The sequence below is a fragment of the Brachypodium distachyon genome, chromosome 4 (genome assembly GCF_000005505.3).
Source record: "Brachypodium distachyon strain Bd21 chromosome 4, Brachypodium_distachyon_v3.0, whole genome shotgun sequence".
Classification (NCBI taxonomy): Eukaryota; Viridiplantae; Streptophyta; class Magnoliopsida; order Poales; family Poaceae; genus Brachypodium; species Brachypodium distachyon.
Window position 1 is genome coordinate 41154463 of NC_016134.3, and position 69446 is coordinate 41223908.

Genomic DNA, 69446 nt, shown 5'->3' on the forward strand with positions numbered 1-69446 from the left:
CATTGCAAATGAATCCCTTAGGAAAATTCCCACGGGTCTCAATCATACAAATCAAACTATCCATGTGAAAAATTCCTAAGGATTCAAAAGCTCCAAAAAGTTCATGAAAATCTTTTGAATCAAAGAGGCCCTAATTTTCTTTCCATTAATTAAGTTCTTTCTTTTATCTCCCGATCTTTTGAAATTTTATTTCTTTCGAAAACTGATATACGTGTATATCAACAAAATTCAACAAATTCAACTATTCAAGAAATTTCAACCCAGACAATGGTCCTACCGCAGTACTCCTCCACGCCCTTAACCGCTACACGTGACCACATTGAGCCCAGATACACTGCTGGCTGCCCGTGTCGGACATGAAGAACTCTAAAAAACCTTTGGACTCACCTCTCCTTGCCACCCCTCCCGTGACCCCCCACATTTTGTCATTTAACCCTCCCGATCTATTCCCCTCGCCCATTAATCCAAGCTAATCTCTTTTCTCCGAAAACCAACCCAAGTTAATCCCGTGGGCTGAAAATATGGTATCTATTTAATTCGTTTATTCATTTATCGGAAAACATTCATGCGGGTGCAGCCATAAATATCAAGAAATTATTTCCTCTAGAAATACCACCGGCGAAATCATTTCCTCGAGAAATACCATGAGAAATACCACCGGCGTCCGTGGTGAGCGGTTTGGGCGCCATAAATACGAATTAACACTCTCCATTTTTAATCCCTCCGTGGCACCGGATGAGTGCGTCCATGACGACGGTCGCCATCTATAAATACGCGCCAAATCAGCGGCGCATGCATCCGCCGTTCACGTGCATGCTCTAGTGTCGCAGTAGGTCGATCCAGCAGCACACGGTCGGAGTGCTAGCTGAGGCCTGTCAGCCAGTGTGTGAGCTCGATCGCGAGATGGCTCCGTCGTCTTCTTCTTCTCGTCCTGTACATCTCCACAGCTTTAGCGTGCGCGTCCTACTGCTAGTGTTGGCGTGCCTCGTGTCGGCCGCTACGCCGTCGTCCGCGTTTCGGTGGTCGTGGATGCCGATAGGCCGGGGGAATAATAGTAAGAACTACGGGCACGACTACCGCGACGCGCTGTCCAAGTCGATCCTCTTCTTCGAGGGGCAGCGGTCCGGGCGGCTGCCGGCCGACCAGCGCGCGGCGTGGCGGGGCGACTCGGGCGAGTCGGACGGCGGCGGGGCCGGCGTGGACCTGGAGGGCGGGTACTACGACGCCGGCGACAACGTCAAGTTCGGGTTCCCCATGGCGTTCACGGCCACCATGCTGTCCTGGAGCGTCATCGAGTTCGGCGACCTCATGCCGCCCGCCGAGCGCCGGCACGCCGTCGCCGCCGTGCGCTGGGCCACCGACTACCTCCTCAAGACCATCGCCCACCCCGGCGTCCTCTTCATCCAGGCAAGTTACACGCACGCACATTGCATCTCCATTCCATGTTGCCATTGCCATGTCGAAGCAGAGTACATATGAGATTCTCTGTCTCTGAGCTCAGTGCGAATGAATGTGTGATGCAGGTGGGAGACCCGTGGAAGGACCACGAGTGCTGGGAGAGGCCGGAGGGCATGGACACGCTGCGCACGGTGTACAACGTGACCGCGCCACGGACGGGGTCGGACGTGGCCGGGGAGACTGCGGCGGCGCTGGCCGCGGCGTCCATCGTGTTCCGCGGCGACGGCGCTGACGAGGAGTACGCCGAGCGGCTGCTCGCGGGCGCCAAGACGGCGTTCGAGTTCGCCGACGCTCACAAGGGCGCCTACAGCGACGACCCCGGGCTCAGGGCAGGTGGCTGCCCCTTCTACTGCGACTACAACGGTTACCAGGTCAAGCCTCTTTTCCCTTCTCTTGTTCTTCCTCCAGCAGCTGACACGCCATGAGACCTGATGACCTCTGCTTGCTTGATCGATCACACGAAACGATGGAGTTTAATTAGTACATCCTGTTGCAATGAAGCCCTGTTTTTCTGTCATGAATGTCAGGTCGCGTGCACCTGGCCACAAAAGGTAGCTTACGTATTTACAGTACATAGTGTTGCAGCATTTCTACTTCGGTATACCTTGCTGCAGAGTCGATATTTTGAAGTTTAATTAGCATAAGAATAGCAGCACTGCCTGTCAAAAAAAAAAGACTGGTATGCCATAAACAGCAACTTGAAGTTTCAACTTTCCATCTCTGAACTTCCAGCATTCCGTCGTCTTTCTCTAGAGGTTGCTCGCTTTCACACATGTCATCATCAATGTTTTGACGTAATGTCATCATCAATAATGCTCGTGTATTTCTGATGTAGATCTGTGGTCTAAGAATGAATCCATAAAAGAAGCTCATGTAGTAAAATTGAATAGTAGCCAATGCTGTCTCCACGAATTCCAAAAACACGATATTCAGAACAATAGAGTGTTCAGAACTGTTTAAGCTGAAATCTCAAAGCATAAACCGGACTCTTGGCAGGATGAGCTTCTGTGGGGGGCGGCGTGGCTAAGGAGGGCCTCTGGGGACGACACATTCCTGAAGTACATCAAGGACAACGGCAAGACCCTCGGGGCAGAGGAAGGCTTCAACGAGTTCGGGTGGGACAACAAGCATGCCGGTCTCAACATCCTCGTGGCCAAGGTTCTAAAAATGCTCCAACAGCCTGGAACTGTTTCTGGATACAACCTCTGCTGCTAAATTAACAGAGTGTAAGTGAATGGTTTGCAGGAGTTCATGGACGGCAACGCGCTGTCTATGGAGTCTTTCAAACAGTCTGCAGACAACTTCATTTGCACGCTCATCCCGCAATCCTCGTCGCAGCACATCCAGTACACACCTGGGGGGCTGATCTACAAGACTGGAGGCAGCAATATGCAGCATGTCACCTCCTTTTCCTTCCTGCTCCTAACCTATGCCAAGTATCTCTCTAATTCCTCTCACACTATCAACTGCGGGGGCATTTCAGTTGGTCCAGAAACTCTTCAGCTTCAAGCCAAAAAACAGGTATAAATGTTTTCCACCACACTCCTATGTAATAACGTTCGAATATCCAATGCAGGGCCGTTGACTAGTTGAACTCTCAACTTTCTGACTTGACATATCCATTTCAGGTTGATTATATATTGGGAGATAATCCGATCAAAATGTCCTACATGGTCGGGTACGGCGACCGATATCCTCAGCGGATCCACCATAGAGGATCATCGTTGCCTTCGATCAAGACGCATTCCCAGCGAATGGCGTGCAAAGATGGCACGCCTTACTACGAGTCATCTAACTCGAACCCTAACCCGTTGATCGGTGCGGTCGTTGGGGGGCCAGGTGAGGATGATTCTTATGAGGACAACCGTGCTGATTTCAGGAAATCTGAACCGACTACCTACATCAATGCTCCCTTAGTAGGCGTTCTTGCCTACTTTGTTGCCAACCCAAACCCAGGCCATATCAGACACTGAGCACTGGTATCTGGCTATGTAGATATACAGGAGTGTCAAAAGTTACAAATAGGTAGAAGTGAAACAAAGCAAAGTAGGTTTCCCCCGCAAAAGAAGAAACAAAGTAGGTTTGTGTTTAGATGGCACAACATATTCATGGGATTGGAATCATTGGATTGCAGACCGTGGGGTGTATCAATTAATAAATGAAAGCTTACCTTCCAATGTTGTTCTTTGGGTCTTGGCTGAATTTTGTCTGGATGTGTGCGAGGTACAATTTAACTGCACAGGCATATACAGTGAACAAATCTTGTACTCTCTCCGTCCAACAAAACATGTCAACATGTCTCAAGTTTGTCAAAATTTGAATGTATCTAAACATGACTTAGTGTATATATGTATTCAAATTTAATCAAAGTTGAGACAGCCTTTGTACGGAGAAATACTTGCGGAATTATCTGGTATGGGGAGGCTATGGGATTACTCGTATACCTGAAAGAGTGTGTTTTAGCTCCAAGAATGAAGTGTAACTCAGCTGGTCGTTAAGTTGTCAGATGTTTTCTCGGAAAAAAAAAAGAATAAGTCATCAGATGTTGAAAAGGAAACTGCAACATTACGCTTTCTTGACGAATGTAACTAGATATCGATGAATTCAATGCGATGTCATGCTGCGTACGATTTGATTGAAAAGGATTGGCAGCACAACTTGTGCCAGGTGTGAGAGCCTGACTGTCAGGTTCAGTCCAACACATTATCTAGTTAGCCACTGAACCATCCCGAGGATCGGTAGGCAATTTAAGTGAAAATATCACACTGTAATCATAAAAAATGGAAGAGTTCACGTAGTTGGGCCATAAGCTCTCAAAATTACTCTTATAAGAGAGTAGGAGAAAACACAACAGAAATGATATAAATATAAATGGACACCTTGAGCAACTCCAAGGTCAAAAGTTGAGAAAACCAGAAATAGAAAGGACGCCATACGGAAGTAGAAAAGGCATGCAACCGAAGTGGTCGTGACTAATCGGGTCCTCACCTTGAGCATAACCACTACAGTTCACCTGGGGTCCATGTACAAGCCTACTACAAGGCCAGGAGATTGGATGCCTAATCGTGCGACTCGAGATAAGGAAGTTAAATTAGGAATTATATAAAGGACTAGGAGGGGAACCATGGAGGACAAGCCGCCCCTGACGCACTCGCCAGATCCAATCTGAGCACCCTAGCCTCTACGGAAACCTCTATAATCCCATCAATACAATCTCCGACCAGCAAGACGTAGGGGTATTATCTCATCGAGGGCCCTGAACCTGGTTAAATCCTTGCCTCCTCTTGTTTGTTAGCCGACGGATTCACCAGCACACACGCTTAGCTTTCTAGATACATGCCCCTCGATATGGGCATTGTCAAAGTCACCCCTTCGTCCGCAACCCTTTCCTAGTGCTTGCTCTAATTGCCAAGTATTCAAATAAGCTCGTGAAAAAGCATGTCAGAGAATAAGAAAATGAAGGGTCAAATCTGACAAGCTTAAAAATCAGACCAGAAGTAGGGGAATTTATTAGGAAAAGAGAAAACAGGGGAGTGAGAGTGACAAGGGACAAGAACTCTAACATCACCATGGATATAACATGGAGCTCAGGTCTGCGAACTCCCCGGCCATCTCTACCTCCGGTGAGATGGTGTCTCACATCCAAACAGATCTGAGAGAAGCTTGTTATTTATGCTCACATTCAAACACCAATGGTGACTCTAGCTCTGGTGCGACTAATGGTGGTGTCGTGCACTTCAAGATGATGGTGAGCAAGATCTCGACATAAAACCATGTGTCCCTAAGGCAGCATCTTTAAAACTAAGTAGACGTGCGGACGAAAAATATGGATCTACTAAGAATGAAAGGGAGCTAGAGTCCCCCCTCCTGATCGACATAGCCAGCAACACGAGGAGACGGGGAGTTGAACAGATTTCCTTTTTCTTTTAGAATAGTGGGTTGAGGCATCAAAGCAACATAAGGAGGGGAGCGGGGTGAGGTAGAAGTAGAGTTGCAAGTTTGTGACCCTCAGGGTACCCATTGACCCTCTTTAGTTTAACCAAATGAACTAAAGTTTTAAAATGACACAACTTTTTGAAAAACTAGTTCATTTGTTTGAACTAAGTAGGGTCAAAGGGTACCCTGAGGGTCACCATTTTGCAGCTCCAGGCAGAAGAGAAAGGGGAAATGGGCTTTGCTGTTGTTGGTGATGTTTTTCTATACTTGTCTAACGTTTCCTTTAACATGCGCTTTAGTGGCCTGTCAAACTTTCCGTCTTATTTATCATCGCACGCCCCACACCCTCCCCTCGTTTGTTTCCCCTGACAATTTCCAAATACCATGACGCAGCCTTTCCAAATCCGAGACCACGAAGAAAACACGAATAAAAGAGACGGCCTTGGTCCTTGATCTCGTGCAACGGTAGCCGTAAAGATCGACCGCCCCTTCTCCAAGGAGCTCCCGCCTACTGCGACGGGCATTGCCGCTGGATTTGCCGTTCGCGGCCGCTGGACTCGACGGGCATCGCTGCTATATTCGCCGGTTGCCACCTGCACCAATCGTCCTCCGTCGTCGTCCGTTGGATTTTGCCGTTTGCGGCCGCTGGACGGGCGTCGTTGCTGTATTGGCCGGTTACCGCCTGCACCAATCTTACTCTGTCGTCGTTGCTGTTCTGCCGTCTTCAGCGTGCCGCTGCACCAATCGGAGGGCGGCGCTCGAGTTCGGGAGTCTTCGCGGCCCCGCGGGACTGCTGAGTTTTCAGGCAGGCTGGAACTGTCTCCCTGCGCTGCGAGGGTGACGGTGGCGCAGGCTAGCGTCGCCTGGATTGGGCTGCGGTTGATCAGGTGATTCTGCTGCTCTGCTTGGTTCGTTGGTTGCTCTGTCTTTTTTTGTGTAGCGTTCGTCAGAGGGAGAACTGGTTGCTCGTATGGCTATGCGCTGGTGAAATTATTTTACACATGTACATGCATACGGCATAGATATATGCAGGTACCTGTGTGCGCATGGACCAATCGAGCAGCAAACCAAAGTGCACGATCGACCATATGAACCTGATGACGGAGGCTCGCCAAGCAGCCACGGTCTTGCTCAACAAAATTGAATTCTTTGTCGACGTTGTATTTTTTGTACAATTCGAAGAGAAAGAAGTTGCTTGATGCATATGTTTTTTTAATTTTGTTTTGTTATTCCGTTGCAATCCACGTGCATTTCGGCTAGCACTTAATATTGCATGGAGGAAAACTAATTAAGTGAGGTTTGCAACTTGGTTACATACTTAACATATACTTTAGCCAAACATCGCTGTATAATTTTGTTGGGCAAAACGCAGATGGCAGCGCACGGGTGCCAGTACTTGAAAACGGTGAAATCTTGCATGTGTGCTGTTCAACCTTTCCCCGGGCCTCTATACACAGCCCACATGCCCCATAGGCCTATCTAGAAACAACAGTCCACGTCCAGCCCGGCCCAGCACCGCACAGTCACGACTAACGAGTCGATGGCACTTCCTCTTCCTCTCCCACGCCACGCGCACGCTGCCCTACCCAAACCGATGCGGCTCTAAAATCCTCTCCTGAAGTCGTCACCGCTGTGCCCTAGAGTTGCCGCAGCGGCCGTGCCGTAGCTCGCCGCCGACGCCTCGCGCCCCCAACCCCTCCGCCGACGCCGCGCGCGCCGCCGCTCCTGTCCTACCTCGTCGCCTCCCTGTTGTTCCCCCCCGGTAAGCAGTCTCGGGCATTGATTTTTCGAGGTACGAGCTCTTGGTCCCGTAATCCAGTGATTGATTACTCTGCCCCAAACTAACTTCCACAAATTTCTAGACCCGCTCTTGTTCCCGGCGCGGTGAAGGCCATGCCGACCACGCCGGATATTGTGCTGGACGGTGACGGCGGTGGCGGAGAGGGCGAAAAGCCCGATCAGGATACAAAGGCCGGCGGAGATTACGTGGTGGCAACGGAGACTGAGGGAATCGCAGGCTACTATGATCCGGCTGACAAGGAGCCCGTGGAAGATGCTGGCGTTGGGGTGCAATTGAACGAGAGTAGCTTTGCTGTGGATGATCCCACAAAGCTGGGTGCTTCCATGGTTGATGATGATTCTGATATGGTTCCCGTTGGAGGTCGAGATGGTCAAGATATTCATCATGGTGCTGACGACTCTGCTCACTTTGGACATGGTCTGCAAGATGATGGTTCTGTTCTGGTTAGTGACAATGGTGAAGATTCTCAGGATAAGGAGGGGGCACGAATGGATGCAGTTGCTACAACTGCATTGAATGATATGGAAGCAGAGCCTTTCAGAGTTGATGATGGTTTTGCAGAGGAGGGCACAAAGATGGACACGCATGCATCAACTGAAAATGACAACGAGGAGGAAGGGGTTGCAACAGCTGGTTACGCTTCCATGGATGAGGGTAGGCAGATAGATGCAGTTTCTGCGAGTAGAGATGACAAGGAGAGAGCTGCTGGTACAGCTTATGTTGACGCCACAGGTGAGGGTACACACGTGGCTGCAGTTGGTCTGACTGGAGATGATAACCGGGAAAAGGAGGTTTCGTCAACTGTCAATGACGGTGAGGAGGGCATGGAAAAATATGCGGCTATTACGGCTGGAGATGAGGATGAAGAAAATATCATGGCTTCCCAAATTGTTGCTGAGGAAGCTGATAGTGTTCTCGAAGAAGCTGCAGCTGACATGACTAATAATGTTATTACAGAGGAGGTCACAAAAATGGATACACTTGCCACAGCTGGAACTGACAATGAGGAAGGGGTTACAACAGCTGGTGATGCTTCCGCAGATGAGGGGTGGCAGATGGATGCAGTTTCCATGAGTAGAGATGTCATCAATGAGAAAACTGCTGATGCAGCTGGTGTCGGTGCCACAGATGAGGACATACAAATGGATACAATTGGCCTGACTGGAGATGATAATCAGGAGACAGAGGTTGTCTCAGCTAGGGATGATGGTGCAGATGAGGAAGGCCTGGAAAAATATGCGGTTTCTACAACTGGAGATGAGGATGAAGAAGATGGCATTGCGGACCAAAATGTCACTGGAGAAACTGATAGTGTTCCGGAAGAAGCTGAAGTTGACATTGACATGGTTGGTAATGATATACCTGGACAAGAGGATGTGCAAATGGATGGGGAGGATGATGATGATGAGCCTCCACCATTGACAAGGAAAGGTGGAAGGCGCCCAAAGCCATGTCGTCAATCTTCCAAGGCTAAGGCTTTGGTGAAGCCATCTGCTAAAAAGAAGGATGAGGAGGAGGTCTGCTTCATTTGCTTTGATGGTGGTGACCTTGTGATTTGTGATCGTAGGTTTGTGCATCATATAATTGATTTTTCTTTTGTCACTCTAAAATGAACAAGTATGTTATAGCTTTGACTGTTCATTCTGTGTCCTCAGGTTTTGCACTAAGGCTTATCATCCTGGCTGTATTAATCGGAACGACGAATTCTTCAAGTCGAAGGGTCGGTGGACTTGTGGTATGTCAGATGGACGCATTCTGGAAAACTTTTAAGTGCTCTTAAATGCTTGTGTTTGAACTATGTGGTTCTGCATGTTACAATCTTGCAAAATCCATGTTTTGTCGGTGGCATATTTGCAACAAATCTGCTTCTTTACAATTCTCGTGCTGGGATTGTCACATAATTTTCCTGTTCAATAGTGTTACATCTCATATTTAAATGTGTTATTTGTCTGTTAACTCTGCAATCAGTTGCACCCAATTTTTGGTGCATGTCCTTCAATCAGTTTCCTTGCATGAATTATGAAATATTCTTTTATCTGGTTAATTATGTTGTGGGCTTATAATTTTACCATGTCTAATCCTGGCTGCTTGCTATACATAAAACTTGATTATTTCCCACTATTGTGGGTGTTGTAAAAGGTAGTGCGATACTATGTTACAGTACTCCCTCCGGCCGGAATTACTTGTCGAAATATTACATGTATCTAGATGCTTTTTAAACATAGATACATCCATATTTGGGCAAATTTGAGGGAGTACTATTTTTGCTTTTAATAATTACATGCGTGCTTCTCTGATAATGATAAGTATCTTCGTAAAGGTAGACAATTATTGATGCTTAATCCGCAGATAGAATCCCTCAAAAGTCAAAACGCTTACCTTGATTCCATTTACTTTGCATAATTTTCTCAGGGTGGCACATTTGTAGCAACTGTCAGAAACCTGCTCGCCAAATGTGTTACACATGTACATATTCCTTGTGTAAAGTGTGCATTAAAGATACAAAATTCATCTCTGTCAGAGGAACAAAAGGCCTCTGTGAGACATGCATGAATACTGTGATGCTGATAGAGAACAGAGAGGAGGCAACAGAACAAATGGTAACCTGTTCACCTTATTCTTAGCTTCTCTGATCTAATATTTTCTCGGTGTTTAGTAACTTAGTCTTATTATATATCTTGTCCTTTGCAACTAATTAGTCCTTGTATGGCATTGAGGAGCTGGTTTAGTGTTTTGTGGTTCTTATTCGTGTGAGAGTTTTAGACCTGGAAAGATCAGCAAGCTTAATCCTCATTTCTTAGACTAGTTTGGTGCCCGTGCGTTGCTACGGTACAACAATACATTGCACAAACATTACAATTATTGCTGGAAGTGAAAAAACCAAATATCATGCCTCATTTGCTTCTAGTTCATGAATACATATGCGTTGGGTGCAATGACAGTGTGATTTTCGATCACACCCACCTAGCTCTCATTCCTTCCAACGAACACCATGCACCCCTCCGGCATTCTACAACACAGTCCCATACTACAATAGAGCGCCAACTTCACTGCAATACCTTCGGCTTTACATATCCATGCATTCCATCTGAAAATACAATGCCTTAATGTATCACCTCGTGCTTCCAAGAGTTGTCCCATACCATATTTTGAATTTTGAACCAAAGTTATTCACAAGATTAAACAACAAGTGATAGTTAAAACTTTTTTTAACAAACAATGATAACAAACTTTATTATAAATTAAAGCATACTAATTGGCAACCGTCGGTTATTAAATAGACATGAAGAAGCTTGCGAATATAAGCACGGTGCTCAGATGCAAACCCCATTTTGTTTGTTCAAGGCTTATAGCAAGTTGTTATGTTAGTACATTTTCTATATTCAAGCAGCAGACATGAGTTCAGTTAAATTTAAATTCATGCCCAAAAGGTGCAGGACACCCAAATACTTCTTATTAGACTGATCTCCAAAGAGCATAAACAAAAAATTGGAGGACCTCTGACCTTCTATTTGTACACTACTATCGAAGGCAATGTTGCCTTGTGTCAGTAAATTTGAAACTGCACTTATTTATCAGCTATGGATCTCCCAAACCAAGTAACAGGACTAACCATCCAGTCAATATTGGGTTGTAGGCTAGAAGCACACTGCATCTCTTGGTTGTATCCTTCTCACCTTAGTACAAAACGACAGATCACCGATACACTGGTGCAGAACAAAAATCAAATGAGAGGTGACAGGTGCAGAACAAAAGTCAAAATGGTGTACAGAAAAAAAAGAATAGTGGCTGCACAAGTAAGAGTCGACAGGGTGCATGATGGAAATCATGTCACATCTCTAGATTTTGCCATTTTGAGAAAGAGAAGAAATCATAATTTAGTGACATAACTAAATCTCATATAGCCTAGCAGCAGCCTTCTTGTGCATAGAACATTAGAACCAAACAAACAAAGGACTTCTATCATAATGGAGAAGAGGAAAAACACAAGGCAAAATTTCAGCATAAGAGTTTGGAAAGAACAAGGATCAACAGTATAACTTTTCTTGCAAAGCTTTTCAAGAAGCAAATTCCACATAGTACTTACTTTTAGCTTTTGCCATTTGAGACAAAAGAAAGCATAATTTAGTGACAGCAAAATCTGGTATAGATTAGTATCCGACCATTTCTCTAGAACCTTCAGTTATCAAAACCATACCAGACATTGGCCCAAACGTGGTTACCAAAGGTTTACACTACCAAAAAACCAGAACATGGCTTAAGTTTTTTATCATGTTGACGTTATCATTCTTGGTCGATAGAATTGCTCGAGATGCAATGTAATTCTGGTCAGGTTCTCATCTAGACAAGGGAAGACATGTTCAATTAGCTTGTTGAGATCAGCGTCTTTCCCATCACATGGGACATGGCACACAAATTTCTTGAGGCAGACATATGTTACTTTCCTCATCTAATATTATTCGTCATGTATATTCATAACAACATAATATAAAGTTATTATACATCAGATGATGTATGGATGTCAAATATAAACACGAGACTGGACGTTCATCGATAACTAAACATGCAATTGCTAGAGTAGGAATAAGTACACACCATAAGACATTAACACTGTAGGGGGCTCGCTGGAGCCGGCGGTGGAGGAGATTTCGTCATCGGCGGCTGCGAACCCACTGTTGCTGTTGGCGGCGGGAATTTGACCGGTGGCGGAGGTGAGCTCACGGGCGCCAGTGATGGTCTGATGGAGGTGAGCCGGGGCTCCATGGCTGCGTCATCATCTGCGGATGAGAAAGAGGGGGTGGGGGCAAAGGGTAGGGAGCCCGGGCCTGATCCGTCCGTGCACACCGCCTGACAACTCGCCGGCGCCGTCCACCTCCTTTCTCCCCTTCCTAGCGACCATGGCTGCTAGAGCGTCCAGAGGATCCGCGACCGTGCCGGCCAGACTTCCCGATCTTCATGGATGAGGGCAGCGAAGGGAAGGGGCCGGGACCAGCTCTGTGGCAGGCTGGCGGCGTCGCCCTCCACAGATGAGAGAGGGGGCGGAGGATGGCGCGGTGGCCGGCGACGCAAGAAGAGTTGGATCCAAGGACGGAGGGAGGCATAGTGGCGAGAAGAATTGGATCCCATTTTTCCTTCCGTCAAGGGCAGGGATGGCAATGGGTACCCATTACCCGCTTACCCGGCGGGTAAATCCCCATTAGGGCACGGGTTTGGGCCAACTTTACCCACGGGTACGTAAATGGGAAAAATTCCGTACCCGTCGGGTAGAGCGGGTACGGGTATGGGAATGCGTAACCCATACCCATGTACCCGTTTACCCATATACTAACTAGCGTGTGAGTGTGATCTTCACAGAGAAGATAGGCTCACAATGATGTGCTGCAGTTTTTGTCATGATGTGTTGCTATTTTTAATGATAAATTGTCTTTCTATGTGTTATTGTTGTTTATATTGTGCTCGTGTAGTTTTGTTTATGACAAGATATTGCTTTTTTTTGAGAAAAATATTATTGCTTCTAAGGAATATATTGTTGTTTACGACTACGCGATCAAATTTTTACATGGGTATTTTTACCTGCGGGTACCCGTCTACCCTGACGGGTAACAGTTATGGGAAAAAGTTGTACCCGTTGGCGGGTATGGGTAAGGGTAACGGGTAAGATCAAAAGAGCGGGTAAGGGTATGGGAAGGCACCACCCGTACCCATACCCTGCTGGTGCCATCCCTAGTCAAGGGGAGGCTCCAGGCTCGCCGATCAATCGGGTGTGGGGCGGCGGAAGGCACTGGAAAGCAGGTCCCACTCGTCAGAGACGGGAGGATGTGTGACGTACCGCCACCACCATTAGGCTCTTTTATAGGAGTAAAGATGTTCGCACAGTGTTGGTCCAATAAAAAGAAATTAATCATATGTGTTGACCTGTGCTCGACCTTTCTGTGCCTAACTCATGCATACCAAACACATCAACATGATTGAGTGGACAGCCACATTGTGGGCTCTTCCTCAATTCATTATGTATTCCAATGAAAAACTGCATACCTCAATAATAATCATAGGTGTATGCGTGTATTAAGTAGGGTCACACTCGTTATCTTTCAGTTTATCGGAGAATGCACCTCATATTTGCCCAAAGGCACACCAACCAAACAAATGATGCCAGCATGTGTAAATAAAGTAACCATCAATGATTAAAAAAAGTGCTGCTGGCGTGCACATAGGCAACACTTATGTTGGACAGGGTTTGTCGGCATGTACATGGCGCTCTGACTTTATCCCTGAAAACAGCAGTTTCTTTAGAGATGGGGTCGTTGACTCTTTAAATTTTCTGAAGTTGTCACACCCTGTTAGCTTCTGATTGCGTTGGTCACCGTGTGCTACTCGTTCTCTGCACTCTTGTTTGGAGGACTATGACGAGGTTACCGCTGAGATAGAGACAGTAGCCGTAGGTGGAATACTGGCCGTCAGAACAGCCTGCCAGTCCACATGGGTGTAGGCAGTGAGAGCATTGGTCAATGAGGCCGTCAGCTGGAGGCCATGATGCAGTGTGCCCTTGAGGTGCTGAAGTCCCCACTACGCAAGGAGGAGGTGCTGCCTGTGTGGGCCGTGCATATGCAAGTATATTTGCTGCAAGTACATCGGGCCTGATGAAGGTCATATATACTATGCCCTGGGGATGCTGTGGTACTGCTGGATTCGCAACAAGAGCGCCGTATCAGCTTTACACATGAGTTCTAAGTTCTTACAGGATGAGATCCCTGATTACACGGAGAGCAGCCTGTCTGTTAGGCAACCATAATTAGATTACAATTCTAAGTCGATCCTAATCCATGGTTATGGGCTTATGGCATTGGTTGGCATGGCTAAACGCGTACACTAACACCCAAGATGAGAAAACAATGTCATGTCGCACAGGAGACCTGCTTTTTTTTTCTTTCAACTTGCTCATTTATCAACATCAGTCCCCTCTTATATTCCAGCTAGATTTAGGATATTGGTTTAGTTTCTGCTCTTATTTCCTTCTGCTCCGTTTGAAGTTCTAACATGCTTTTCTTACTATTGCTGCAAATTACTTGCAAAGTGTCGATTTTCCTGCTCGTCAGTTCTCATGTCGGCAGCTTTACCTGTATGAAATGATTATTAATAGTTCTCTGGTATGCATACTTTCTACTCATACACTTGTATTTAACAGGATGTTGACTTTGATGACAAAGAAGGCTGGTGGTCCTTGTTCAAGGATTATTGGTTGAATTTGAAAGCGACGTTGCCATTGACATTTGAACAAGTATCAGCAGCTAGGCGTCAAAAGAATGAATCTTCTAGTAAACTTTCTGAAACTAATGATGCAGAAGAGGCTAATTCAGACGGTTCGGCTGAGCGTCCTCTAGAAAGCAATTCATCGAAAAAGAGGGGAAGGAAGCAATTAAAGCGTGCTGCTAATGAGGACAGCTCCAAAGGGAAAGCAAGCACTCGGAAATATACCAAACGAGGCCTCTCAAGTAATTCTAAGAATTCTACGGGGGCAAAGGTCAGAAAATTATCAAAACGTGCTTCGAGCAGTGAGCATGGATCAAAAGAATCTGAAAGTGTGGGGACATCTACATCCTCAGCGGAAGAGGCTAGTTGGGCTTCAAAGGAGCTCTTGGATTTTGTTGCATGTATGAGAAATGGTGACAAATCTGCTCTGTCTCAGTTTGAAGTTCAAGGCCTCATACTTGAGTATATCAAACGTGAAAATCTCCGCGATCCTCGCCGGAAAAGCCAGATAGTTTGTGATCCTTTACTGCAAAGTCTCTTTGGGAAAGAACGTGTTGGGCATTTTGAGATGCTGAAGCTTCTCGAGTCTCATTTTCTGATGACTGAGATCTCACCAGTTGATATCGATGACAACCACGGTGGTGTTGTAGACCCTGATCCTGGCCAGGATGTTGATGGTAACAGTGAAGCATCAGTTGTGATGAGTTCAGAAAAGAAAAGAAAATCACGCAAGTATGATCAGAGAGCTATGCAAACGAACCTAGATGACTTTGCCTCGATAGATATCCATAACATTGGTTTGATGTACCTGCGCCGCAACCTAATGGAAGAGTTGATTGTTGACACTGACACATTTAGTGAGAAAGTTCTTGGAGCATTTGTGAGAATAAGGATATCTGGTACAGGTCAAAGGCAAGACATCTATCGACTTGTGCAGATTGTTGGTAAGATGATACTCTATCAAGCTGAATTATTGGATAGATGATACACTTCCAATCTGTTGTCAGATTTAGCGTTTCATGATTCTGATTGTTGAATTTCCTATATTTGTGCGCAGGGACTGGAATAGCTGCTGAGAAGTATAAATGTGGAAAAAGGACAACTGACATAACACTAGAGATACTAAACTTGGACAAGAAAGAGGTTATTACTATTGATATAACCTCAAACCAGGAATTCACTGAGGTATTGTTTTACTCTAGGAATTCAATAACTTTCTTTACTATTCGTTTGATGTTTACTAAAACCAAATAGAAAGCTAGCATTTTCCTTTTACAGTTGTCATCTCTATTGACTTTTTAGTTTTAATTACTTTCACTTTATACTGTTAATAATTAGTAATTGTTATTGGCCTAACCTGACCTTGTCACTATGATACAAGTATGCGTTCATTCAGTAAATCTATTAGCATTCACTGAGTGCTATCATTGTTCTTGTTATAGGAGGAGTGTAAACGTTTACGACAGAGCATAAAGTGTGGATTCATTTCAAGGCTGACAGTGGTAATATTATTATACATTATTTTGTGTCCCGTGTGTCATTGTGCACTGTGTTTCTCTATGGTCTGACACACCATTATGTCTTGTCCTCCAGGGAGAGGTTCAGGAGAAGGCAAGGATTCTCCAGTCCGTGAAAGTCAATGATGTAAGAAACTAGTATGGAGAGAACTTTAGAAGTTTGAGTCAAGCATTTCTATTTCTTTAGAAGTTTCCAGTCAAGCATTTCTATTTTCAATTCTTTTATTCTTGAATGCAAATTGGATCTTTGCAGTGGATTGAAAGTGAAAAGATGCGTCTTGCACATCTTCGTGATCGTGCCAGCGATATGGGCCATAGAAAAGAATATCCTTTTCTGAATTTATTTCATCAGTCAATATTTAGTTGTCTCTGTACTTCATGGTTCAAGATTATTCTAAATTTCTCCTCTTTTGTTACTTTGGTGGTGTGTTCGTCACCCGTCACCATGTGACTTTAGAAATTTCTGTAATGAGGAATAATCCTTTCCTACCAAATTATAATTTAGGTTGTGTGCCTTAACCAGTACTTACGCTTAGAGAATGTGTAGAGAAGCTGCAGCTTCTAAATACGCCAGAGGAGCGTGCTCGTAGGCTAAAGGAAGAACCTGAAATACATGCTGACCCTACCATGGATCCGGACTATGAATCTCCAGAAGAACCAGAGGAGGATGCTGAAAAGAGTACCTGACTTGACTTGACTTTGTCAACCTCCTGATCACCTGTTACCGCTCTGACATTGACTTTTCATTTTTCTGTCATACAGGTAGCTTCAGTAAGCCGAGAGGTTCTTTCTCTAGGAAAGATAGTAATCCAGTGTCTCCTGGTAAGGGAGAAGGTAAGAGTCCTGCACAGAGGGATTCAAAAACTAACTGGGAACCAAACCGGAACACATGGGGTGAATCAAACACACATTTGGAATCTCCCCATGGACGTACATTTTCTTCTCATGGTGAAAGAGCTGGTTACACAGGTAAACCAGATAGTCCAAACTTTGGTGCACAAAAAGTTAATGTGGAAGCCACCACAGGCAGTACTCCACGTGGGCTATCTGGTGTCCTGTCTCAAACTTTAACAGCTAATTCAGGGTCGGCAGCACCAGCACCACAGTCAACAGTCAATGAGTCTGAAAAGATATGGCAGTATATGGATCCTTCTAATAAAATTCAAGGCCCTTTCTCAATTGTTCAATTGCGAAAATGGAACAACAGTGGGTACTTCCCTCCTAATTTGAAAATATGGAAGTCTAATGAGAAGCAGGATGACTCAATATTGTTGGCTGATGCTTTGGCTGGGAAGTTTGAGAAAGACCTGCCTCCGTGGGTACCGCCACTTGGTAGCTCTTCTAAGATAGACAAAGCTTACTTGAGAACCAAGTCAGATGTTGGTGCTAGACCCTCTAGTGATCCCATTCTCGAGGAAAGCACAAAAGCTGGTGAACAAACTTCACAATCAGTAGTTCCAAATAGGTCACAGTCTTTCTCGGGCAGGGTTAGTCAAAGACATGATTATGATATAGCAAATCCAGGATCAACCATGATCCAGTCTGGTGCACAAGATTATCATGCAGCTTTTGCAAGCCAGCAATCTCTTGCTGGGGGTTGGAATGCGTCCTCAAGTCAGTTTGATACTACAGTAAATCCCATGACACATTCTCAGCCTACCATGGGAGGCTTTTCAGGACAGAATAATGCAGGAGCGGGAAATGTAGGTCAGTTAACTCCTGCACCAGCTGCGGCAATAGTGGGTGCAGAAATAGTTAATTCACAGCTGCAGTCCCAGAACCAAATAGCATCCGTTTTGCAGCCAAAGGATGACAGATTTGTTGACACAAATGATTCCAAGTCAGGTGAAGATGCTTCACATGGAAGGACAAGATCTTCAGGTGAAGTTAAACCCTTGGCATAGTTAACCCTTGGCATAGTTTATTTGCTTCAACGACTTGGTTGAAAGTTGGAATTTACAGTAAATAGGTATTTTAGTTTGATGTTTGACTTGTTTTGTTCCTTACAGATCTTGGACCAGTAGGTGCACAGCCTGGAGCTGCACAGTCCAACGCTCAGCAACTTGAAGGTAAACCCATTGCGTCCATTGTTTAAGACGTGTTTTCTCTGCAATCTTCCTAGAAATCTCGACCTCTAGGTTCCAATAGTTTCAAAGCAAATCTGCAGGGGTTTTAATGTTAAGCATCTCCTGTTGTTCCATAAGAATTGTGTTTTGTCAGTACAGACCTAACTAATTGCATTATTATGGCACCACCTGCAGATGCAAGGAACCAATCAACCGATGCCTCCAACTCAATGATGCCGCCTCAGGTGATGTCAACGCCATCTGCTGCTGGTGGAGATAGTGGTTGGTCCATGCCTGCACAAGTTGCAAACACATCTGGCCAAGCTCAGGGGCCTGGAAATATGAACTGGGGATCAGCACTTCAGGGTAATGCAAACATGGGCTGGATGGGACAGACCAATATGAGCATGCCCTGGGCAGCACCAGGACAAGGTGCCACAAGCTACAACATGGGTTTGACTATGCCAACACAGCAAAATGCAGTCCCGAACATGGGTTGGGTCACACAGAATCCCGGAAATTCCAACATGAATATGATGTGGACTGCAACTCAAGGCCAAGGGACTCCAAATGCAGCTACTATGATGGGAGCTCAGATGCAAGGAGTTGCAATGGCCCCTTGGGGTGCCATGGCACAAGGAAATGCAAATTCTTATCCTGGTTGGGTTCCCCAAGTTGGTAACATAAACCAAAATGTTGGCTGGAGTGCTCCTGTGCAGGGAAATCCAGGTCCTAATCCTGTAAACGGGACAGGCCAGGCGAATAATAATATGAACTGGAATTCACCAGGCAGCAACCCGACTTGGAATAATCAGCAAGACTTCAATGGTGGTGACTCAGGTGGAAGATCATGGAGGCCGCAGTCTGGTGGTGGAGGGTCACGGGGGCCTTTTAGGAAGGGAGTCTGCTATGCCTTTGCAGAGACTGGTCACTGCAATAGACACCAGTGCCCCTTTGTCCATACGCAAACCAATGACGGACATCCATCGAGGAATGATCGCCGCTTTGATAGACAACCTTCGAGCAACGAGAGGCATCAATATGACAGGCAAAATGAGAGAAATGATCAGCAGTATGATAGGCATGACAACAGGCACAGCGACAGGGATAATAATAGGCAGGCTGATAGGTCAGAATCAAGAGAGCGGCAGTAGCAACTGTTTGGGGTTTTCTCTGTTGTATTCTCTTTCTCTTGTTGTATATGCAGTAGCTAGCCGGTAGCATCCATGCATGTTTCTGAACTTGATGCGTTGTAGCAAGCTGCATCCCGTCTGAACTGCCATGTAGAACAGTTGTAGCTGAACATCATGTGCATTCCAGCTCTTCTGTTTTCTTGACTGGAATCCGAACTCATACATTCTGAATAAATCCTGCTGTCAGATGTGCAAGGACTTGAGGTCGTGTTGTAATGTTGTGTGAGCTGCTGCTGCTGTGTATGTGTACATTTTCTTGGCATTTGGTGATATGTACTCCCTCCTATACATAATAAGTGTCTCAGATTTAGTACAACTAAATATTTATGCTATCGGTGGTGAAATAGTCCTTTCCTTCGTATTTGTAGAGACATCTTCGATGGTTGCTAGTAGATAGTTAGGTTGCGAGATAGTTAATGGTTGGTAAATCTGTCATGTCGGAGGTATTTTTATAACATGGTACTACCCGCGTCTCTGTTATATAAGGTTTATTTTGTTTGCTTTCACAGAGCCTTTGACTAATAATCACTTTATGAATACACAATTTGTGTGGCTCAAGTAGATATCTGTTAGTATAAAGAATATGACTATGGTTTTGATTTTGGTACAAATCTAGCAAGCTGTGACACAGATCATTGAAGATGCACTAAGGTTTCATATGGAAATCTCCGGTACAAGGCAGAAGGCACACGTTTGAAGAAAGGTTTCCAATTTTCGCTTTTGCCAAAAGATTTAAAACTCAAGAGGGTTGCAATTAGTGCAGATTTGGAATTGTGGTGATAATCATCTGTAGCTAAGAGTGATATGCAATGTACTCCCTCCTTTTCACTTTACACGGCACACGTCCGTGCCTAGGTCATCGATTTGCCCACCAAAATATGTGTTGTATGCCACATAAACTATACCATTAAAAAAAGAAGATGGTTTTCTAATGGTGTACTTTGTATGGCAAATAACTCGTATGTTGTTGGTTAAATTGATTACATAGGTACAAAGTTTGGACGCGTGCCATAATAACCGAAAGGAGATTGTACACAATATGACTTGCATCTTTGGTTCATCAAAACATTGGGTTAAATATCCACCTATGCTAATTTGAAAGCTAAATATTTCCAATTTTGCTAAATAAATGGGCATCCTCCCCGAGTGGGTGCATTCTCCATGCACAGAGGGTGCAACCTCTCAAAGGGCCTTCTAGCGCGATAGGTGTTGCCATCTGGCAGAACATGCCGGTGTCTTCCAAGAGGTAGTTTTGGTTGTTTCTTTTGTTACATAAAAAGAAAAAGCATAATGCAGTAACTATTGAGCATCCCAATTACAATCCGCTTTACCGTTTACTTATTGTGATGAGAGATATAAAACTAGTTTCTATTTTGATATGTTTCTTGAATTTTTTGACGTCATTTTTGTCATGTCTAACATCTCACAATATGCACGTCTTGTGTCTTCGTCTCTTTGTTGTGTCCATGGTTGCCCTGCCTTTTTATCATAATTGTTTTGCCTAGCGTCACATGTTCTCATGCCTTATGTCTTTGTCTTGCATTGTGTCTCACTGACAGTCTTGTGTTGTGTTTTGTCATGCGTCGTTTCACCTAGGAAGCGTTTGAATTGTACGCGATCACCCTTCTATCCTTGCCGGGCTAGGCTATGTGTTTGGTTTGACCAAACAATAAATCCTAGCCTTTTTGTGCAATCTTGCTTTCGAAAAATCTTGTCCACGTGGGAGAGCCAATTCGTCTAACCAGCACATGAAAAAAGCCTTACTTTGTACGAATCCAACTCCCCGACTTCGACTCTTTCCTGTTCTTGATTGCTCTTTGGCAAAGGAAAATCTCCACCAGTTCTTAATTACCTACTTTTAATTATTTTTGCCAAATAGGTACATCCTCCTGCCAAGATCTATAGAATACATCAATTTCACAGTTTTGTGGCCATTGGATTTCCACGTGCATACCTCTTTGCCCATTAGCTCGTCCAATGATAAGTGTTCTATGCCTTTTTTATAAAAAAATTCTTCTTTTACCTCAAAACCACAGCTAACCAAAAAGTTAGCTGCTGGGAAGCAGTGGCAGAGCTTGAATAAAAAACTTGGTGGTGTGATGGGGGTGGCGGGCAAATGGAATAGAAGGACCAAACTACATGGCTTTGAGCTGCCTCAAAGCATCTCCAGCCGCCCCTCCTAAAGACCTTCCAAAAGCCAAATGAGGGCGCCGGCGTCGAAAAAGTAGCCAGCACAGCTCAAGAATTTAGCCGACGCCCCCGGACTGCACCCAACTCACGGGGGGCGATCGGGGGCACCGTCTGAGGCCGAAAAGCAAGGCGGGCCACCCGTGTCGGCGAGATAATCAGATAATCCAAAATTCCCTCTAAATTTTCGACGGCCCCCCTTTTGCCCTCCCCCCCGCCCGCCTGGACGGCCAATCCCGCCATTCCCCCCCCCATTCTCCACAGACGCCATCGCCGCCGCCCCAAAGCCATGCCGCCGACGAGGTATGCAGCGCAGAAGAGATCGAGGGCCAAGCGACTACCTGGTATGAGCACCGCCGACTGGGTCGTGGATTGCACCCGTCGCCAAGTCGAGAACGCTGCCTGCCGAAGTCAGGAGAAGAAGGCAAAGGAGAGGAACGCTGCCTTGGACCGGCAGCTGGACACGCAGAGGGTCGCGGCTGCGGCGCAGATGGCCGCGACCATGGCCGGCAGGGTGGCGCCACTGCCTTCCTCCGGCCAGTAGCCCAGTACTGGAGCGGCGGCAGCCAAGGGAGCTCATCATCATCACCGTCGTCGTCGAGCATTTCGCCCGTGTCGCCCCATATGCCCCATGAAAACCATGGGAATGCCATGCCGTCGCTCTCGCGGTTCTCGCAGGACTACCCCGACACCGATCCACTCAACGGCTTCAACCCGAACACCCTCGCCACGGATCTTCTCTGCGGCTTCAACCCTAATAGCTTCACCTCGCATCCTCTGAGGCGTGGGCCTCTTTCCTAGGCCGGATCTTCGTCGTTGGCATCCTTCCCGGCGTTCCCTGCCACCTGAAGCCAGGCCGCGCCCAACCCATTCGGCGGAATGTCACAAGGCGAGTTTATGGCCGACATGATCAACGACAGCTCCCAGCACGCCCAGTACAACTACACTCAAGAAGAGGCCTACACCGGCGAGGAGGCACGGTGTGATAGAAGAGACCGAGGAGCCCACCATCGCAGGGGAAGAAGAAGGCGGCAGCTCAGAAGAAGAAGCCCGGCGGCAGAGGCCGGAGACCCAAGTAGACTTCCAAGGAGGACGAGTGTGTCGCCACAGCTGGAAAGTCGTGAGCATGGATCCCTTCACCGGCGCATATCAAAACGCTGACACCTATTGGAGGCGGGTGAAGGCGGCGTATGATGAGCGCCGGCTTATCGATTGGGAGTTCCAGATGTTGACCCACGATCGCAATGAGTCCGACATGTCGCATCGTTGGGGGTTGATCCAACAAGCGTGCAACAAATGACATGGCATTCAAGAAGAGGTGCGCCAACGACCCCAAAGCGGCAGCAACGTCCATGATCAGGTAAAGTCGTCGTCTTTTACTCTTTTTGCTTGCCGATTTGCCATTTTCCGGCCGGGGTCTTGTAGATGGTCGCCATGTTCACCGCCTACCAAGAGGACAACGACGACGTCTGACGAAGTTGTGACTTCGACAATGTCCATAACGATGGACTTGTATCTAGGAAAGCTGTGTGTGTGTGGAGAACCCATCGGTTGACAAACAGAGGAAGGCAAAGATTTACCCAGGTTCAGGACCCTCGAAAGGTAATACCCCTACGTCATGCTTGTCTGATCTGTATTGATGATGAGATTACAAAGTTGTCATCGAGGCTTAAAGGCTCAGATTGTATCTGGCGAGTGCGTCTAGGGCGGCTTATCCTCCTTGGTTCCTCCTCCTAGTCCTTTATATATGCAGAAGGTTAGGTCTCGGGTAGAATCCAAGTCGGTTACATCAATGAGATATACTGTAATTAAGCTTCCTTATCTTGAGTTGCAAGATTAGGCATCTGAACTCCTCAAGTCGAGTACGTGGTTAGTCATAACCACGCCAACGTCGAGTTCAATTTCATTCACGTCTTCGCAAGAATTGAGATGTGCGACAATTGGATGGAGACGCGGAATGCTCCCGCCAAGTCCAAGGACGCCCCCTACGACCCAAAAGCCACTCCTTCGGCGGCGGCGGAGGGCCGGCCCATCGGCCACAAGAAGGCAAAGGCGGCGAGGGATGCCGCGACGGCCACCGGAGCGCCTCCACAGACCGACGCTGCCGCACAAGCCGCAAATAGGGAGGAGCTCGATGCCAAGAGGGACAGGGTCGCGGCCTCACGCTGGGCGACAGTGATGAAAAAGTAAGATGACAAGCTCAAGATTCTCAAGGCGAATGTCGCGGCGAAGAAGAGACGGAGGACTTGTTGATCTTGACGTACGACACCACCAGCATGGACGACGAGGTGAAGGCGTGGTACGACGGGCAACGCAAGCTCATTTTGGCCGAATCAAGAGCGGAAGTTGGCGGGGCTGGCAAGGAGCATTTTGTTTTTGAATGTTTACTTCTCTAATTCTAACTTTTGGTAAATGTCGAACCAGTAATCGGGTAAACGGTCTCATTGCCATCCCTAGGGAGCTCCTATCGCACCCTTCACGTAGTTTCTTGTTTACGGCAAAATACCTCTTTATGTTCTAGATATTTTCTTCGAATACTTTTCAGGGGATTTTGAAAAACGCAATGCTTGATTCGATACTCTTGCTGGTCGGCCCCAGGGGTCAGCGGTATGGTTATCTTGCGCATGTGGGCAACGCAAGGGGTCAAAGTGGGCCAACGTCGCAGAGAAGGTGGCTCGCCTGTGTTTCACAAGAAATTTCTCCGTCGCGGAGGGGAGAGAGACAGACACAAACACAGATGGGAGAAGCGTCGCCGGAGTCCGTTGGCGTGACGGCCGGAGGGCCAACATCTATTCCGGCGGCGCCGAGGAAGGGAAAGTCGTGCAAGGGTTGCCTCTATTACTCGTCGGTGCTCAAATCCCGGGGCTACAATCCCATCTGCGTGGGGATCCCTCGCTCCATCCCCCAAGGTCCCGAACCCTAATCTCCCGAAAAATTCTACTCCGTAGCACGTATTCGTGCGCTATGCGTTTCTCATCGGAAGAAAGTTTTACCTTTTGAATCAATTTTATGCGTGCGGCTGAATTTCACTGGATCGGAAGATCTCATGAAAACTATTGATGATTTGGTGTGCCAGTTCCGGGCTTCGTGGTGGAAGAGCCTAGGGAGGAGGCAACGGCGCAGGGGCATGATTTGAGACAGTTCAAGTACGCGTGTGCCGGTTATTCCATGTTCGTGGACGACAGAGATAACAAAAGCGGCGACAACGAGGCCAAGGCGTTGTTGCCGTATTGCCAGGGGCTCGAGGTTGGTTTTCATCTCACGGTTGTAGTATGAGACTACGAAATTTCCAGTTGATGTTGTTTGGTACCTTGGTTGGTTGCTCGTATAGATTAAACCTGTTTCTCGTATGGTTCATAACGTTAGTGAATGTGAATTGCAACATATGGCCACAGAAATCTCCAAAGTTGTCAGTGTATTGGATGCTCTGATTTCTTTAAGAAAAACTCAGATTGCTTAGATTGCTCGGAAGAGCACACATATGATTGCAATAACGTCCTTCCAGTGGTAAGCAAGTGATTCACATTTAGAAATTGTAACCTATGACAAGGATTTCAAATCCACGAGTCGACGCTCATAGTATTTTCCAAAGATCGTGGTTAGAGAAAGCACAGCCTAGATAACTTGATCTAAAATTGAGCTTTGAGTTTAAATTCTTGACAAGTTGACAGGGCCAGGCCAACGGGAGTGTGATCTGTGCGGTCGAACAGGGCCTCAAATTTAGAGGGGCACCAAATTTTGTTACTTATTTGTAGAACAACGATCTGGCTTTATTGATTAATAGAAAAAGTACAATAGATGGACACGATTATGAAGATCCTCGATAAAACTAAAAGCTTTATCATGGTATTTCGAAATCAAGACCTCTAGATTCATCATTGCAAAAAAAAAAAACACCTCTAGATTCACCTGTCGCATCTTGACCCAATTGTTTTACTATACATTACAACACCCAGGCCTAAGTGCATTAGCAGCCCGTTAGCCGGCCCGTTTATCAGGCCGCAGGCACAACCTGGCAGATAGGCTTGTTTTTCCACTGGACTCGGCCCGACCTGGCTGGACAGGAAGTTTCCCAGCGACATGAACGAACCAGCAAGTTGAGCAGGTGTAGTAGTAGTTTTATAGCAATATTAATGTTAAGCTGACCGTGTGTGCACCAGAGTAGTGTTGTGAGCACTTTGGTTGGCCTGAAAGATTGAAAGTAGATACTGATTTGTGCCTAATTGTTGGCTTCTCAGCCCCTAGCTTCCTAATTGGGCGCAAACATGACCAAGCAGGCAGTGCGTTAGCACTTGTTTTTTACATGGGATAACATTATTTGGGCTTGAAACAATGTTGAAAGTGTTCATTTGTCTAATGGGCATACTTTCTTACAGTTAGATACTTATATTACATGGAATGATGAAAAATTGAAAATGCAGTGGCATCTTCAACAAATTGCACATGCTCGCATGTAAGGCCTTGTCTTGTTCCTGACAACAAATCTCCTTAAGGAAACAACGTATCAGTTCCACCAGTTCTGCTGCACACATACACAGACACATTTTCATGGGTGATGTTATCATGCTGGTAGGCAGCATCATCCCAATTGTTGTGAGTAAATCTAGTTCACAATGGGGGTTAATATCCGTTGGAGAGAGGTCGAATGGTGACTTGAATTACAACAGCCCCAATTGGTGGAGGAATAGATTTAGAATAACCTGTCTAGGGCAAGACCACAACTGGACTTTTGGGACTAGGAGAGTTTGCTTGATTCATCTTTTGGTTCAATAAAGTGGATACAATGCAACCCTTTTAGTCATGGCCTGACTCCATCTTTTGCTTCAATGAAGAGGATACAATTCAACTCTTTTCATCATGGCCTGACTTGACTCCTAAGAAGTAATCTCTAACCTATGGAAACTGACTAGCCAGTGATGAGCATCCACACTAACCAAATCAATATATAATCCATAACATAGGAAACCAACCACACATGAACAGGGTCTACGTGAATAGTAATTGTGGTGAGTAGTGCCATGTGAACAGAATGTTGGACGAGCACCAGAAGAATGGTAGCTAAAATCTTTCTCCATTGCTTGTGGGTCGGATTTTTTACTGACTCTGGACCTGTTCAATGCTTTCATTTAATGTTATGAATGAAATTTACCCACCCACGGTAATAATGGAAATTGCTGGCGGGTATCAATGAAAATAGGGAAATTTAAGACCTGACAGGAAAACCTCTACGGACCCAAATTTCGCAAGATCACAAGATTTTGATCGATGGGATAGGGAAATTGATCGACCTGGATAGACAACCCCTCCAGACCCAAAACATTGCGAGAACTTGTTCTGCAGGCTATATATTTTCTGTGTAGTGGGCCTTTTGACTTGCTTATTGCTAAGTAAAGTGGCAAATGTTCCTGCAGCTATTGGCGGACAGGAGAATGGTTGAGAGGAAATCACCAAATGTGGAGCATGCTTCAGCCCGTAATCCGAAGGAAGGTATGTAAACTTTCCTTGTTATATCTACTTTATACTTGGGCACTATGCAATAATAGAAAACTGTAACTCTGAATACATTGTAATCATAGAGTTCTGTAGTTTGCGTCGATCCTTTAATGGCAGTGTTTGTATCTAGACTCCGGCTAACTGTTTAAGCACGGAAGATACTGCTGGTTTTCTCAATATCAATGTCTATGTGTTGGTTTTAGTCATGAATCAATTTATGGTGGCAGTTGCCCGTTCCTGTAATTTAAGCTCGGATATCTCTGTAGTTTGACACCTGGTTATCCTTGGTTATGGATAGTAAATGTCAACTTTGGTTGCCTGAGGATATTGTAGTACCTTTCTGTCTACGGAACTGACCAGAGCAGGTCTTTTGTTGCCCTCAATATTTTGCCATGATGTTTAGTCAATTGATCAGTCATCTCTAGTCTCTTAGTTCCATTTTTGTTGGTCAATATTCTTGCAAATCCATCAGTGTACCATGCTCAAAGCAAATGGTACATTGGTGCTACCTTTTGTGCATAGTGGACTTAACTTTTATGCCTGTATGTTTCTTGTCATAGCTGCCACCAACCCTCAGGAACAAGGACAGAGACCTCCTCACATGGCAAGACAGGAATTCATGGGGAGGAAAGTTACCGTTACAGATATCCTCTTCTGTTTTCGCGACGATGATTTTTTTTCTGACGTTTTGAGAGTGTTGGTGCAGGTTCAGGAGGAGCGCCGGGCTGGTCGCTTCAGGTGTTGCCAAGAATCTGAACAAAACAGCTGTCTATATCAAGCAAAACATCGAGGACATATTTTCCCCTGATCGACGGCCTCCTAAATAGGAGCTGTGCAGCGTGGCCTCGTCCGTTTCCAGGTTGGGAGCTGAAGAAAATTGCCATCCACATGAAAGAAAAGGGCTACCTTATACGGAGTACTACTCTTGCTGTCGCCATCTCAGCAGTAAAAATGGGACGTTTTTCTGGGGCGTGGGACTGAATTCCTTTTGATGTATTTGCATGATTTTGTAATTTATGGAAACGTACGGGTCCGATGATGTATCCATGCAACATAGTTGCTGCTTCAATATTGAAGCCAAGGTCTGATCTGGGTAATTGATCTCTGTTGATTAATAATGTAAAAGTTCGCCCTCCTGCTTTATATGATCCACGCACACGCAGTAAGCCAGACAAAGGTCTTTGTGCGACTCCAAAGAGAAAGAGGCAAAAGGTAAGAAATTGATGATACTAGTACCTTTGTTTCGCTGCATATGTTATTGACCTCGAGAGCATCCCTTTTTTTTTTGAGGCCGAGAGCATCCTTTAAAAAATACATGTTTATTTGGGGAATTAAACAGTGCCAGCTGATGCAATGTTTCAAAAATACATGTATTGAAAGAGGTTAAGTGGTTGTAACATCTTATTTAGGGGCATACTACATCGTTATTCCTATTTTGATTTCCAGTCCAACCTCGATTGATAGGTGACTGATATTGTGAAACAGATCAAAGATTTGTGCGCCGAGGGCACCAGCGTTGCCAACGGTCTCTTGTTAACGTTGTCCAAAAATGCATATACCTGGGGGAACCGCGGAAGCTCTGCTCTCGCAGCGGAACGGTTCGAAAATTGAAGAAGCCGTTGCTTGTTCTTCGAGTGCGCGCCTCATGCCGCACCGCCCTAGCACAGTAAAACCTTGTGCTCTTGGCTCAGCGTTGGCCGTGGTCCATCTCCTTCAATTCCCTGGCGTAGAGGATCCGGCCGCGTGTTGGGATCCATCAAGCACAGCGCACACGTGGGCCGTCCGTGGGTGCTCTCACGCTCCATCCCGTATGGTCGTCGTCGTCATGGGCACCGGTGGGGGGCGGCGGGCCATTCAAACCTGGGAGGAGCAAGCGCAGCAGCACTGGTTTGAATGGATGCGGAGATCACGTCACTAGCGTGTAAAGGTTCTGCGCCAAGTAAATGTCCCACCTAACCAACTGCGCCGGTCACTCGTGTCGTGATCACTCTCCCACGTACTCCTCCCCCCTGACGCGCTCAGCTCAAACGGAATTGCAAAAGATCATTGCCGTTATCAGGCAACTAGCACTACTACGCATTTTCAGCCAAGATATTCGAAAAAGTATGGCTCACCACTGCTGCGCTGTGGGTGAATGCGGCAGGATTTCTCACACACTTGTTAATGTGTCATTCCGGACAGAATAATATACACGCGGCCGGAAGTAAAAGAAAACACACTATTAATTTGTTCCTTCCCTCTTCTCCCTACTGACTTCTGGGCGTCCCAAGATACGTGCGTGATCTCGCCGTCCCCGCGGTTTGTGGCAGCGCCACCTCTGCCGACCCACGGCCCCGCAGCCGTGCCGTGCCTCATCCGGAAAGCATAAAGACCAGACGCCAGCAAAGCGACCTGAAAGGAGAAATGGGAAAAAGGAAATCTAATAGTACTCCACTGGAGGACCAACGGTCAGTAAAGTTTGCACACTGAAGGAGGAACGAGTAACGCAACGCAGATCTCTGTTGGAAGTCGAAAGCAAAGCAGCCCACTGATCGTAAGTCAGCTCCTCAGTCAACTCAGCCCTTTCAGTAGTACGGGTAGTACTTGTAGCGGGGCATTATTATTCTGTGTTGCTCGTGTTCCAGTTCCAGGTGGAAGCTGCGGAAAACATGGCAAATATTATCCTGATCAAATTTTTTAGGGACTGATCTTATCCTACAAGTGGCTTGCTCGTGGATCAAAGTGCGTGTCGGCAAATTAAGTAACCATAGGATATTGTAGACAGTCAGAAAGATGCCGAACCGTAATCCCATATCTGTCCAGGGAAGCAAGATCGGAGACAAGAAAACACTGGAGTTTTAATACTACAGTGCAGCAGTAGCTTGTAAGCATGCAAGAAGCACAACTTAGTCGCAAAACCTCCATGGTTTGAACCGAGTAGCAAACAAGAAAAGAAAAATTGCGAAGAGAAAACAAGAATTGGTACAGAACGTAAAGCATACTGCTACACTAAGTGCAAACTTGTACTCCGCAGTATAGTTTGGACACAGTTGCGAAATTTATTTTGTCTGATTCTCACGAAAATTGGGCGAAAATCCTGTGATGTTCAAGGAGGAATATGGCAGGCACTAATAACAACACTAAACAAGTGAGGTGAGCGCCCAACGGGCTGAGGCAACAACGCCGGCGCACACGCGCAGCAAACAGCGGGAGCAACTGGAGCGAGAGAGGGGGAGCACGACACCGGTCCTCCTCGGCTCCACTCGAAAACTCGGACCGAGAAGCACAGCGCCGCGTCAGGACGAAGAACAACGAGTAAACAAACAGAGATACACAGATCCATCCACCGCTGGAACAGTGGTGTCAGTGGAGGAGTAGCATTTACTAGTAGGAGTTTTGAATCGAATCCAACAACACCGGTGAGCCAGTGAGAGAGAAGCCGGCCAGGCCAGGCCACACCAACCCCCCTAGCTCTCTCTCGCTTCAGGCTTCAGTTCCTCCTCCGGTCCTCCCTTTCAAACCACTCCACTCCACCCCCAGCCCTCCGTTTATCTACTTTTGCGGCGGCCGCGTCCGTTACCACCTCCCCTGCTTCCTCTCGAAGCTCGCACGCCGCCGGTCATGGCTGCCCTGCTCGTCTCCGTCGTCTTCCTCTTGCTCCTCCTGCTCGGCATCGGCCTCTGTTCTTGCGGCAATGTGAGCCTTCCAGATATATTCTTACGATTGCTTTGTGATTTTATTTTATTTGGCGGCCGGCGCGTATTCTCACTGTGGTTATGGTTTGCTTCTCTTTGTCTTGGCGTGTCGATCTGCAGGTGCACATTGTGTACATGGGGGAGAAGCTCCCGGAGCTGCACCCGGAGCTGGTCCGGGACTCGCACCACGGCATGCTCGCCGCCCTTCTTGGCAGGTCAGTCAGGGTCGCTGGTAAACCTCCCTAGTATTTTTTTTCTCCATGGTTGCTTGAGATATTGTGTGGTGGTCTTGTGATTTATTTGCAGCGAGCAGGCGGCCGAGAGCGCCATCCTCTACAGCTACAGGCATGGCTTCTCCGGCTTCGCCGCCGTGCTCACGGACACGCAGGCGGCGCGGCTCTCCGGTGAGCTGCCTCGCCCTCCTGCTCGGTCTTGCGCATCTTGCTTGTTCTTGTCAGATTAATATTCCTCCCTCTCTAATAATAGCTTTCTTTCGCTCTGATTAAATTGTGAAATTAAGATTGGCCTGGGGTTGTGCGAGTGGTTCGGAATCGCGTGCTCGACCTGCACACAACCAGGAGCTGGGATTTCATGCGAGTGAACCCTTCGCCTTCGGGCAAGAGCGGAATCCTTTCTGAGAGTAGATTCGGGGAGGATTCCATCATCGGTGTGCTAGATACAGGTGAGATTGTGTTTCTTCAGTTGTAGCAGAAATAATGATTGGAACTGGCATTGCAATGTGAAGATTGAGTTGCTCTTGGTTTCAAGGGATATGGCCGGAGTCGGCTAGCTTTAGAGACGACGGCATCGGCGAGGTTCCCCGGCGGTGGAGAGGGCGATGCGTCGCCGGAGACAGGTTCAATGCTTCCAACTGCAACAGGTTGGTCTGCCTTGCCTTTCAGCTTACCATTTGCTTCTCAAACTCTTACCATTCCTTGCCAAATGAGAGGAGAAAAATTCCACTCCCTAGTTATCATCCTGGTGGTGACTTCAGATTCATGATAGGATAGGAAAATAATAGGCGCGAAATGGTACGTCAAAGGGTATGAAGCTGAATATGGGAAGATGAACACAACTGATATCAATGAATACATGTCGGCGAGGGACGCCGTCGGGCATGGGACGCACACGGCGTCCACTGCTGCAGGCGCTCTGGTAGCGGACGCCAGCTTTCGGGGGCTTGCCAGTGGTGTGGCAAGGGGAGGAGCACCGAGGGCTAGGTTGGCTGTTTACAAGGTGTGCTGGGCTACTGGAGATTGTACCTCAGCAGACATACTTGCAGCCTTTGATGACGCCATACACGATGGCGTCGACGTGCTCTCGGTGTCCCTGGGCCAAGCACCACCTCTCCCTGCTTATGTTGATGACGTCTTGTCCATTGGATCCCTCCATGCCGTCATGAAAGGGATCGTCGTGGTCTGTTCTGCAGGGAACTCTGGTCCTTATTCAGAGACGGTGATCAACTCGGCACCGTGGGTTCTGACCGTTGCTGCAGGCACCATTGATCGGACTTTCCTTGCAAAGATCACCCTCGGCAACAATATTAGTTATGTGGTAAGAATTTATTGCTTTAACCATATGGTTACAAACTGTTGATATGTCCCTGTCTGTGCCTAGCATTCTCATGCACTGCTGATGCAGGGTCAAACAATGTACTCCGGGAAGCATGCTGCGACAACCATGCGTATAGTCTATGCTGAAGATGTTTCATCTGATAATGCTGATGATTCCGATGCAAGGTAAACTTCGTCTTCCTTGGTCTTTTCCTTTATCAATCCTGTAATCTCTACTCCCATTATGGCTAATGCCTTTGCAGAAGCTGCACTGCAGGATCTCTGAATGCTACCCTAGTAAAAGGAAATGTGGTGCTTTGCTTCCAAACGAGAGGACAGCGAGCAGCCCAAGTAGCAGTAGAGACCATAAAAAAAGCTCGTGGAATTGGAGTCATCTTCGCACAGTTCTTAACCAAGGATATAGCATCTGCATTTGATATTCCTCTTGTTCAAGTAGACTATCAAGTAGGAACATCTATACTGGCATACACTACTGGCACGAGGTACACACAACAGTTTTATACAAGATTCAGTAGTTGTGAAAAATCTGAATTTACAATGTTATTATCTGATGAGCCATGCTGACATTTATTTTACATACACAGAAACCCAACAGTTCAGTTTGGCTGTGCAAAAACAATTCTAGGAGAATTGATAGGTCCTGAAGTTGCATACTTTTCATCTAGGGGTCCTAGTTCTTTGTCTCCTTCTATTCTTAAGGTAAACATCTCCTTCAGTTGATCAACGAAGTTCAAGTTCATCCTCAATCTGTGTTACTAAAATGACACATCAAATAAATGTATCATGCATCTTCTTCTGCCATCCAACTTTTGCAGCCAGATATCACTGCCCCAGGTGTAAACATTTTGGCCTCATGGTCACCTTCTGTAGCCATTTCGTCAGCCATAGGATCAGTGAACTTCAAGATCGATTCAGGAACTTCAATGTCCTGTCCACACATTTCAGGCGTGGCCGCTCTGCTCAAATCAATGCATCCTAATTGGAGCCCAGCTGCAGTTAAATCAGCAATGGTCACAACAGGTAATTTCTGCTGCTTTTACCTTAACAAAGATATTCTCCCTCCTAACAAGTCTTACACCTTTGCAGCCAATGTTCGCGACGAGTATGGGTTTGAGATGGTATCCGAAGCAGCACCCTATAAGCAGGCTAACCCATTTGATTATGGAGGTGGTCATGTGGATCCAAATAGGGCTGCACACCCCGGCCTAGTGTACGACATGAGACCATCTGACTACGTGCGCTTCCTTTGCTCCATGGGCTACAATAACTCAGCCATCGGTTCCATGGTTCAACTGCACACACCGTGTCAACACACACCAAAATCGCAGTTGAACATGAACCTCCCGTCCATCACCATTCCTGAACTGAGAGGCAAACTGATGGTGCCGAGAACGGTCACCAATGTCGGCCTACCCACATCCAGGTATAGAGCCCGTGTGGAGGCTCCTCCTGGGGTGGGCGTCACCGTAAACCCCTCGCTGCTGATCTTCAACTCGACCACCAACAGGTTGTCATTCAGGGTGACATTCCAGGCCAAACTGAAAGTTCAGGGGAGGTACACCTTCGGCAGCCTGACATGGGAGGACGGCGCCCACACGGTGAGGATTCCTTTGGTGGTTCGGACGATGATCAGTAAGTTCTATGTCAATGCGTGAATAAGTAGCACCTTGTAGTAAACCATCAACGATCATGGCAACACAAGATGTAACAAACTCGCTAATCTCTCCTGATTCTAATGGCATTGGTTTATTGACTAGAGTCTGTAGTCTGTACTGAGGCGAAATCAATTGCATTACTGATTGATTGATACACAAAAATCTGGCTAATCATATAGCCATAAGAAACAGTGATGATGGTAATGAGTACAGTAGCAATCTGTTGCATGTTTTGCAGAATACACAGTGAGAATGACAGTACCAATCAAGTATAAATTGCAGAATACACAGTGAGAACGTGTGATTCTAACTGTAACCGGGTGAGCAATGCCCATATATCTGACACGGCATGAATTCAATTTGGGAACAAGATTAAGGCAAGGCATACACATGATTCGGCCTCATGATTTGACCTTGTCGTCGGCGGAGGCTTTGTTGGAGGCGGCTTTGTCGCCGGCGGGGGGCGAGGAGGACGAGTGGGCGGCGAGGGCCTTCTGGTAGTCCTCGAGGTCTTCGTAGTAGACGTCCCAGACGCAGCGCACACAGCCGCTGCCGCAGCAGTCGCCGGGGAGCGGCTTCTCGGGCGGCTCCGGGGCCGAAAGGGCCGCGTCGGGCTTCTTGGCGTCGGCCATGGGCACTTGCGGGAGGCGGCGACAGAGGCGGAGGGCAGGGCGCGCCGGCGCTGGGAGAAGGAAGTGCGGGATCGGAGCGGCCGGGACGCGGAGGACGGAGCCCAGCATGCGGGGCGGCCTCGGCCTCGAGGGAGGAAAGGGGGAAAACAACGCGAATTGGGCAAGTCGTCGTGCGCCTTGATGATTGGGTGGAGTTCTGGAGGGTAGGCAGGAGGAGGAAGAGTCCAAGTGGCACATGGGAACGGAGGGAACACACGGCACGTCGTGTTTCGTTCGTCTCCGGCCAGGGGCTCATCCTTCCACATGGATCCGTGGTCGTCCCATCTAACTCTGACTACGTTCTGGCGAGCCCAAATGTTGATGGCGAGAATTACAAGGGACACGCTGAATAGGTGTGGTCAGGAAAAAACTCTGGTCTTGGGGACGAATCAACTATATGTCGTTTACATCACGAGTTCAGGACACCTGATCGTTTCAATAAAATCGGGCGCATGCAACAAATCTGTTTCTTTAGGGCATGAGCAATTCTACAACCTGACACGAGTACCGGCTCTAAAAAACGAAATACCTGGCGGTGGTCCATCCAACATCAAAATACTCCCTCCGTCTCATCCCTCCTTGATCACGAATGGATTGAGAGCTCAGTTCGATTGGTACGGAAGGGAGATCTACTCTATCCCGGGTTCCCGGCCATCAACAGCATAGGGGCGGGCCATGTGTGCTATCCGGGCTGTACTACGTATCCAGCCTAGCTGGAGAATACAAGGTATTACCTTTTGGCCCACAAAATTGTTTCCAGACAATCTATAGCCCCTCCACTCCCACAGCCCAACATGGTCCAGCCCAGACAGCACATGCCACGGCCCACGGCAGTCCAGGCGCTCGATGCCTGTTGCCGGATCCAACTTCCGCGGCTCGTCCTCTGCGGCTCTGCCCGATCCCCAAGGTTCAAAATCCGCCACAACCCACAACCCAAGCCCCCAAAATCCCTTGCCCCACATAAAAAAATATCCTAGCCCCAAGTCTAAAAGTGTGGTTATATATCTGAGTTGATTTCGCAGAGCCGTTGGATTAGGATTCGAATGTTATCCGAACTCAACGGTTCCATTGTTCGTTTCAAATCCTAGCACAAAATCATATCCAACAGCTGAGCAATCAATTAATCTATAACTAAAAATCAGACTGATTTAGCAAAGTCGATAGAAAAATTCCGTAGCCATGCCTCTAAAAAAAGCCTTAAAACCTGCCACAACGATCAGCCTTGACGGGCGGCGGGACGACATGTGGCGCACATGCCGCACAGTGATGTAGGTGTACCTTGATGCCTTAATCCCCGTTTTCAATGCCAACGCGCATGAGCGCTCGATGGTGCTTTTGGTTTATGTTTACTCAAAAAATGATGAGTACTCTATCATCGATAGTCATTCTTTGAATCCTAAAAAATTATGTTTATTTAGGTGGAGAGATTCTATCGATGACTGTTCTAAAAAAAAGATTCTATCCATGATTTGCCATGCGTGGTTTTTCATTTCTTTAGAGACGATTAAAGCGTTTGGGCCGATGACTATGTACTTTTACTATGGTAGTACTCCCTCCGTTACTATATAACTATACGTAGGAAGTTTCATGTTTGTCTCAAGTCAAATTATTTAAACTTTGATCAAGTTTATAAAAAAATCTACATCTGGATACGTTATCTATAACTTGATCAAAGTTTAACAAGTTACTCCCTCCATTCCAAAACACAATTCATATAGATTTTTCTCATTTATTCCACAATAGACCTTATTTTTCTATTGAAACCCGCACCTGCCCAATAACTACTCACATCCATTTACTATTAGTCTAATATGAGTGGTCAGGCACTAGAAACGAGACATGATTTGGTCCAAGTGCACAAATCTATATGAGTTGTGTTTTGAAACGGAAGGAGTAGTACTCGCTCCGTCCGTGACGTGCATTTCGGGACGAGATCGTACAAATTTTGTATTAAGTAAACGACACTTTTTATGAATTGAAAGAAATACTATTAATTTCACTGTTCCATTGTTCGTTTCAAATCCTAGCACCAAAATCATATCCAACAGTTGAGCAATCAATTAATCTATAACTAAAAATTAGACTGATTTAGCAAAGTCGATAGAAAAATTCCGTAGCCTGGTGCCTAAAAAAAATCTATAGCCATGCCTCTAAAACAAGCCTTAAAACCTGCCACAGCGATCAGCCCTTGATGGGCAGCGGCACGACATGTGGCGCACATGCCGCACAGCGATGTAGGTGTACATTGATGCCTTAATCCCCGTTTTCAATGCCAACGCGCATGAGCGCTCGATGGTGCTTTTGGTTTATGTTTACTCAAAAAATGATGAGTACTCTATCATCGATAGTCGTTCTTTGAATCCTAAAAGATTATGTTTATTTAGATGGAGAGATTCTATCCATGGCTGTTCTAAAAAAAAGATTCTATCCATGATTTGCCATGCGTGGTTTTTCATTTCTTAAGAGACGATTAAAGCATTTGGGCCGATGACTATGTACTTTTACTATGGTAGTAATCTCTCCGTTACTATATAACTATACGTAGGAAGTTCCATGTTTGTCCCAAGTCAAATTATTTAAACTTTGATCAAGTTTATAAAAAAATCTACATCTGGATACGTTTTCTATAACTTGATCAAAGTTTAACAAGTTACTCCCTCCATTCCAAAACATAATTCATATAGATTTTTCTCATTTATTCCACAATAGACCTCATTTTTTTATTGAAACCCGCACCTGCCCAATAACTACTCACATTCATTTACTATTAGTCTAATATGAGTGGTCAGGCACTAGAAAAAAGAGATGATTTGGTCCAAGTGCACAAATCTATATGAGTTGTGTTTTGGAACGGAAGGAGTAGTACTCGCTCCGTCCGTGACGTGCATTCCGGGACGAGATCGTACAAATTTTGTATCAAATAAACGACACTTTTTATGAATTGATAGAAATACTATTAATTTCACTGTTGTTTAGCAAAATTTAAACTGCCATCCTCCTTTGTTTGCTACTGGGTCGTTTCATTATCGTCTGGCATGGATCGTTTCGCAGGTGAGGTTGCACGTACACCAGTCCATGCTGGTTGATAGACCTGGTATTGGCTAGCACCTACGGGCTACTCCTGCGCTTGCGTATCTTGAACCATCACTTGTCGGTTCACCCGAGATCACCCTGCAGATGGAAGCAGTTGACAGGGCAGTAAAAACCTGCGTGATGTTCCGAAGCAGCAGCGCAAGTCCATCATACAGGCGGTCACTTCACCATTTAAGAGCGCGCGGCATGCTAGCAAGAAAGGAGAAACATGCATGATTACTCACTACGGTATCCCAGTCGCATCAGAAGCTAGACGAGACAAAAATGTAGCATAACATGGTCTACATTTTCTTCTTCCACCGTCCATATAAGGACGATAGAGCGGGTCCACGGGATCGGATGAGCGGCGAACGGCGCTGGGGCGAATCTGCGAACCCGTGCATTTTACAGGGGATCTTGCCGCCGATCTTTCCACTTCCGAACAGACGAACCATGCATAATTAGAACATTCCAGCAAAAGTACTCATGTTGCCAGGGTACGTAGCGATCTACTAGCAGTATACTACATTCGGCCGGTACGCTATTTCCAGCCATTCGAAGGGCTGCAGGAATTCCCCCCCAAAAAAGGGCTGCAGGAAACGCCCTCGTCCCTACTCTTGATGTTTGCCTAGTTCCACGCTTTACAGCGAAGTGCCGAAACGGTCCTGCGGGTCAAATATCAGTGTGACCGACCGGCCTCTGCATGCTACGACTGTCGTCTCCGACCGCTCCCAAAATATGTTTTTCCAAGGCGCAATCGAGTATTATTTGTCCAATAGCCGCCGGCCGGGCCGGCAGGTCTGGTCTGGGCGGGGGGCGGGTTCGCCAGTTTCCAACGCGTCTGGCTACTGTTTGCCTCGCCTGCGAGCGCGCGTGCTGCGCGGTATGCAGGGGCAGGAGAGATGCATGCATTGTCAAGTGTCTCGTCCGAGCCACCGCTCACTGTCGTAGCTTAGCTTATTTTTCTTTCCCAAGCTTCACGTCTCATTAATGGCAAGGGACGTAAGCGTCGCCTCGCTTCGCCACGGCCGGATACACATGTCCACTATAAACCAGACAAGCACGATATGATCCAATTCCAAGAGACTAGCCAGGGAGAAGCTAGCTAGAAGCATGTTCGTGCGAAGCGATAACCAGCAACGAGCAAGAACTGAAGATCGAAGTATACACGCAGCTGTCACAAATTGTTTGCTTGGATGTATGTGTATTTATATGTTCGAGAGGAAAATAGCAACCATTCAACCGAACAGAAGTTGAAGAACACACGCACGAGCACGACGAACGATACAGAGTACGCGCGTCATCCGATTTAGCAGACCCTTTCTATGCGTGTCCGTACGCACATCGGCCTTAAACAAGCCAATAGCAAGCGGGTCTCTGGGTTATGTGCGGCATACTATGTGATACGCTAGGTATTATTCTCTGACCGTCGTGTTTGAGAGCCAGTAGTAGACAAACAACTACTCCATAGTAGTACTCCCTAAGATGATTGTGGCATCTAAATCTAAAATCTCACAGAAATATACATGTGTACCGATTGACGACGAGACCAGGTATATACCTTCTTTTTCAAAAAAAAGTCTTGCAGAAAAAAGAAAACTGAAGTTGTGGCATCTAACGGAGATCATTTTGGTAGTTTTCAAATCGGCATAAAATCTTTCTCAAAATATAAAGTTGGCACGAAATCATTTCATGTGTGTTTTCCAGCAATCCAAATATCGGCAGACCCCGCAACAAAATGTGAGTTAACTCCTTAAGAGCCAAAAGAAAAAAAAAAGGTACCTTGGCTGGCAACAGACTACTGTTAATGAACTCACGCATATTAGTAATCTTTGATAATACGGGAGTGAACATTTGACGATACACATGACACAACACACAAGATCCTAGCTAGGCTTGAGGATATCATTAGCTCTGGCCCACGAACTACGGAGGTTACCGAACCACTCCACCGCGACCGCATACTACTCATACGAGAAGAGTTCAGATTAACTCTCACGACACACTCGATCAGACACGGACACAGAAGTTCTCGTAACTGATAACTATTTTAAGCCGCTATCTCCCGTTCTAGCTATCTGTCCATGCCATGGCATGGCATAGCACGGATAGAACGCAAGATAGAGATCGATGGACTACGGGGCACGGCCGTGTAATTAAGCGCGCGGCGGGCGAACGGGCACGTCGGCTTGGTCAGCGGTGCCTCAGCGCGCGGCCGATCACGCGCTCCGCCGTCGGCCGGAGCCCGTTCCGCGGCGGCCCGAACCTCATCGGCAGGAACTCCTTCTCGCCGCAGGGGAACTTCGAGCCCGAGAAGTGCGCCACCAGCGCGTCCACGCCCTGCGAAATTAATTCCGATCAGCCAAACACATCCATTAGAGCACAGCTGCACAGGCACTTCTGTAGTAGTACTAGAGACGGGGGATCATCCGTGAGTATGTAGGTTATCTAAGTTATGTACCTGGATGTGCGCGTGCACGACCTCGCACACCTTCCGGGAGCCCGTCGCCAGCGCCCAGGGGTGGCCGTGGAGGAACGCGTGGAGCCGCCACGCCCCGGCCGCCGTCGTCATGTTCACGAACGCGTAGCCTTTGTTGAACCCGGTCCTGCGCAATGCAAACACGACAGATCAAATAAATATATATATATAAGCGCAATTGATCTAGCAGCAGTACAAAGCTAGGATGGTGAACAGGTAGTAGTGGTGGTACGTACCGGAAGTCGACGGGGACGTAAAGGAAGTTGTACTCCGACCTCACGACCATGCCGCCGGGGGCGCGCCACGGGAACTTGCTGTTTTCGACGGCGCAATGCTGGTCCAGGATCGCCATGAGCCTCCGCTTCCTGCGCGCAACAATCAGTAAGAACTAGTAGAACCGATCGGAGCTCGTACGTGTACAGGGGAAATGGCAGCTAGCGCACACTTACGAGAAGCTGTTGGGGATGTTGCAGATCATGACCGACGTCTTGTTGCTGCTTGGATCGAATGCCGGTTTGGCGCCCCAGGAACGGGGAGACGGAGGCGGAAGCGCCGCCTGCGGCCTCCTCCAAGGCGTGAGGACAGAGCGAGGGGAGTGGTTGTCGTCTTGCGCGCCATTCGCCTTCGGGGAGTCCTCGCTGCCATCGTTGTCGACGATCTCCTCGATGCTGCAATGCCTCACCGGTAGCACCTGCGGGGGAGGGGACGGCTGCACCCACCACGCCAAGGGTAAGCACGACATCCGGGGAGCGAACGAGCTGCCGAAGCCGACGGCACAACCGTAAGCCGGCAGGAGCGGCGGCGGCGGCAAGAGGGGGCAGCCGACTGGCAGGGCCACGGGGCTGTACGAGGGCGCTCTCGAGTTCAGGTGCGAGGTGAAGGAGGACGCAGCCATGACTCTACCTAGGCGAGGTGGAGATGTGCTGGACGGACGGGGGGCATTGGAGAACGAAAGGTAGAGAAGCACACGCAGGGGATCTGTTTATAAAAGAGCCACGGGAGGCGGCACGGGGGTGTCTGTCTTCCTCGGAATTCTCTTATTTGTACGCTGGGTCGCCCCGCGTTGCATGGCGTGGCCGGGTCTGTGGGATCACTTTGGTGGAGTTAGTCACGATCCACCGTTGGTAGTCCAACGGTACTTGTATGGACTAACATTAATGTGGAAGTGTAATTTGGAATGCTAACACTTTTTCACAAAAGAAGAGTGATCCGCCTGTCTATGCAATAATTGATGCATATACACTCCGATCCAAATTAAATTAAGTGTCTTGCTTCCTCATCCGTCCACAAATAACTGTACATTTAGTTTTGTATTAAGTCAAAAAATTTTAATTTTGACCAATCTTATTGAAAATTGTAGCAACATATATGACATCAAATCAATTATGAAACTACATTTCAAAACGGATCTAGTTATTCTAATTTGGGGTCATAAATGTTGCTACGTTTACAATAAAATATATTATATACTATAAAAGACATATGAGAGGTGCCAAACGGAAGCTTCACGTTGATCCACATCATCAAGATTAATTCGATCGTTGGATCTGAGATCTGATGGCGGTAGAAAATGTTTCAAGTTTTCCTCTCAAGCAAACCGATCAAAATCCAACCCAAACATAAACAACGATCCGTGTGTTCCGTGTTACTTAAAGCATCCGCACGCACGCACGCAAGCCAGGTTCTCAGCACTCTGCCCATGACAAAAAACGTTACACCACGCTGCCACGCTGCGTTGATCTTGGCTTAAAAAAAACGAATCCCAGTCCAACCCAGCCCAAACATGCATGATACGTTAGCTTTGGCTTTTGTTAATTAAAAAAAATGAAACACGTCGGTAAAAATCATGTGACGTCGTGGCCTCGAAAGGGACCGAATCCAAGTCCAAACATGTTAATAAACCTTTGGTATAACAAAAAAGTGAAACCGAGTCCTAAACGACATGTATTACATAAAACCATCAAATACTAAGAAAGTGATGAAGACCATCTAGGCCTAATATGATGCGCATTTTCCTTTAAGCCCAAAAATAATTTCCATAAACTTGTTTCCAAATCGCGCCTTACATAATCGTGATGTGTAAATTTGCTAACGTGAAGCAACCAGATTTTGGACGTATCTTTTTTACCTAAACGAACTCTTACGTGTCACGTTTATTTTCCATAATGTCTGCGTCGCGTGCCTTCGCTGGAGCCGCCACGCTCGTTGCTGGAGTGTCCGCCACATGCCTTCGCTGGTGACGAGGTATGCCAAGCTTGGAAGGGAATCGTCGAGGCCACGTCTATGACGAAAAATGTCTACGGGTATGGGTGAACAAGGTTGCGTTGCAGCAATTTATCGAGATCCAACAAATTAATATTACAACAAAGTCTTACACACATTGGTGTCCTCTCATTATTAACTGAATTTTTTTACATTTTGTGGTAATTAGTGATTTAATGAAGTGTCATCTAAGAATTTGGTGGTAATTAGCGGTATAATCTTCGTCTCCGCGCGGCCCCGCATGCAAGTGCTTGCCGCAGCAACACGGCGGCCTTGCTGCTTGCACGCGCGCGCTCGCGCTCAGAGCACCGTGCGACCGCACCGCCGCCGCCCCAACGCCATCGGGCACTGCAACCGTGATCCGTCGTCATTGAGACGCCATCGGTTCCTCCTGCCTTGATCCACGGCTGCCACAACGCTCTATCAGCCACCATCGGACGCTGCCTTGCTCGCTCGCTGCACGGCGCGCCTGCTCGCAAGGAATGCTTGAGCATCATCTGTCCAAAATAATAATTAAATTTTAAAAATATATAAGTTTGTGACTGATGTCTAAAAGAAATTTTAAAAATTATATAAAATAATATCACACAAAGCAGACTCCAGCAAAATCACATAAGTTACTTATTCAAGCTCAACACTTTTATATTGCACATAATGTTTAATAAAATACAAATCTGTTGCTAAAAAATATAACACATTAATGTGTTATTGAATCAAGCTAATGATGTAGAATATTTCATCTTATCATTTCAGAAGATGTCTTCACGAAAAAAATAAAAAAAACTATACATAATTTGATTAAGTATATAAGAAATCAAATATTTCATTATACAAGTCTAGCCGCGCAATTATTGCAGGTCACCCCAACTATTTTCAGCCGTTCGATATGAAATCTACGAGTCCTACAAGCAATATGAAGGTTATCGAGGGGAGCCTTCGCGTTGATCCAGATCACCCCAATTATTTCCAGCCGTTAGATATGAGATCTACGATTACTACAAATCCTTCGTCTCATGTTACGTTCGTCTTAACCTCTAAAAAGAAACACCGAGTCCAAACTAACAACAAAAAGCAGTAGTGGGAGGCCCGAAGCAGAGCAACAATGGAGCGACAGTCAAGGGTGGAAGTACTACGGCGGCCGTGGCCTGGCCGCCTAGGTTACTTAGATAATGAGAGGCTCGCGGGAGGGATTTCACAATTTAACTACAGAACTATATCCCTTGTAGCCTCCAAAGTGACGCTGGGCATAGAGGGGAGGCAGTGCAGGGGTGCGCGCGGAGGGGCGGAGGACCAGTTGGGCGAGCGCGGCATAGGGCGTTGGCGGAGGCAGTGTGGAAGGAGCATAGGTAGTGCAGAAGGCGTGAGCGGAGGTGGTGCAGTGGGGAGCCGCCGGAGTTGGGGTCCCAGGATTTGATGAGAAAGTGAGGTTGGGGAAGAAGAAGAGATAAGAGAAATAAGTACTTCCTTCGTCCCATATTAAGTGACTTTCTATTACATGTATCTAGATGCTTTTTAGGCATAGATACAACCACATTGGGACAAATTTGAGGCACTTAATATGGGAAGGAGAGAGTAATTTATTCATTCTTTTGTGGGTCCCATCTATATGAAAGTTTGGCATCATCTGCACTGCAGAAAAACTAAAATTTAGCATCAATGCCAAATTGGACCTTTGTGGCAAATTTGGCTTTTGGCACGTAGTGGAAGGCCATAGGTATACAAATATCATGTCTTCGATTTTAGAATTAAAAATACGATGAATAAACATGTATTGGACAAAATCCAATATTAGTGAATTATACTCCCTCCATTTGGATTTATAAGGCTTGAATTGAATTTTGTGCCAAACTTTTGACAAACAATTAAACAAAAGAATGTAGGTATATAAACTTTATACTATTGATAGAGTTTTCAATAAATACAACAATATCTTTTGGTGTTGCAATAACGTCGTATTATCAAGTAATGTTTCGGGAAAGTCCCGCATAAAATATCATGCGGGCCTTATAAACCCGACCAGAAGGAGTATACCAGTATGACACATAAGAAAAAAAATGTATAAATAAAAAATTCATCAGTACACATACAAAAAAGTAATAATACAACAACATCATCAGGTCTAGCATGTGCATTTCACGTGGGCCACCATGCTAGCTGGTCAAATTTTGATATCTTTGACTTAGGACAAACCTAGAAATACACGTATTCGTGGACGGAGGGAGTAGTTCTGAATCAAGCTAGTTCAAAAATTGGACACTTATTTTGAATCAAAAGATGGTACCAAACAAACCTTTGTTACATGGTATTACAACTTAAAATGTCAACAAACTAGGAAAAAACATATCTTTACTGCTATTTAATTTTGACTTTGGTACGTACGTCCGTCCGTCGGGCTGCCTCCTCCCAGCCCCGCCTCTGAAAAAAAACCCCCGACCCCGCACGCCTCCTCTTCGTCCACGATGCCGCCTCCCGTTGTCTCCCCTTCCCTTCCTCCTCCGCCGCCGACGTCCGCCCGGCCGCCCCCGTGCAGCCTCCTCTTCGAGGACGGCGCCCCTCTCTCTTGCTCTACCCACTGCCTCTGCTCTCTCCCTTCCTCTGCCCGCTGCAATCAGAGCCGCCGCCGCTTCCTTCCTGCGCCAGTTCCCGCCGCCAAGGACGGGCGTGTGAAGAGAGGGCTGCCGGCCTCCACCCGCTGTCCCTGCCCCCGCCGTTCACCGCCCCCGCGCTCCTCCTCATCGAGCTGCCTCCGCCGCCCCCGCCCCTGCCCTCCTGGTCGGGGGCGGAGGGATGGAGATGGGGCCTACGGCGGCGGCGGGGACGTTGACGGATGTGTGACGTGTCGGTAATGCTCGATGTTGCCGGTACGAGCTGGTCCGTGACTTCGAGGCCGGCCACTTCGGCGTCGCCCACCTCATGCGCTGACGTGCCTCCAGCGACCTCGTCGCCGTCAAATACATCGACCACGGCGAGAAGGTACGGCCCAGAAATCTGCCGTCCCTCCACTTCAGTTAATTGATTCCACCACGACACGGGCACAGCACCAAAGTTCCATGCCCTCTGATAGCTTGATGTGTGTCAGTGTGTGTGCATATTGATGAGAACGTGCAGAGGGAAATCATCAATCACAGGTCATTGCCGCACCAAAACATCATCCGGTTCAAGGAGGTTGTTATGCGGATCCGTGATACTGTCGATTGGAGTCTCGTATTTCGATTGACATGTGGAATGATGCAAAGAGGGTGTCTCTCCGTTTGTTTGCGGTTCTTCAGGTTAATTATTCCGAGGTTAATTATTCCGATGCCGACGCATCTGCGATCGTCATGGAGTATGGCAGTATGCCTCCGGCGAGGATCTCTTCCAACCATCTGCACAATGTTGGTCGAGTCAGCGATGACGAGGTCTCTCTGTACTCGATTGCTTGCTAATCTGGCCCTATCTTTTGATCAAGTGTGTGTGATCATACATTTGTTGGTTACATGTATTGGTTAACTCTTGAGTTTCTCTTTATTTTCAGGCCCGTTTCTTTTTCCAGCAGCTAGCTGGTATCTGGAGTTAGCTACTGCCATTCCATGGTACTCCCAGTTTTGTTTTGCACAAAAAATATTTTCCTTCACAATTTATGTTTTCACCATTTCTGAAGCAAGTATGCCAGTCTGCTGGATGGGAGCAAGGCTCCTCGACTGAAGATATGCGACTTGGTTATTTGAAGGTATTAAGGTTGCCATGTTCACTATCCTATGCTGGGTGCATAATTGCTTAGTCATGTGATAGATGTTCTCTCTGAATGTAGACTTACAGGTCATGTTTACAATCTTGACAGCAGAATATGGACTGTCTTGCTGTGTAGCAGTAAGTTATACATAAATAGAATTATGCGGCTGTTGGATTGTTACCTGAACTCACTTTTCCATGAGTAAAACAAACAGTCACACATGTTCACTGCCGATTGTTATCTGATTCTTGGTGGTGTTGTTTTGGGGTTTTGCAGTCGTCAGTTCTTCATTCACAACCAAAATCATGTTATGTTGCTTGCACTTGCTATTTTCAGTTGAAATTATTGGATCCCTGTGCAGTGCTTGTGTAGGTGCATATCAGGCATGTTATAAATGAACTATTGCGTTTGGTTTTCGTCATTTGATTATCTTGTAAACATATTTCAGGTACTTGGAAGTCAAACAACGCAATGTTACGAAGAATCACATATCTGATGTTATTGCTCAGGCAAGGACTAAGTGTTGTGTTTACTATGGAAATCCTTTGTCATGTCGCTCATAAAATAAATACTGAGTCATATAAGCCTTTCTTGCTGTTCTCTTTCAACAAAGACATCTGGATTGGTTGTCTTCCATGTTGCTTACCGAATGACATCAATGTTTCACATGAAACCAAATAAAAGGTCATTTAATTCGACACAAATGGTGAAATAATTATATTTCAAATTTTGAAGAGTCATTTTTCAATCCGTTGCATCGCACGGGCTTTGTAGCCTCCGCTTCATGGCCTCCTCGCCCTTCGCCTCGGGACGTCAAAGGCGTGACCAGTAGACGGTGCCACTGCTCCATCACCGGCTCCCTCCCAACCAATTTCACGCCCCTTACAAAATTAGCTAAATTCACATAGAATTCATCAAATTTAGTTATTTTGTAAGAGATTTGCCCCTCCATGATCAAATTCGCCCCTCTTAAAGTTGAGTCCTGGATCCGTCCCTGCTCAGTGTAGATAACTTTTGCTCGCGTGCTAACAAAATGAATTCCAAGGAACTCAAGTTTGAAGCTCATGAAAGGGATGTAAAACCAGGCAAAGAGAACATGCAAGCTAGCACGTTGATTCTGGAGAAGCATTGCGGACAAACGGAAATAGTATAAATTAAGTATATTTACCTTTAATAACTCATCTCTTCCAGGGCCATATAAGACTTTAATCTTCTTTTTAGTCCTTTCTTGTAAAAAGAGGCTTCACAACCTGGTCATGGGTGAACAGAAACTCTAATTAAGTATAACTCATCTCTCCACCCTATATCTATATTTATTAATAATCTTATGCCGGCTCCTTTAGTTTAAGTATTTAACAGGTGATCAATTTGCATCCATCTGCTTTCATATACTCTGCAGATCATTGAGGCGAAACATTGTCAGCCTTTTTCTTTTAGGTAAGTTTTGTAAATTCAAGACAGCGGAGGTGCTAATTTCTTAAATTCCTATAAAAAAAGCCTTGTGGTGGTGGCAGTACGTCGCCACCCCTCCCTGCATATGAAATATGTATTGCTGGTATCTTTAAGGGCCTCCCATATGGTTACCACATATGACAATAATATTGTCAGATTTATTTCTAATTGCCTCCATATAGTAGGAATCTTATTATTGAATTTTCAATGGAAACTTTTCTCAGGATAAGATTTTTCTCGGTAGCTTTATGTAGTCCTGCAAATGCAAGAGTCATGTATAGTCTCTTGAGTTAACCATTTAAGACAGGACTAACACATGTGGCTTTTGTAAGCATTACTATCTTAAATCCTTTAAGATGCAAACTTCTGCTGAATGGCTTTCTTTCCTGGATTAACCGGTGATCATATCTATTGTACTAGGGTTAACTTATGCTTGTGTGCTACTAAGAGAAGTGTACATGTTGATTGGTAACAAGGAAGGGGGGCTGTGAGGAGGGTAACATACATTCTTTTGGGGGTTGACCCAGAACCATTCTGTGGTTGTTGATTTGTTAAATTTTGAGAGTGTGAAACACTATTTAAAGTTAACGATTAGCAATTGCAATTGCTATTTTGGTATTTGAAGAGCTTCCACGGGCACTGCAAGTTACTAAAAGTAAATATTGAAGGGTTCGAAAGAAATTCTTTACATAGCACAGAAATGGGAATTTTATTTCTCAAGGACACATACCAGTGTATATTATTTGGCATCTATTCCCATACTTGTTTTCTTATTTTGATGTAAGAACTACATTGCATTCAAATTTCCTTACAAGACAAACTGTTTAAACTTATTCATAACTCTGGAAATTTATATTATCAAAGAGTTACTAATAAAGCGAAATCCCATAGAAAAGTTTTGTAGCTTTACTGCATGGGCGAGCACTTGTTAATCTGGAAAGGCATGGGCGAGCACTCGTCAATCTTTACAAGCATGAAAACTTTTGTAGCTTACATCGTTGACTTGGCTTCTCTATAACCCCGTTTTCAGCTATGGTTTGGATGGTGGTGTGATTACTGATGATCTGGAAAAGGCATCAGCAACTTGGAAAGGTCGATTAAACTTGGCTTATAATGTACACATCACGTATTGAGAATGCAGCCATCAAATTATGAAGGCGAGATAAATCCTTGGTGTGCACGAACTGAATCTTCTGTAAATTGCTCTTGCAGTCATTATATGGCCAAAACCGTTACAAATTATGACAGTGATCAAGCCTGTGACAGATACATTTGCTGAAATGTTGCTAAAGTGAAAAAAAAATATTCACTTGCTTTTTAGTAAATCTATTTCCGTTTTCTTTGAGCGTTACCTGCAAATGTGGTGCATCTGACAAGTTGTGGCAGGCTGTTGTGTGAATCATTTGTGAAAACGCCGATCTAATGTTAATTCTAGGTCATATCATGTGAAAATAGATGCCACGAACTGAAAATATAGACACCATGTTTGAGCGAGAGTGTTATGGTTCCACAGTATGTAAAACGATTCCGTAATAGCATATTGTCCCCGTGACAACTCATAATTTGTAATAGCCACGCACGACGTCGCTGTCCGGATGTCCCCACGTTGCCAAAAGCATTGCCAACGATGCCTACATCTCCAATACTGAGACCTCCGTATGACCCTCAACTTGCAAGTGTACTTCTGACGGCACCACCAGCTCCTCCAACGAAATCGGTACTACCACCTCCACCTCCTCCGGCGACACCACCGACGTGGCCCAGCCATGACCACCAACGCTACCAAAGAAAGAACCTGCGACCGCCATGATCTCCATGCCCGGCAACTGCACCACACACCCGCCTCCATGGGCATCTGGGGATGGGCCAAGACTGCGACCTAGGGAGAGGCGCATGTCAGTGCTGGCGACGAGCGGCCCTCACCGGAGAGGACCCCTGCACTGCCATCTCCTCCTACTGGTTCTTCCGTGAAAAAGCCGCCAGAGTCGGGACGCCCGACAACGAAAGCCTCCGGCACAGCCTCCGACAGCGGTCGGCAAGGTGCACAGTCTCCAATAACAGTAGGCAAGCTGTTGACTTCTAGTCAGAGATAAATTGATTTGTCAGCAGTGTACACGATGAAACGGACAATGAGAAAAAAATAAAAGAAAATCTAAATATTAATCTAACGACTCCAATTGTCAACTTAAAATTAATCGATTTGTTTAAAAATCTGGCTACATACTGACACACACACAGTGTATTGAGCTAAAGAAAATATAACGTAATCAGGAATCGATTGATCAAAGAGCGGACGGCACTACTACAAAACGGTTTATATGTAACAGCACATTAGTAACGGGTCCGGCGCGACTGTTACTGATGAACCATCATACCTCGCGAGAGACATCAATGGCGGTCGGTTAAGTGTCGACCGTTACTGATGAGTGATACATCAATAATGGTCGACCTAATGGGCCCGCCACTGATGTAAAGAGCATATCAGTAACGGTCGTTTGCGGCCCGACCGTTACTGATGTGTGGTACATCTATAACGGGTTGGTATTTAGCGACCGTCACTAATGTCGCCCCTGTTATCAGTAACGGTCGTCCATGTCACGACCGACACTGATGAGCGTCGCGGTATAATACACTGGACAGAGCCGCAGCTGGTCGTGCTGCGCGTCTTCACCGAGACCAGCTGCGGCCCCTTCTCCTCCAAATCCGGCAGAGCCCTGCCAAATTTCGCCATGGCGGCCAACGGGACCGGCTGCAGGTATCCCCTCCCTCCCTCTCCCTTCTTCCTCTCTTCCCTGGCCGGCCCCCATCTCCATATCCGGCCGCCGGACTCCGGCGAGCTCCATTTTTGAAGCTCCGGCCGCCGGCGGCCGGTGAGTTCCATTTTTCGAGCCCCAAGCTTCCCTCTCACTTGCGAGCTTCCTCCCCCTCCCGATCTGTCTCGCCGGCCTCCAATTTCTCTCTTTTCCCCAATTTCAAAATTTTGAGCTCCGGTCATCGGCCAAAATGCGGCCTCCTCCTCGTCGCCCGGAGCTTCCCTCTCGCTTGCGAGCTCTCTCTCCCTCCCAATCTTTCTCGCCGGCCTCCAATTTCTCTTCGAATGTCTCTAATTCCAAATTATTAGTTAGCTTCGGTTAATTAACACCTTAATCCCCTTGTCAATGATTAGGCTAACTATTTTGTTTTGTTTGTTTTCTTGTGTATTGTGTTGTAGATCGAAGGACCGTTCTTGGATGTACGCCAAGGAAAGAATCAATACTCAATGGATAACCAAATGGATGGTCTTTTTTGGAGTTGCGAAAGGTGATATGGAACGAAAAGGACTTTTGATGAAGCGTTGTCTATGTCCCAAATGTGGAAACACATGCATGATGAAGCCTGAAGATGTTCAGATGCACGTGCTGGCATCGGATTTTGTGGAAGGTTATTCTCGCTGGACTTGTCACGGGGAGGATGCGGTTGATGTCGGTAGCGGTAGCGAAGATGATGATGTCCTGCGGTATGATCTGGCGAATGATTCCGAGAAAGAAACAAGGATCGATGAGGAGGCTAATGTGGAAGGTGAAGGAGCTCCACGTGACAGGATTGCCAAAATGCTAGATGATCCGTACCTACGGGACCAGCTGGAGGACCTCGAAGATGAGGCAGAGTCTGCTCAGTTCAAAAAATTGTTGGAGGACGCAAACGCACCCTTGTATGATGGAGCTGGCGAAGAAAACAACGTGCTCGAAGTGACGCTCGAACTTTTGAGGTTGAAAGCAGCATCATGCTGGTCAGACAAGGACTTCACGAACTTGTTGAGTTACCTTGCTTCGGTTTTTCCACAGCCAAACAAGTTGCCCAAGAGCACATACGAGGCGAAGAAGATTACATGCCCGCTCGGATTAGATTGCGTGAAACATCATTCATGTCCAAACGATTGCATGGTATACATTGGAGAGTACGAGAACCATGAGAGCTGCCACATATGCGGTGCATCGAGATACAAGAAGAAAAACGCCAGAGCTGGCGAAGACGATGGAGAAGAAGTGATGAAGGGCAGGCCAGCAAAGACTGTTTGGTATCTTACGGCAGGTGGCCGAGTTGAACGTTGGATGCAGAAAGTTAAGGACGGGTGGTATCTCGTCCATCACGATCCGGCGCAGGCTGCATTCGATATCATGGTCCATCTAATGATCCACATATGCGATGAGATCTTGTCCCTAGGGCCCTCGTTCCTACATAACATGTATGGCCCTGAACGATACAACGGGGTTCTGAAGCGGTACGTTCGTAACAGATCGCGTCCGGAAGGTAGTATCGTGGAAGGCTTTAGGGGAAAAGAGTGCATCGAGTTCTACACGGATTGGTTGGCCGATCAGAAATCAATAGGTGTTCTCGAATCACGGCACAAGGGCAAGCTCGATGGCGGAAGTGGCCTTGGACATACATACCTTAATGTCTATGGAAGAGGAAGGGAAACTGACTTTGAAAGAGCACATTTGGTTGTGTAGCAAACTGTCGGTTGCTGCCGGCCTTATCAGGAAATGCACATGGAACAACTGCGAAATAAAAAACCCTAAAAGAGGAGAAGTTTGGATCCACTGGGAGCACAATAAAACATTCGCAGCGTGGCTGAAGAATTATTGGTACGGCAGGGAGACGACCAATGTATCAGAAGAGACGGTTGCAGGTTTATCACGGGAACCTGCTTACCACGTCTCTACTTGGCAATCATATGGGATCAACGGCTATAACTTCTACACCGCGTCTCAGGACCGTAAAAGCACGTATCAAAATAGTGGTGTAGTCATGATTTCTGAGACCGCGACCGACGACAACAGCAAAACCAAAGCGTTCTTCGGCGTTATCAAGGAGATCTGGGAATTGGAGTATTCGATCACAAAGATCCCAATGTTCCGTGTAAGATGGACCAAAGGTGACAAAGAAGAAAGTCACAGGTTGACGACGATAGTGCTACTTCCTTAGATCCCTCGTGAACAAGTTGACGCGAGAAAAACCCCGGCAAGAGATGAACCATGGGTCTTTGCTAAGCAAGGCAAGCAGGTTTTCTACATAGACAATCCAGCAAATAAAGGCCGCGTTGTAGTAAGAAGAGGGAAAAGAAGCATTGTTGGAGTGGACGGAGTTACTTCACAAGAAGACTACAAAGGTTTCCATGATCCGACGACCGCCGCAGATGACGAAGAAGCGGAATGCACGATATTAACGAGGAAAAGGAGAGGGAAAAAAGAAGTGATGGGAGCGAGAGCGAGAAAATATCACAAAAACCCTACCTCAGAAGCAGTTCTGCGAGGAGCCAAGTTATGACTTACCGAAGGAAAGAGAAGTACTAGTAGTCACATTATAAAAATGTACTCGTAGTGAATCTTAATGCAAATTTTGTACTAAGTGAAATTATGTGTGATCCATGTACTTTTGTGTATGCATGCTAGTACATGGCTTTATGTGATGAATTTTTTAAATTAAATTTAGCACAGATACTAGACAAAATGCATGAATTTATTCATCAAACTTTCGCTTTTTTGTTAAATTGGTACAATACTAGACAAATTGGTACAAAATACGTTCCTGTAATTTAAATTGGTACAAAGTTCAACAAGTATAGATGCACATCAGTAATGGTCGGCTGGTTAACTGCCCGTTACTGATGTGCATCTATACATCAGTAACGGTCGATTTCTTGCCTGACCGTTACTGATGTGCATCCATACATCAGTAACGGTCACATGGGAAGGCGACCACCACTGATGTACTTTGGCGTATATAAGAGAAGCGCCGAAACCCTAGCCCGTTACATCTCGCCTGCGCGTCGCTTTCCTCTAGCAGACCAGCTGTGGGCGCTCCTCCTCCCCGGGCGAAGCCCTGCCGGATTTCCGCGCGCCGCCGCCTCCTCCTCCCCCGAGCCCGAAGCCGCCGCCTCCTCCTCCCTCGAGCCCGACGCTGCCGCCGCCTCCTCCCCCGAGCCCGTCGACCTCCTCCCCCGAGCCCGACGCCACCGTCGACCCCGCCTCCACACCGAGCCCGAGCCCGAGCCCGCCGTCCCTGACGCCATCCTCCTCCTCCTCTGCCAAGGTGCGCGCTCCTCTGCCTCCCTCTCCTCTGTTGCTGTTGTTAGAGTAATTTAGGGTAAGGGTTAGCAAATTAGGGTGGTTAGCAAATTAGGGTTAGCAAATTAAGTAGGATTAGTTGCTGTCATATATTAGATGATTATTAGATGCTGTCATATATGTTAATTTAGCAAATTAGATGATTGTTAGGGTTAGGGTTAGCAAATTAGGTGTTTTATATGATACATACATGTTGTTGGTTAGGTGTTAGGGCTTAACTTGCTGTATAGGTGTTGGTTAGTACAGAATTGCTGCTTCTGCCCTTGTTTTACAAGTGTTAGGGTTCACTGAAATTAAAGAGCATGATTTATACAAGTGTTAGCTTGCTGATTTGAATTAAAGAGCATGATTTGAATTATGTAGCTATATAATTTATATGCTGCAATATACATGTTTGCATAGTGTTCCCCGAGCCACAAAAAAATGTTAATTTGATAATTGAATTGTAGTTTGTCGTAGTGGATAATTGAGTTAGATGGGTACACATATTGTGAATTTGATATAGGGTTAGTACATTGTAGGGTTAATTTTTTATATATAGCACACATGAGTAATTTTGTGGGCCCGACCATCGTGTCGGGTCATTGGAGAAGGGGCCGGCCATCGTGCCGAGGGGTACATATGCGGGTGGGTTTTTTATTCAAGTTTCGAGCTCCTAGTAGATAAAATTTGCTAGTTTTTTAGCATAGGTCATGCCGAAATTTTCGGCCGATATATATTTGATGGTTTTGATTGCATAGGTACAAAATGGGCAAGAGTAGCCAGAAACCAGTTCTTGATCGGGAGGAGGTAGATCGTGTCGATGAAGAGTCTTCATCGGGAGAGCAAATTTCCAGCTCTGGCTCAGGTAGCTCTCGTTCAGAAGAGCACGATAACGAGCGACGGATGGAAGAGAGTAACCCGCAGCCTTCTGAAACTCCCGCTAAGAAGCAAAGGAAGAAAACGCCGAGGGGGAGTCACAACTTGAAGGAGTTCTGTTACGTGGTCACCCGGCACTCTGAGAGAGGCCGCCCGGAGTCGCCTGAGAGGGCATAGAAGGCCTTCGCAACGACCTGTGGAGCCGTTGCACGCAAGTATTGCAAGATCACCGACGAGTGGAGTGACATCTCCCAAGTCGTTAGAGACACGCGCATCGCGGACGTTGCAAGGAGGTTCCAAGTCACAGACGAGTGGCGCGAGCGATTCCTAGTGGCCGTCAACATAGCAGTCCGCAATGGACTTCTAATTGGAAAACCACCGCTAGTAAGTGGATGGACAAACCGTACGAGATCATCAAGAAGAAATGGCCATCGGTAACTGATGAGGCTGAATGGGAAAAGTTCAAGAAGGAATCGTCTGACCCTGCCTTCATTGCGAAGAGCGAACGCATGAGGGCGCTGCGCTTGAGGAAGCCCTTGAACCATAGGCTAGGGAGGGCAGGGAAAGAGGAGAAGAAGAAGGTCTGGCGCAAGCAGGACCTAATTCTCGAGGCAACAGGCAGGGTGCCTCCAGTGCATGACATGCTGGAGGTCCAACGTGCTACAGAATATGCACGTTACCACATGACACCCGAGGAGTGGGCGGGCATTGAGCCAATGCAGCCGCCTGTTAAAAATTTTACGGTAAGGGTTCACGTGCATTTAGTTGTTTTCAGCGTTAATTATGACACTCCTGATCCATATAAACTCACGTCCTGTCTTATATGATAACAAGAAAATGCACACAAATGGGAGGAGAGCAAGAGGTTAGAAACCTCCGACAACTCCGTGCAGAGCAAGAGATGGGAGTCGGCTGTGACCGCCGGCTTGCAAAAGGCGGAGCACATGGGCCGTGTTCTAGGAGAAGGCGAAGGGGCCTGCTGGGATGATTATTTCCCGCCTGCTACGAAGCGAAGCAGGGTCCAGAAAAAGCTTCCCGCTTCTTCTGAGATAATAGAACAAGCTAAGGCGGAGGCGCGAGAGCAGGCATCTATCGTGTCTCAAGAGGTGTCGCGGGAATATGCAGTGCAAGCCGTCCATCATTTGGTGTCGGCATTGGCCAAAGGCCACTGCGCCCTTGGCGCCATACTCGGGGGAGGAGTGGACGGTTTGAGGAACCTCCTTCCTCCTCTTCCTCCTCTTCCCCCGCGAAAGAGCACCCCGCTGAAGAGCAGCCGCCTCCGACACACGTATGGAGGACGAAGACACCTACACCCCAGGTTACAGCCAGGCTCCTAGCATGGACAACCCCCCCGCTAGCCAACCTTCCCCAAGCGAGGGCAGCCGGGATAACGATCCGGGTCCGAGCGACAACATCCTTGTAAGCAATCTTTTCAAACTCTTTTTCACTCCTTACCTTCATGAATAAAGATCTTACACACATATGCCTTCTTCTTGTTACACGCAGGCACCGGTGAAGTGTCGTATCCACGTTGACAAGCCTGGGAAGCCTGTAGGCGCCATTGGCCGCCTGATGCCCAAACAATCGCCGCCACTGGTGCACGGCATTCTTATGAACGACGCACAAGTGAGTGTGATGGTGGACTCCGTCATCGAGGAGCATCAGGATTATGCTATTCCGCTACCTTCGGAGGAAGGCGTGGATATCCTAGGCGGTTGTTCAAACTTCCGAATTATGTGGCCTAGAAGTTTGGTATCTCTCTACAACCAGTGCCGGCCCTCTATGACTCCATCTCCCTCCGTCCACAAAGGTACTTCTCATTCGCCGCTCGGCCTTTCCCCTAGGATACTTCCTCCTGTCGATGCCGGCGGAGATGAAGAGCGGGCAATGTCGATGCCTGCACAGCTCAAAGATAGCCAGACCACAGGGTCGGCACAGGCTGGAAGCGTCCCTCCCACCTTCTCTCTCTTGGGTGCCGCTGAGTCCATGGGTGGCCACAAGATCGATGACAAGTACAAGGCAGAGGAGCAGAAGGCATGGGACAGTAAGAGGAGGCCTAAAAAGAGGAGGCGCGGCGGCAAGACCATCAAGGAGTCCTCCAATGCCACTCAAGATGAGATGCACCATGTGCCATTCTCATCAAGAACCCATATCAAGGACAGAGATTCGAGGACGGATCCTATTTCGTGGCTAGGGAGTTCGACCGGGTGCTTATTTACTATCCTGGAAGACCGATGGTCACCGAAGATTCCCAGCGTGCCGTGTCTAGAGAGACGCAAGAGGTTCATCAGTTCTACATGCAAGCATCAGCTGGTTCTCAACAGCATGCCCAACAGATCAATGTTAGAATCCCAAAAGACTATGACTTCTTTGACCAAGAAACCGGGAACATTCAGAAACGTCCTATCACCTTTGGTGTGGAGTTCAACGAACTGTTCCACCTCTTCAACGGCCAAAAGCTTGATATCAACCTCTTAAACCTGTGGTCTGCCTACCAAATAAGAGAACTGCGGCGATTGGAGGTCAAAAAAGTAGCCGTTCTAGACCCCGCAATGTTCAACTACGGTGACATCGGTCTTGAGCCTGAAAAGGATGCCTCAAGAACCATGGCATCTAAATATTTGGTGGCATGTCTCGAGAAATACGCGGACCACGACTTCATCCTCTTCTTCCTTAATTTGGAGTAAGTTGAATTTTATATATGGAACCGTTTGTTTTTTGTAAATCAGTCTTATACACCCTTAGATACTAAAGTTGGTTTTTTTGAAAACAGAAACCATTGGGTCACACTACTCATTTGTTTGCCTTGGTCCACGGTGTACTATTTCAATTCACTACTTCCGAAGAAGGAAGTTTGAGGTCGCTACTGGAAACCCATCAAATCACTCATTAACACTGCCTGAAAAGTGGCGACCAAGAAAACTAGCTGGTAAAGGCTATAAAGACGAGCCTCACCACAACCACAGGTTCCCTTGCCAGCAACAGCCGTCAGGTAGTGTGTTGTGGCTACTACTGCTGTCACATCCTTATGGAGAATGCCAGTATGTTGAAACCTAAGTGGAAGGGGTCAGTCGCGGCAATGAAAGAGTACTGGCGGCACCAAATGACAATGGGACACCGACCTAAATGGGTCGTTTATAACATTCAAAGGGAGTTCGCCCATCTCATAAACAATGAGGTCATCAAGCCTAGTGGGGACTTCTTCGAACGCGTGGAACAAGTTGTGTCTAGGGTTCACCCATGACAATAGATTCAAGCTTGAAATGAGATACATTTGTATTCTTTATATGCTTCCATGAAATTTTGACACTTTGTAATTATACGTCTATGGAATTTTGACACTTTGTAATCAATATCGTGAAGTGAGATACATTTGTATTTTTTATATGCTTTATATGATGCGCTTATATACATTTGTATGCTTTAAATGATGTGATGTGATGTGATGTGATGCGGTTTTATATGTATTTTTTTGTGATGAGATACATTCTGTGCCGTGCTGTATATAATTTTCTGTGTATTTACTGTGATTTTAATTATTTTTTTAAATACCGAAAATGTATAGTGTCGGTCCCTCGACTGACACTAATGTGTCAACGCGACCGTTACTGATGATATATACATCAGTAACGGTCGGGTATGATCGACCGTCACTGATGTATACGTACGATCGACCGTCACTGATGTATATGTACGACCGTTACTGACGATGGTAGAACAATATCGGTATCATGGACACGAAATTATTAACGAACGCCCCGACCGCTGCATATTGTTTTTTGACTAAACTTTTACGTAGCAGTGCGGATCTCAGTTTCCTACTTTTCGTATACTGGCTACAGCCTAGAGTCCCGGTCTCATAGAGCACAGAGCCTACGAGCACCCCCGTATTTTCACCTCTACATGTCGCTTCAACCGGGAGGTCACCCTGAAACCTGACCGAGGCAGTCTACTGTACACACGCGTGATATCCCGTTGTAGCAGGGCTCCATCACGTTGGCCGTCACTTCGCCATTTTTAAAAGCGCAGGACAGGCGAAGCGCATGATTACGCCCTACAGTATTCCGTCGCATCAGAAGCTAGACGGGACAAAGATGCAATACGACCATGGTCTAATTTTCTAATGTTTCAGCCAGTAATGACAAACAGATGTCACCAGGTCCTAAAAGAAACGTTGTTAGGGCATGATAACCTCCGAAGGCTGGTCTCACCCATTCACACAGTCAAAAATCGACCGAGCCATAGCTCACATGATATTTTTTTTAAAGAACATACCTACGTCATTCGTGGGCTGTTTGGTTTTGAGCCAAGTTTAGCCCTACCAAAATATTTGCAACCCATTAAATTTTGATGTTTGTTTATTTTATTGTTAAAAATTTGGTTGCCAATGAAAATCTAACCATCTCTCTCACAGATTTTTGACCAATCTTTGAACAAGTGTGGACTCAAAAATTGTTTGCCAAAACACTGACAAGTCAAATTTTGCCAAGATTCGGTTGGCCGATGTTGGTCATGAGCCAAACAAACCTTCAGTGCCCCTCAGACGAAAAACTATTGGCAACGACGAGGCAAATTTTCACCCTTTTTTATAGAATCAGCAAATTTTCACTTTTTTTGACCAATAAAATACCACTTTATTCATTAAGAATCAAAGTTACATCTTTAAGGAGGAGAGGTACATTATACTATCAGGGGGTTTTCGAGAGGAAAATCTAGCTAAATGAGCCAGTTCATGAGCAACCTCATTTGCTTTTGAGCGAATCACATTTTTTTAGAATCTTGAGCGAATCACTTGATATTGCCTGATTTGTCACGGAGCTCCAACTCCATTTTCCAGCCAATTGATTGACCTACACTCCACGATCGGCCCATGAACGCGTGCGCCGCCTCACCTGATGCGCAGCCCAACATGCTGTCAGCACGCAGCGGAGCAACACTTACGGACAGTACCGTCCCTCGGCGATGGACAGACACATCCACATGCACCCAAGGGAGGCGACAGCAAGTACTCCGTACAATATACGTCCCGCCCGGATCGATCGAATCCGATCGTGCTTTGTGCCCGGGCCCTCGACTCCATGGATCATGCGCTGCCGGCCGCTTGGTGTCAGCGGTGCATGCGAGGGCTAGCTTGCGTGCAAACATAGTGCTCGCAAGGTTTTTTTTTCGTGCCGATTGCGGCTTTATTTGCTGCCCGACCGATTCAGGTGAAGGATTCTCTGTGTACAAATGCTCGCACTTCTTTCTTTCTTTTGAGGGGAACAAATGCTCGCACGGCTGCATGTCCCGTTGCCGGTGGGCCGAATTAGGCCTGTTCATGCACGCGGTCTAAGCCGGTTTCTGATAAAACTCAGCCCAGCCCAACTAATCATGCTGGTTCGCATGGGTCCTTTTGAGACCTTCGAATACCTTTGAACCACTGGGCCATATCTGCAAGACAGGCCTGCCAAGATAGTAAGGTACCATGTTGGCCCATACGTACATGCCTCCATGCTAAATAACCTAGCCCTTAGCCCAATCCAGCCCAGCCAAAGAATATTCGAGGGTCGAGAAATTGACACAGATCAACTCATCAAAACGCATCACCCTGCTATTTCCTCGCTTCTCCTCTCTCACACGGCCAGACGGATTGACCTTGAAGCTTGGACTCCCTCCCTCACATATCAAGTGACTTTCTACTACATGTATCCAGACGTTTTTTAGACAAAATACATTCATATTTGAACAAAATTGAGTCATTTAATATGGGACAGAGAGAGTACCAGTTTTGTATCTTCACCGTAGCGAGCGACAAGAGCGAGACACTGAATCGTCATGCTCCTCCTTAACCACGGGCCACGGCGGTTGTTTTTCGGATCATTCTCACATTTCGCATGGCAAGTTCATATGCCGAAGAATGAAAAGGAATTAATAGCGTGTGGAGCCAGGCCACTGTGGGGAGTGATGGAGCTAGGAAGGTCGGCAAGATGATATAATGATAGACGAGTGCATGCAAAAGCTGAAATGATAGGAAAGGGGAGACAGAATGAGTAGCGAGTGTATACTTGCTCTTCCGTTTCCATCCAGGCTTTTGTACCAAGGCAGTTGGCACTCACCCGCGACGAATATCTGCTTCAGATGTGCCATCATGATCCGAGAAGACGCCACAAATTACCCACATATAACCCGGCCGGTTGCATGGAGCTATGATTGATCCATGGATTTTAATCACGTAGTTTGGACTTGGGATCCCTGTACTTAACTACTTTAAGGTAACAACTGAACTTAGATGCAAGCTAGTAAGACCCTAATTGACATGATCTGTGATCGGGAAGAAGGGGAGGACTTTTTTTCTGTTGCATGAGCAGGACAAAAGCCGGACTACGGAGGCGCCGAATAAGTTCCTCCTTGCACACGAGTCGGCGCCGGTCTAAGAAAAAGGAAGAAGGGACGTACCGGCAAAAAAGTTTCCTACTGAAGCCAGCGCTGGGGGCCAATCAAACACCTCGGACTTGTCAATGGCTACGTACCCAATCCAAAACTTTAGGTCAACTCTGCTGTCACTGTATATATCTTACCGCTAAGGATCCAATCCTGCGAAACTCCCGCTTCTAGTTCAATTCTCAAATCTAAATCTAAACGATTTGAGAATTGAACTAGAAGCGGGACTTTCACGGGATCCGTTTGCATCCCTACTTACCGCTGCATGCTCATTCTCACATATAAAATCAGGTTCTGCAATAGTCCTTTTTTTTAAAAAAAAAGAAGGGATTTCTCCCTCCGGCTTTCATTAAAAAAACCAATGTGTCTACAAGATTCCAAGATCTTGTAAAGTCCCAACAGAGTTAACCACACAAAAACTAGCAGCAACAAAGAAAATTTCAACGCTTGAATACTGACAGCTAAGAGCATAACATCTGTAGCAAACAGACCAACCTTTACTTCGTTGTTACTTTTTTTTGACAAAACAGCAGCAGCGCTGCATTTCATTGATTAAGATAGAACAAAAGAGTTATTTACAACTCCAAGATGGAGAACAAAAACAGAAAACAAAAAACAGCCTAGAAAAGATCTTCGGGTGGGCGAACCCTATGAAATCAACAACTCTCAATCATCTAAAGGAGGTGACCGTCTTGCAACCAACAAGCTTCCAAGTCAGGAGCTCGTCGAAGGCAAGATCACAGAGCTTGGCAACGGAAGAATGATGTGATTGAAACACCCTCTGGTTTCGCTCGAGCCAAATATGCCACCATGCCAGCATGATCGTGACACCGAGACGATCTCGGTGCAAAATGGAGGTGCATCGTTGAGCTTCATCAAACCACCACTCGGAAAGAAGAAGAAAAGAGTGATGAGGCATGTAGTTAACGTGGACATTGACTTTCCGCAGGAGCAGCGTCCAGGACTGAGCGGTGAAGGAGCAAGTAGCAAACAGGTGGGTGGCCGTCTTCGGCGAGGTTCGACACATCTAGCATACAAGATTAGCATTGCTACCTTTTAAAATGAGGCGATCTGCAGTGAGGCATCTTTGAAGAGCAACTGTCCAAGAGAAAAACTTCACTTTAGTTAGGATTTGAATTTTCCAAATAAGGGCAGCCTCCATGGAGGGTTCGTCAAGGAATTGGATATAATATGCAGATGCAACTGAGTAAGATCCTCATGGCTCAAGCTTCCAAGAAATTGCATGCGGCTCGTTGGATAGAGAAACATTTTGAACATTGTTCCACAGAGCAATGAATTGCACCAAGACTTCATGAGTGGGTTGAAAGTTGATGTTTCGGATCCAGCATTGATTATGGAGTGCAACTTTGACACAAGAGTCAGAAATGAGCATTCTGAAGAAGCCAGCCATAGCATCATCTTCAGGTCTCTGCAAAACATCCAGCCTCCACTTCAACATGCAATTCTTCGCTGAACTGGATTCCATCCCCTAGCTGCTTCAAAGACTTCACTATTGTTACATGCATACATACAAATTGGCGGCCTGACTTCTTGGACTGCCTTACCTAGAGCGTGTGGCCTGTGCTCTCCAGGTGCTCTGACCCTGGCTCTAGTGGCTTGAGCCTAAAAGTACGTTCGTAGAATCTATACGTAATTTCTTATAAAAAAAACGGAGTTTCTAGTTTTCCATATATTTTTTATCTTACTATCTTGTCCCTTTAGAATATCGTTTACTAGCCCCCCCCCCCCCCCCCCGGATTGTGGAACATTGTTGAGGCCGTAGGCACAACCCTCCACCACCCGAATGAAGTCGGGCATTGGGCATTGAAAAAGCAGGTGATTCACACTCTCCGTCGATCCACAGAATTCACAACCTGTGCATCCAAACCAATCTCTCTTGCTAAGATTATCTCTAGTTAAAATTCTATTCTTAACAGCTAACCATAAAAAAGTTCTAATCTTTAATGGTAATTTAAGCTTCCAGAGATGACAATATTCCTCTACATCTTGTCTTGCCATAAGCACTTTGTAAAGCGAGCTAACTGAAAAGATATCTGATTTGGTAAGATTCCAAATACACCTATCTTCAGCTGTGCTCAGCTGAATATCTCCACAAATCTGAATTAATTCCAGCCACATTTCTCTAGTGTCATCTCTAAGGATTCTCCTAAAACGAATACACTGCCAATCAGTCCTAAACACCTCTGCCACTGAATGGAAGTGTTTCTGAGCTAAACCGTACAGTCTAGGGAATTTAAGGCATAAAGGCATATCACCTATCCGGCGTTCTTCCCAGAAACAAGTTCGTTCCCCATTCCCTAAACTCTTTCTACAACAATTAATGAAGATATTTTTAACCTGCATCATTCCTTGTCAAAAGTGAGACTGTCCATGCTTCCGGCTGCACGTGGCTACATGCCGTTCTTAATATATTATTTCTAATTACAGATTGCCAATCTGCCTCCTCATTCTCTAATTTCCATAACCACTTACCCCCCCCCCCCCCCGATCCTTAGGTTGGCAAATCTCAGGCCAATTTAGCAAGTGACCACACCTTGCTCAAAAGAAATTTAGTTTCTTTTTTATCCTAAAGAGCGACAACATATAACTAGGAGCATTACTCAAACAAGATTCTACTACTCCCTCTGATCCATATTAATTGTCTCAAATTTACCCAAATATGGATGTGTCTGTGCCTAAAGAGCATCTAGATACATGTAATATTTCAACAATTGCTATGGATCGGAGGGAGTAGAACATGTCTACCCCCCATGGACAATAATCTACCTTTCCACCCACTCATTTTCTTCTCTACTCTATCCTCAATAAATTTCCGGTCTCCATTACTTAAGTCTTTTATCCTTAATAGGAACACCTAAATATCTAAATGGCTTGTTCCCTTTTTGACATGTGAAAATCATTGCATATTCATCCTGCTTCTGAACAACATCACCAAAACCATAACATTTGCTGTTATGAAATTTATTTTTAGTCCAGACATGTGTTCAAAAATAAAGAGAATAAATTAAAGATTTTATGCATATTCAAAGCTATCTTTCAAGAGAAAAATGGTATCATCTGCATACTGTAAAATAGATACTCCCCCCTCTACCAGATCCAAAGCTAAACCCTAAATAATTCAGTGAGTGCATCGGCCGCTAGATTAATGAGGAAAGGAGACAGAGGATCTCCTTGCCTCAAACCTTTCCTTGTTTTGAAATAGGGTCCTAACTGGTCTTTCACCATTATTCATCTATTTATATGGCGATCAACTTGATCACTGAGTTACAATCGATTTATAATCAATCATTGTTGCATGGATATTATAATAGATCAGGAGGATAGCTACACATTAGTACTTGTTATACAAAACTACACCTATCGTAGATCGCCTCGTAGTCGACTTTGGGTTTGTATGTGTGGTGCTTCTGTTGTATATAGTGTTATCGGAGCAGTAGTGTCGTTGTGCCTCTTCAATGTCTATTATCTTTTGCGTCCATTCCTAGTGAAGTCGGAGTCGCCGGTGACGAGGTTCTACCTCGGCAATGCCCTAGATTATGACTCATGTATTTGGAGAGCACGGGGTGTAACGGCGATCTCGTCGACTAACTAGGGACACAGATTTACCCAGGTTCAGGGCCCTCAGGCAATACCCCTACGTCCTGCTCGAGATGTTTGTATTGATGATGCCTACAGGGATGCCAATGAGGCTATGGTGGCGCAGATTGTATCTGGCGAGTGCGTATGAGATGGCTCAGCTTCCCCGGCTCCCCCTTCTAGTCCTTTATATGCAGGAAACTAGGTCTCGCACGTCGAATCCGGGTCGGTTACAATTGAATTAGGAATCTCTAGGTTGTGTTCCTTATCTTGAGCCGCAATTCTAGGTATTCAGGTTTCATGGACCCCAGTGGGCCTTCAAATGGGCTCTATGCTAGACCGCAGTGGGTATATTGTAACTTCTTAATTAACGAGACGAGGTAAAGCTATTGCCTCCATTTGGGTGGGAAAAGTGTAGTGTTAATTTGGTTATACCAATATTTTAAAGTTAAAGAGAAAAAAGACACGGACAACCTTTTTCTCCTTTGGCCATCACGAGGTAATTGACCTGCAGAGAGAAAAGCAAAGTGTGCATGACGTGGACTTAAAATGAGTATTGTGTCTGGAAGTTTGCATGGGTAAAGCTCACATGAATGATCGAGTACTGAACAGCATGCAGCTGCCTGCGCCCTGCATCCTTTGCTCGTAGTCGTGAGCGAGATAAAAATTGCGGCAGTAGCAGTACAACATCAGATCATATCAACTTTGTTCCTTTCTGTCAAAACAAAGGGCCAAGCATAAAGAGCAACCGAAGCTTTCCTCCTGAACGAAGTGAGTGAGCAAAAGATACGAACGGTCGAGCTAGAGATCTCCAGGTCGCATATATATGGGAAGAAAAGTTGCACAGGTGTGAGCGCTAATATAACCAAGGTGATGTGTCCCAAGCAAGAACAAATTAAAGGGAGAGCCCAAGCTTTCCTTTCTTCCTTTCAGAGCAAGATAAAAGATAAAAAAGGGGGTATTCGGAAAGTGGATGCTGCTTAATCTAAGCTCACGGAAAGAGAGCAAATGTAACAAAATCCTGGTCACAACTTTGCTGTGGTTGCAGAAGCATAATTGGCCCCACTGATAACTCAAATACTACATGGGTAGCAGCAGAGATGCCAGAGATCGAACATGGGTATGTAATGGCGAAATGGAGGTTGATATTATCCAAACATTCTATCTGCTCCAAGAATGCATGGGCCCAGTATGCCATTCTGATCTTCCAAGATGGTGATGAGTTCATCTAATCATTTGCTGTTTTTTTTTTTCCTTCAAGGCAAAGGAACTGATAACTAACTGGATCTGGCGGTGGAGCCAAGCTGGGTAAGTTTGCTTGTGTGTGACGTGTGTGCCATGGCATGCAGAGACAAGTGCCAATAATTGTGCATGCATCTGATGCACCTTCCTGCATGCGCCTGGACCAGCTGGCTGTCTGAAATTTATTTATTTTCTTGCATGCCCCTGCTACGCTATGCATGCATGCTATGCTTAGTTAGCTAGGGCTAGCTACATGATGTTAGCCATGTGGACTCATGAAACATTGTACCCGTTTGCAAAAGACAAGCTAAATCTGTGTCGCTGATAATTAACACTTATTATGGATTGGGTTATCATTTAACACCGCACACTCGAATCCGTATGCAAATTATTCATATTTCAGCGTGTTTAATGTGTATGTGCAATGAAACAACAATAATCTTCCTTTGCACCATACCACAACAATTTCTCCTTTCTTTAGTGCCACAATACGCTTCACACAAAAAATATGTATATGTTACATTATAAACATTTTGTACATGTTCTTTATTGTAAACATTTAAACACGCAAGTACATGTTTTTATCAGAATAATAAATGGATGAGGTACTACAGCAGTCTGGAGGCTCTGAGCACTGAACACAGAGCTGATCAGCAGTGAGATGGCTCACACTTCTGTAACTGCATGTGTTGGAATTAACCTAACGGTTTCTCTATAAATTGGCATTTTTGCAGGGCGTATGTGAGGGGCACGTGACCCCGGCCGGCCTCTAACCAGCAACTCAATGCACGTACTCCATGGGACCATACCCCCCCCCCCCCCCCCCCCCCCTCCTCCTCCTCCTCCTCTCGTCTCCCCCACTCTAAACAGCGCCCTAAGGATTCCTCATGAAGAGCCCTATTCGCCTTAGCCTGCACCACCATCCATGACAAGTTTTTCCTCTTTCTCCTTTTTGGTTTTCCTTTTTCTCACCTATCATGAGAGCAAGAACATTAAGAGGGAGGGAGAGAGAGAGAACAGTGGTGAACACTATGGCTAGGGCAGAAAAAGGGAGACGGTACACTGCTTTTTCATGTGCCTATCCTCCATGTGTTGACAATGATTTTCCATCTTGGAAGAATGTGGCAGCGCTCTCTGGGGTGTCACTAAGCTAGCTAGCTGCTCTTCACACCACCATATGTGTAATGGTTGTGGAGAAACAAACAAAAGGAGACACCATTGCTAGTAGCTTACCATGCACGGCACAGCGCTGCTATGGCCAAGGGAAAGAAGGTGGGAGGCAGTACAAATGGTGCTTTAGAATCTGTCAAGTCTCTCATGTATTCCTATGGCCCTGCAGTATCGAACAACGGATGTAATCATTTCCAAGAATTTCATCCTTTCCTTGAGAGACTAGAGCAAATACAAAGTGCATGCCAGCAGACAGGTAGAACCCTGCCCTTTTGTCTTCTCACTCCCCCCAGCTCACTTTGTCCCATGCAGAGGCCAGAGCCCACTTTCAGTTCAGTAAGAAGTGCCTGCGGGCATTACCGGCAATCATTATAGTTTTCCACTTGCTAAATTTCAGGCATGTTTTTCGTCAAAAAAATCAGGCATGTTTTGATGAAAATGACTGACCGTAGCAGACACACTAAACTTCAGCACCAGTTTATATCGAGTTGCACTATCGTACAACAAAGGCAACACTGCTGACATTTCAGGCCATCTAAAAAAGGCCGTCTGTAATGGTGTGTTTGGATGTTGGCCACATCCTACCCTACCAAAAAAAAAGTTCATGTCAAAAAAATGGTGTTAGTTTGGATTGATCCTCACCTTTTGGCAAGCCAATGTCATCTTGCCAAATCTAGTTCATTTTTCTTGCCAAAACTGACCAACTCAGAGACGGACCGGCCATCAAAAGGTTATTTTGGCAAACCAAATAATTGGTTGGACACGTTTAGGCCAAAGCCAACACACCCTCAATCCTACCATATATGATACTTGTTGATGTGGAGAACAAAAGAGACAAGAGAATATAGTTGACTCTTATTTAGGAGTCGACCTTTGCCTATGTATATATACTATCACATGTAATGCAAATTATTTGTGCATAGCCATCTCAAGAAATCCTGATGTATCAGTTGTCTTGATGTCGATCGTAAATTACATGGACATTTTCAAGAGTGTAGACAAACTGACACTTCCGTAGCAATTTTTGGGTAGAATGTTGCTATTGCTTCAAGGACACTTCTCGGATCTAGACACAACCCCATCTAATCAAACATGCATGCTATATATATACACTCTTGGTGTAACCGTATTGTGGGGCCATCTCTCCTTCCAAGCTATACGCATATTGCAGCCAACACCCTAACACGTTAGTGGTCCATGAGATTGAGATCTGGAGTTTAGTTATCTCTTCATGAATTAAGTCACCATAAGAGGATTTCTAAGAGAAGTGAAGCCCGAATCTGTTCCAAGAAGAAAAGATCGAAAGAGACCGAGGAATGACGAAGAGGAGATGCCTCCCACTGCAAAGAGAGATCATAGTTAATTATCTGGGGGATTGCTTAAAGCAAGACATGGATTTTGCTATGAGTATAGTATTTAATCGAGATGCCCATTGCCACCACCAGCAACCTTCCACGTTCCACAAGTAACACAATGAGGTCGGAAGAGTAGGTGGTAAAGAAGTACGTAGTGATACTAAGCGGATAAGCAAGCATGTGTATAGTTGCCTGAGATTGTCCCTCATCCACACATTCTCATCACCAGTTCAAACATGGTAATTTAAGGCCTAAGAATACCAGTTGTGGGTCATAAAAAACGCTTTTACAAACAAGACAAACTTAACCTCACTGCCTTGCACAACAGTGAACAAAACCCAGAGTTACATCAATGTCATCTAATGTCAAATAAAACAAGTTGAAAATACTTTTTTATTCGCTCCAAGAGGCAAGAAATTCCAAAAACACGCGGCACATATGGTAAGCTATCTTCAAATAATTTTCAATAAATAAATCAACGGACGAAAGAGAATGTTCAGTGTCGCTTTTTTTTTTTCATCACCTAAACAGGCTAGGGTTCCACATCTAGACAATTTATCTCTACCGGTTAACGTGCAAATTACAGACCGATATAGACGTAAACTGCTAAAGTTTAATTATAAGAAATACAACCCCATTTTAACTGTAATTGTTTTTATCATATAGAAAATACAACCCCAATTTAAAACATAAGTCCATGTAATCTCTTTTTGTGAGGCAACACGTCCATGTATTTTAGGATCTAAATGTGCCAACAACAGTTTTGATGATTTAAATGTCAAGGCAACAATCCGCAACCAGCATTCGTGCATGACACGCTAAATTACAACTAATTTTAGTATGCGGTTGGAAAAATGAATCCAATGACCAATTGACCCTGAGAAACAGGAAATCACAAGTCAAACCCTGGACGGCAGGGACACGTAGACGTACCACAACAGCCTTACCACAGGATCGGTTCTTGCTCAGTCCACAATATGTAACACGATGCAAAGTAATTATATGCATTGTAACTGGTAGTACAATTTAACACAAAACATTGGCCAATAAATTAAGAGAATGAATCGTAATAGGTGTCTATCCAATGCAATTGGAGTAAGGGTTCTATGCGGTGCTCACAGTTCAAAAGTTTGGCACCAGATTTATTGATAAGAGACTCGGAAAAAGAACACACGACTAGTTCATTATTTTTAACATCCTGATATTTATACTGCTAATTAAGGTAGTTAATTATACTAGTCACA

At 46.0% G+C, this 69446-nt stretch overlaps 6 protein-coding genes and 1 long non-coding RNA gene across 14 annotated transcripts; 5 read left to right on the top strand and 2 right to left on the bottom strand.

The window, feature by feature from the left end:
* Nucleotides 1–807: 807 nt before the first annotated feature.
* Nucleotides 808–3639, top strand: LOC100835453 (endoglucanase 23). Its single transcript, XM_010240116.3, has 5 exons — nt 808–1407; nt 1524–1829; nt 2455–2616; nt 2704–2979; nt 3087–3639. The coding sequence occupies exons 1-5, from the start codon at nt 904–906 to the stop codon at nt 3429–3431; spliced, it is 1593 nt and encodes a 530-aa protein (XP_010238418.2). The 5' UTR covers nt 808–903; the 3' UTR covers nt 3432–3639.
* Nucleotides 3640–6968: 3329 nt separating this feature from the next.
* LOC100835763 (zinc finger CCCH domain-containing protein 19) lies at nt 6969–19515 on the top strand. 2 transcript variants are annotated; one of them, XM_024463006.1, is made up of 13 exons: nt 6969–7186; nt 7257–8762; nt 8851–8930; nt 9608–9795; nt 14382–15390; nt 15504–15631; nt 15889–15948; nt 16040–16090; nt 16217–16287; nt 16494–16642; nt 16726–17844; nt 17973–18032; nt 18225–19515. In XM_024463006.1, exons 2-13 carry the CDS (start codon nt 7288–7290, stop codon nt 19181–19183), a joined length of 5349 nt encoding a protein of 1782 aa, XP_024318774.1. In that variant the 5' UTR covers nt 6969–7186; nt 7257–7287; the 3' UTR covers nt 19184–19515. The 2 variants fall into 2 exon arrangements, with proteins under 2 accessions (XP_024318774.1, XP_010238420.1); XM_010240118.3 differs by having other exon boundaries at nt 6969–7156.
* A 4538-nt stretch (nt 19516–24053) lies between these two features.
* LOC100822688 lies at nt 24054–28072 on the top strand. Its single transcript, XM_010240119.3, has 5 exons — nt 24054–24318; nt 24486–24655; nt 26821–26896; nt 27463–27529; nt 27609–28072. Exons 1-5 carry the CDS (start codon nt 24147–24149, stop codon nt 27727–27729), a joined length of 606 nt encoding a protein of 201 aa, XP_010238421.1. The 5' UTR covers nt 24054–24146; the 3' UTR covers nt 27730–28072.
* A 1996-nt stretch (nt 28073–30068) lies between these two features.
* On the top strand, nt 30069–33906 carry LOC100823006 (subtilisin-like protease SBT3.5). The gene is made up of 11 exons (XM_003578446.4): nt 30069–30577; nt 30697–30791; nt 30883–30980; nt 31097–31258; nt 31345–31456; nt 31587–32130; nt 32218–32315; nt 32393–32632; nt 32735–32849; nt 32966–33170; nt 33237–33906. The coding sequence occupies exons 1-11, from the start codon at nt 30503–30505 to the stop codon at nt 33803–33805; spliced, it is 2313 nt and encodes a 770-aa protein (XP_003578494.1). The 5' UTR covers nt 30069–30502; the 3' UTR covers nt 33806–33906.
* Nucleotides 33907–33937: 31 nt separating this feature from the next.
* Nucleotides 33938–34545, bottom strand: LOC100823317. The gene has a single exon (XM_003578447.4). The coding sequence runs from the start codon at nt 34543–34545 to the stop codon at nt 34207–34209; it is 339 nt and encodes a 112-aa protein (XP_003578495.3). The 3' UTR covers nt 33938–34206.
* A 5196-nt stretch (nt 34546–39741) lies between these two features.
* LOC100836067 (protein MEI2-like 6) lies at nt 39742–40922 on the bottom strand. Its single transcript, XM_014902406.1, has 4 exons — nt 40477–40922; nt 40264–40392; nt 40010–40154; nt 39742–39888 (listed from the first exon to the last, which is right to left on the bottom strand). The coding sequence occupies exons 1-4, from the start codon at nt 40920–40922 to the stop codon at nt 39742–39744; spliced, it is 867 nt and encodes a 288-aa protein (XP_014757892.1).
* Nucleotides 40923–44687: 3765 nt separating this feature from the next.
* Nucleotides 44688–48798, top strand: LOC104584711. Of its 7 annotated transcripts, none has more exons than XR_002960394.1 (3): nt 44688–45998; nt 46450–47438; nt 48484–48798. It is a non-coding gene; the product is annotated as an uncharacterized LOC104584711 (long non-coding RNA). The 7 variants fall into 7 exon arrangements; XR_002960393.1 differs by having other exon boundaries at nt 47874–48791; XR_001407425.2 differs by having other exon boundaries at nt 44688–45687; nt 45804–45998; nt 46450–48778.
* The last annotated feature ends 20648 nt before the right edge of the window (nt 48799–69446 follow it).

Bases quoted from the DNA above. Each gene is read 5' to 3' on its own strand.
- LOC100835763 (XM_024463006.1), top strand. From the start codon at position 7,288: ATGCCGACCACGCCGGATATTGTGCTGGACGGTGACGGCGGTGGCGGA. The intron at 15,632-15,888 runs GTATTGTTTTAC...TTCTTGTTATAG, and splicing joins CAAACCAGGAATTCACTGAG to GAGGAGTGTAAACGTTTACG. The intron at 16,643-16,725 runs GTACCTGACTTG...TCTGTCATACAG, and splicing joins AGAGGAGGATGCTGAAAAGA to GTAGCTTCAGTAAGCCGAGA.
- LOC100822688 (XM_010240119.3), top strand. From the start codon at position 24,147: ATGGGAGAAGCGTCGCCGGAGTCCGTTGGCGTGACGGCCGGAGGGCCA. The intron at 24,319-24,485 runs GTCCCGAACCCT...TTGGTGTGCCAG, and splicing joins CCCTCGCTCCATCCCCCAAG to TTCCGGGCTTCGTGGTGGAA. The intron at 26,897-27,462 runs GTATGTAAACTT...TTCTTGTCATAG, and splicing joins AGCCCGTAATCCGAAGGAAG to CTGCCACCAACCCTCAGGAA.
- LOC100823006 (XM_003578446.4), top strand. From the start codon at position 30,503: ATGGCTGCCCTGCTCGTCTCCGTCGTCTTCCTCTTGCTCCTCCTGCTC. The intron at 30,578-30,696 runs GTGAGCCTTCCA...GTCGATCTGCAG, and splicing joins GCCTCTGTTCTTGCGGCAAT to GTGCACATTGTGTACATGGG. The intron at 32,131-32,217 runs GTAAGAATTTAT...CTGCTGATGCAG, and splicing joins GCAACAATATTAGTTATGTG to GGTCAAACAATGTACTCCGG.
- LOC100835453 (XM_010240116.3), top strand. From the start codon at position 904: ATGGCTCCGTCGTCTTCTTCTTCTCGTCCTGTACATCTCCACAGCTTT. The intron at 1,830-2,454 runs GTCAAGCCTCTT...GACTCTTGGCAG, and splicing joins GCGACTACAACGGTTACCAG to GATGAGCTTCTGTGGGGGGC. The intron at 2,980-3,086 runs GTATAAATGTTT...TATCCATTTCAG, and splicing joins AGCTTCAAGCCAAAAAACAG to GTTGATTATATATTGGGAGA.
- LOC100823317 (XM_003578447.4), bottom strand. From the start codon at position 34,545: ATGCTGGGCTCCGTCCTCCGCGTCCCGGCCGCTCCGATCCCGCACTTC.
- LOC100836067 (XM_014902406.1), bottom strand. From the start codon at position 40,922: ATGGCTGCGTCCTCCTTCACCTCGCACCTGAACTCGAGAGCGCCCTCG. The intron at 40,155-40,263 runs GTACGTACCACC...TGCATTGCGCAG, and splicing joins TACGTCCCCGTCGACTTCCG to GACCGGGTTCAACAAAGGCT. The intron at 39,889-40,009 runs GTACATAACTTA...TTAATTTCGCAG, and splicing joins TCGTGCACGCGCACATCCAG to GGCGTGGACGCGCTGGTGGC.